This window comes from Papaver somniferum, unplaced genomic scaffold (assembly GCF_003573695.1).
Source record: "Papaver somniferum cultivar HN1 unplaced genomic scaffold, ASM357369v1 unplaced-scaffold_107, whole genome shotgun sequence".
Lineage (NCBI taxonomy): Eukaryota > Viridiplantae > Streptophyta > Magnoliopsida > Ranunculales > Papaveraceae > Papaver > Papaver somniferum.
The window spans coordinates 11,184,892-11,256,980 of NW_020619603.1; the positions used below are offsets into that span (position 1 = coordinate 11,184,892).

The window sequence follows — 72,089 nt, forward strand, 5'->3', positions numbered from 1 at the left end:
GATGAAGATTTCAAGGAATGTTGAAGATTAGACTACGGAATAGGAGCCACTAAAGTTTATCTTTTTTGTATTCCATATGTATTAATAGTTTTGTCACTAAAATTGTTAAAGGGGGAGATTGTTAGAGCATAGCTCGGTCGACCTCGCATGCGTTGTTATATCAACCATGTTTGTCAATGTTAGTGATCAAAACTACGAGTCTTGATTTCTAGTCTATTATAGATAAGTCTCGGACTAGGATAGAAAATTGTAGTTGAGATCAAGGACTTCATGGCGATTCATCATACAACGACGAAGATCTACTCAAGGAATCGTGGCACTTCATCAACAAAAAGGTATGCGGGTACTTGAACTTATCTATCACTCAAAAGTATATCTATTCTATCTCCTACTTCTTATGAGACAAAAAGTCGTATGCTATATAGACTGGATCATACACATTTGACATTTCGAGCTGAGTATTCACTACTTATCTTTTTCTCGAAATCGTGTGTTGGTAAAGCATTTCGCTTTGATCAAGTTTATCTTCACCTAGTGACGAAAGTCATGAAAAGTTTCAATTACTTTGAGAATTGCTCTGACGTGAAACGGTCTGTGAATAACGGATATATAACGTCCTCTGAGAATGTATCAATGATTGGAATGAGAGTTTAGATTACATAACCATGTATTCCTTAATCCGAAGTTTTCGAACTTTGTTTATTAAGAGAAACCGGAGGAATTGGCTTTGCCAAGTCCGCAAACCCAGTTCGCAAACTCAGTCCGCGAACTGACGGAAGTTCTCTTACCGAGAATTTCTGCTGGGATTTTCCAAAAACTCTTTTGCGTGTTAAGTCCGCGAACTCAGTCCGCGAACCTAGTCCGCGAACTGGCGGAAGTCTCTTTGCCGAGATTTTCTGCTGAGTTTGGAAAACATTGCCGGTTGCCTTAAGTCGACGAACTTTTTTGTGAGCTGAAGTGGTTATGATCTAAAGATGTGTTATGAACAAGAAATTTAAATTACTAAGGAATGCTTTATGCAAACCGTTACTATAAAGTTCATGACTCGATTCAATCGAATCGAATCATCTTTGTTTCAATTGTGTCTTGTGTAGTTTCAAAAGATCTCATAGCAATTGAACAACTCTCTAACTAGTTCATTTGAGTCAATTGAACTAGTTATTGTGAAGAAGAACTAGGTTAATATGAATTGCTCATATGGTTAACCTTTTGGGTTACTATGTTGAACGAACATACACGTACACGTTTGGGCATGGTTTTCTCAAACCCAATAAACGTCTACCCAAGTGTGTGTGGCAAGCTAAGTTTTCGATCTAACGGTTGAGAAATATTAGCTTGAATCTAAATCAGGTTTTCATCTAACGGTGAATATGGATTTCTTTGTAACTAAGGCAAACCCCAGATTTGAAGGCTATGTAAACGAGACATCTAGCATTGTGCAAAACTAATCCACACACGTCTTTGTGATACTAGTGCGCTCGCTAGATTCTATTTTCCTTTAACCTTTGGTTTTCTTCTCTAAAACTAGGTTAACGACTTAAAGACTTCATTGGGATTGTGAAGCCAGACCGATACTACTTTTATCGTAGTTGTGTGATATAATCTTGCATCTTCTATCGTACGAGTACAATCTTTGATTGGCTTGAGATCGGAAGAGTTCTCCGATAGGCAAGATAGAGAAGTCACAAACATCTTCGTCTCACTGTTTGTGATTCCTCGACAAACCGCTTGTGTAGTCAAAAAGGATTGTTGAGAGGTGATTCATTAATCTAGGTTGTTCTTCTGGAATATAAGACCGGATTATCAATTGGTTCATGTTCACCTTGATTTTATATCTTAAGACGGAACAAAACCTAGGGTTTTTCTATGGGAGACAAATTTATCCTTTGATAGACTTTTCTGTGTGAGACAAATTTGTCTATTATCAAGTCTGCGATTTTGGGTTGCAGCCGCTCTTGGTTGTGGGTGAGATCAGCTAAGGGAATCAAGTGCGCAGTATCCTGCTGGGATCATAGGTGTAGGAGTACAAATGTATCTTGAATTAGTGGGAGACTGATTGGGGTTCAACTATAGTCCAGTCCGAAGTTAGCTTGTAGTAGGCTAGTGTATGTAACGACTTAATACGGTGTGTATTCAATCTGGACTAGGTCCCGGGGTTTTTCTGCATTTGCGGTTTCCTCATTAACAAAACTTCTAGTGTCTGTGTTATTTCTTTTGCGCATTATATTTTTATATAATTGAAATAATACAGGTTGTGCGTTAAAGATCATCAATTGGAAATCCGACCTTTGGTTGTTGATTGATATTGATTGATCCTTGGACATTTGTCTTTGGTACCGTCCAAGTTATCTCTCTTTGATAAAGACTCGCTTATTTCCATTTGCTTGAGTAATAAAATCGAGAGATTGAGATACAAACTCTTTAATATATCTTTTTATTGATTGAGTCTAACTATCTAGTTGATTCTCATAAAAAGTATATTGGAGTTTGTCCATACAGATTGCTAAGTGAAATATTGGGTGGTGTTGCTAGACCCCCACTTTTTCAGTATGCAGGACTCACCAAATTTGTTAAAGCGGAATGTTGTTGGAGATTCAAGTTCATAGAAGCATTCAATAGTATGGAGAAATCCCGAGAAAGAAATTCGTCAGCACTGAAAGTCACCAAAGATTCAAGTGCACGAGACCTCGTAACAGGATCTTCGCGAGCCTTGTTATAGATATCTTGAAGGAACTTCATATCCGGATCATAGATGGGGTTAGACATCACAGACAAATCCGCTTGCTTCCCCTTTTCACCAGAAGGGAGTTTCGCCATGGATTTATCAGAATGCTCGCCTAGAGGAGGAGGAATAGGAGAATCATCAACCTTTGGGGAAGCAGTTGTACGGGACTGGGAAGATGGATGCTTAGGAGCTAAAGCTTGACTTGGAGCAGCAACAAAGCTCCTCACTGCGGTCAAAGCAGCCAAGTCCAAGACCCTGCGTCTCCTTTTAGGCTCGCCTGAAGAGGGAGCATGTGGAGCATCAGTCTGCGAAGTAACAAGTTCGATAAATGAAAGGGTCAAAATACACGAGATGATAACTTGGAGGAAGTAAGGATACCTGAACAGGAGAAGGAGGCGGAGTAGGATGATCACGCCTTTTCCGTCCCTTAGTTGACTCAGAAGAAGGATGCTTGACAAGAAGAACTTCATCCTGCGAACAATAGAGGGTTAAAATTTAAGGTAATCACGCCGAAAAGAAAGTAATGGGCGAAGCAGTTACCTGTTTTAGAACAAGAGACTCAATAGCGACGACCCTTTCCTTGTGATCTTTGAGTAGACCAACAACAAGCATCTCGTACTAAGTAAAAAAGAACAAGGATGTGAGAGCCGATAAAGCTAAAGGAAAGACGAAGGTTTAAGAGAAATGATACCTCAGCTGGCACGGACCAGCGAAGCTTCCAGGGAGTGCAGCCGGAGAGGTGACGGTGTTTGGAAAGTGAACCTGTTCTAGGAATCCCGTTCTCGTCAACATCCCAGACCAAGGGACCCCCTACCACCATAGGGAACCTCGCCCAGTCTTCGTCCTGCTCCAGTTTGAGAAGATCCACGTTTAAAAGAAGAGCTTTGGACGAGGCCGAGATAGTCTTATGAGTGAGCTCAACGCCCAACTCTTGCTGCTTCCTAGTGCTTGTAAACCTCGCGGAATAGTTAGATGCGAAGAAGTCTGCATTGTAGTCGCGAGGGTTGAATTCCTCAGCCGTTGGTACAACCAGCGAAGTACCATTTCCTGAGCGAATTGCAAATTCGTTGGAAATACGAATTGCATTACCAGAAAGCTCGAAGGCCCCACACTGGAGCTTATTCAAAATCTCAAGAAAAACCAGGTTAGAAGGGTTGTAGAGGGGAAAAGACAGCCCAACTCTCAATTGACCGACAATGACAATCATCTTGTCTGCAGACCAAGTATCGGATTGAATCCATCCATAGTTCAGTTCCATGTCTTGAGTTGCAGAGATAGAGGGGGTTACAGAAGAATCAATGGCAGGGGCTAAAGTTAAACCCATCTTTTGAAAATCTGCCTGGGATTCCTCCAAGGTTTTGAGTGCGGTAGGTATTGAAACAGTCTTTGGAGCCATAACGATGAAGGAGAAGTGAGAAAGTCGGGATAAAGGAAGCAAGAGCAAGGGAAGTAATAAGCTTGAGTTCACGGAGAAGAGAAAAGAAACCTAAACTAGGGATAAAATATGATATTTATAGCAAATGAAGGATTACCGACATGGCAAGTTGTCGACACGTTCGAGGAAACTCGACCGGTAATAGACGGTTACTAGGAGAACGTGGTCACGTGGAAGCAAGAAGGTGGAGAACGTGGCGGCCAAGGAATCTCAACCGGTTCTTATTCCATTTTCATAAGATTCGAACGAAATAAGAAAAGGAAAAATGTAGGTACACAAAATAGGCTCGCCACGTGGCCACACAGAAAGGAAGGAAATAGGACTGAACAATCTCACTTAAAGATCTCGGTCAATGACTTGTCAAATCAAATGTCAGAATTACCTCGCCATTAAATAATAACACAAAGCACGAAGCATCCTAAAACGAAGTACCTCGTATAAGGAATCTAAACTGCGAAGAATCAGTTGGAGTACTCGGTAAGGCTCCAGCCGCGAAGCAAATATTGACGAAGTAAGGTTACTTGGTTAGAAAGATAATTGGCGAAGTCAGTAAATTATGGGGCAAGAAAAGTGACAGTTGTCCCGATAAACACCCAAAGTTGTCAGCGAAAGAAAGGGGAAAATGATCTGGGCGAAGTATAAATCATCTCCATGAGATGCTGGCGAAGAAAAATGAGTTGTACACCACTAAGGTTGATTGGTCTATAAATAGGGGCCCTTGGGCAATGTATGAAGGGCAGATTCTTTGGGAAGGGAGAGCTTTGTGTAGTGTGAGAGATTAGGATTTCCTAGTACTCAAAAACTTGTATTCTTCACCACTTTGAATGGTTGATGAATAAAGAATTTCTTATCAAAAACTTCTATCATGTCTTAGTTCTGTTTCTTCTCTAGTAGTTACAGAATGAATCACAAATTTATAAAAATACAAGTAGACATAGAACTTGGTGCATGGTATACACGCATATTCATCGGCTTGAGTCGATCATTTTCATAAAAATAATATCCTCCATTTAGTCCCACTGTTCATTTTCATAAGAAAAATAATAATACCCTCCATATTATTTTCATTTTTATTCGCTTTTTATTCATTTCTTTGATTTATCGGCTGGAGTCCCACACCGGCCCATGCTATGTCTCTGAAGTATCTGGAAGGTTTCTCGAGTTTATTGGGGAAGTTGGGACTCATTACTAAGTAACTGGACTCCAAATTGGGCTTTGACTAAAGGGCCGGTTAAATTTCAAGAAATTAAAGAATTATTATTTTTTAGGGACCATGGTTTTTTTGGAGGGACCATGATCTTATTAGGCAAACCTTCCTATACTTATAAGGGGTGTCCTAAAGTTAGGTAAGTACACATTTACCATTTCCTTTAATTTAAATTAAAACTAACCTAATAACTATATAAATCTAATCATATATATCTAACGGTCCGCGAGTTATAACCCCAAAGGTGTCACTCTCCATCCACATAAAACCCATCCAAATAAAAGTAATACAAAAACCCCAAATAATCTAAACCGTCTAAACTGCCCTTCCCCTAATTCAACCCAAAATAACTAAAGAATAAACCACCCACTGTATCTTCATTCGTAAACCCGAAAACGACCAACAAAAAAAAACCCATTGAACTCCCTTCCCTAAAAATCCAAAAACTCTCCGATCTGTGAAAATCATCACCGATTTTTGATTCTCTGTTTTTCAATTCTTACTTACTTCAACTAGTGAAACATAATTATGAATCGAATCATTTCTAAACCTAATTTCTGACCTAAATCGTCTCAAATCACAGGATGGTGAAGAAACAAACTCAACAGAAGAAAAAGAAAGATGAAAAATTAAACAAAGCAGTGGAACAAATTCCAAACAGTAAATCGAAGAAAATATTCCAAAAGGTAAGAATCATATCAACTAATTTTGTATGCACTATCTTTTTGTGAAGTAAATTTCGTCGTATTTCTCATTTGTCAATTCAAAACTGTGTTTATGGTGTTATTCTATTTTTTTGGTGAAATCAACATGAATCAATGATTTTTGGTTTGGTTTCATCAATGATTTTGATAATTAGGTTTAGGTTTGGTTTCATCAATAATTTTTGCAATTAGGTTTAGGTTTGGTTTCATCAGTGAATTTTTATATGTTTTCATGTGTTTGTAGCTATTAATTAGGTTTAGGTTTCATTTGTTTTCATTTTATTATTCACGGTTCAATTTTAAAATTTCTATTGGTGTCTTTATTTGATGTTTGTATGATGAAACCATATTTTGTTTCACCATTTCTACCTGTGGTTTACATATACTTGAAACCAATTTTTTGTTGGTGTGTTTACTTAACTTTTGTTTAATGTAACCAGATTTGGTTTTACCATTTTTGTTTATGGTTTACATATGCTTGAAACCGATTCTGATGGTGTGTTTACTTAATGGTTGTTTGATGTAAATAAATTTGGTTTCATCATTTTCACTTATGGTTGGAACTAAATCTGTTGGCGTTATTTATTTATTTCAGTGTCTTTGATGGAAACAATTATGGTTTCATCATTTTCATTTATGGTTTACTTATAGTTGGAACCAAATTTGTTGATGTTTTTACTAATTGGTTTCTTTGATGCAATCAAATTTGGTTTCATCATTCTTAATTATGGTTTATATATTCTTGGAATCAATTTATGTTGATTTTTTTACTTAAAATTTATGTGATGTAACCAGATTTGGTTTCACCATTTCCAGATTCGGTTTGACCACGTTTAAGAGATCGATGACACAATTAATCAACCAGAAACGTACAAATTCTAAAAGCTATACATGTTGTGAGCAAAAAGGATAAGTTAAAATCCAATTATGTTGATTTTGAAATGCTAAAATCAACTATGTGTGTTTGTAATTTGTGAATCAATTTCTTTTTCGGGTGCTTGAAATATTTGTTTGTAATTTCAGGTGAAATTTTGGAGTTCATTTCAGCTATTGCATGAAGAGACTGTTCAAGGGAAAATGAAGTTTCTGAAGAGGGGATATCATAAAAGATGGGAAACATGAGAGCAAAGTTGGCATTCAAAATCCTGATGGAAAAAGCAGATCAATGAAAACATTGGTGTAACTATCAACTAGTTGTAATACTTGTTAGAAAGTTGTGATAGCATTTTGCAACATTATATATTTCCTGTCAAAATGCTTATAATATTTTCTAAGAGATTTCAATTGCTTATGAATGGTTTCAACCGTTGAATTCATTTTTTCTTGTCGAATTGATTTAGTTGTGTGTTCGATTTCAAACCAAACTTAAAAAAGATTTAAACTCATGTGTGATATAGGAACCATGTTTAAATGAAGTTTCAACTGTAAGTTTGTGCTAGTTCATCCGTAAAAGAAACATCTTGATGGTAAGTACAACTACCAATAACTGTATGTAAGAAAGTAAGGTACAAGTATAATGTTCATATAGCAAACGAAACCAAATAAACAACAGTAAAAAATGATGAAACCAAGAAGGGTTCCAACAACAAATGATGAAACCTATTTTGGTTCCAGCATAAATACGATGAAACCGATTATGGTTTCATCATAAATAAGATGAAACCATAATTGGTTTCATCAGAATTCATCAGTAGCTGCACTTCATTTAAGCTTCATTTCTTCTCTAGTTTACAGCATCATCTGCTATAACTCAGCTCTACTTTCATCCTCCGTCTATCCACAGCAGCACCATCTGCTTCATTGAACATCTTCTTCTCATCCTTGTAGCCCTAGCCAAGACAGCAACACAGATCCATGCTCTATGCTATATCAAAAATCAATATGTTACATATTTAGCTCCTAAATCATCATAACTAAATCTTAAACATGAACATGACTTTGTTCCTTAGACTGGTGCAACATACTCATTCACCAACAAGAACAACCAACCTTCCACCATGTCTTTCAAAAATAAAAATGTTCCTTCTTTACGACCAAAGTCTAGCAATTAACGAGCTAATTATAACTAAAGGAGACATAAACACAACTCTTTCTTCGTGGAACCACCCTCTCCTAGGTTAACATAATAAGATTATCTTTCTATATTTTTCTTTATTTCGGGATTACTCTAAGTAAGTAACTAGCTATTTCCCATCACTCCATCGTGAGTGTAAATTGTGTACCCATGCCCATGATGCTTAGCCTATTTGCTTTACTTCATACCAATTCATATGTTACTGACTATACACAAACAAATCCACAGAGGGCTTCAGTCATGGACAATGTGTGATCCACAAACAAATCATCACCCTTTTGCTTAAACTTGGGATGATCTTTCTGAGCCAAGACAAAAACTATATCCCAGTGACAGTTTCTGGCTGCAACACGAAAGAAGACATAATCAATAAATTTGTAAAGCCAAACACAAAAGCTAACACATCCCAGTAAACAGTCTACTGTGTACCGCTTCATCGGCCTCTCCAGGGAAGGTAATCTTCTGTCCATTATGCATTCCCTTCTCAACATGCACTTCCAACACCTTCTTCTCCTGGACAACCTTCTCACCTTTGCATTGAGGGCAGCGATCCTTATCGCTGATGGTCTCTCCAGTACCCTTACACTCATTACAAGGATGTTGCATCTGCTGGATCATAGAGGGACCTAGGTGCCTGATAGAAACTTTCATGCCAGAACCTTGGCAACCAGAACATTTCATTGAAGCACCAGATTTTGAACCCTTTCTGGAATACAAAAGAGTAAAGAATAAGATTACAGCAGACAGAAGCCAGTTAAGGAAAGTATCCTTAAACTAGCAATGGAAAGCACCAGTCTAACAAAACTTACCCAGTGCACTTGGAGCAGATGGAATTGCGAGAGAAGGACAATTTCTTTGATGTTCCACTGTAAAGATCCTCCAGGGACACCTTAAGAGAATGCATAACATCTTCTCCCCTCCTCTGCATCCTTCCTCTGCTGCTGCCACCACCTAACGGTAAACAAATTGCAAACATCATGAATACTTTTCACTTTCATAAATAAATTTAGTAAAAACATTAACCCATTAGAAAATGATATCTCCACCTACCTCCAAATGGGCTTCCTCCTCGAAAGAAAGATGAGAAGATGTCAAAGGGGTCGTGGCCACCACCACCTCCTCCCATTCCTTCCTTGAGCGCATCCTCACCATACTGATCATAAATTTCACGTTTCTCTGGATCACTCAAAACCTCATAAGCCTGGGCCAACTCCTTGAACTGCATTGAGAGAAATATTACAATGCTCAATAAACACCCCTTTTTGACTGCCCCAGAGAACAAATTAAAACATACACAAATCAACAAACCAACCAGAAAAAACCCGACATCCTAAATCATTCAAGCATCTACTAGCTATCTCAAAATTCAGTTGCCCAGCCCAAATAATAGTCTGAAATGAAGGGCATAGACACGACCAACAAAATCGAGTAAACAAAACATACACAGGGTCTGACCTTTGCAACCTCTATACGTTCGAAATGTAAAACCAAGAGAAATTCTTAATTATATCTACAGTAATTAACAAAGTTACTGATTCCCTACTAGATCAGGAATAATCTAATAGAAAAAACACAATACCATTTCTGGATCTCCACCCTTATCAGGATGATTCTTAATGGCAGCCTTTCTGTAAGCCTTCTTCAAATCTTCAGGTGAAGCAGTCTTTGGTACTCCAAGTACCTCATAGTACTTTGTGTTATCACTTTTCTTGGGCGCTCTTCCAAACATCTTTAATCTAAATAATCAGCATCAACAACAAAAAGAAGAACCCATCAACAAAAATGAAAAAAAAAATTTAAAAAAATTACAGAATTCAACAGATCTTGAAATTTTTCCCAAAATCAACAGATCCTTGAAAATTAAAAACATACCAAGAATTTCAAACACGCTGAATGTTCAGAATAGTCGATCGATTTTATGATTGTGGGTGAAACCCTAATTCTTCTTCAGAAAGGAATCCCTAGAATTTCACACGAAGGAGGGTGTTTCTCTCAATCTATTCTATTAAATAGATTTTTTTTCCTCTGATGGTGGTGGGAGAAGGAGACGGAAGAAAGAAGAAAAAAGAAATCAGAGAAGAAGAAGAAAAGGTCAAGGGCATGTTTGTCTTTTTTTAAAGTAACAAAAATTAAATTTACACATTATTATTTGGCTTGGGGTTTTTGTCCCAGTTTTATTTGAAACGGTTTTTATTTGGTAGAAATAATATGACCGGTTTTTTCTTATCACTAGTTTGTTCACCTAGGGGTTTTATAACTAGTTTTGTATATCTAATCTAAATGAATCTATTAATCAAAATCAAAATCAAAAACAAAAATAGGGAGGAATCGAAATTTTTGAGTTTTGAAAAAATAAATTATCCTCCTCTTCTTCTCTCTTTGTTTGACGTTCCTCGTTCGATTGAAAAATGAGTATTAACCATCAAAATGAGTTGAAAATGGAAATTGCATAGAGAAGTTCGGCTAGGAATTATGTGAAAAACTTTGTCGAACTAACCAAACCTAATGGAAATGATGAACATGAAGAAAAGTATGGCTATTTCGCAAAAAAAAAAAAATCCCAACAGAACCCTAATAGTTCGGTTAGTAGCAAAAAACATTTCCCAACCGAATCCTAATAGTTCGGTTAGTTGCAAAAAAAAATTCCCAACCAAACTTTAGTTCGGTGACGTCGCAAAAAATGTTTCTTAGCCGAACTTTAAGTTCGGTTTGATCGTAAAAAGTTTTAAATTTTTTTATAACCGAACTATTTAATGGTCACACCAAATATAGAGTTCGGTTTGATCGCAAGGAAAAATTTCAATTTTTTGTAACCTAACTTCTTGCTGGTAACTAATCGTTACTAATCATACTAATCAATAATCATTAAGTTCGTTTTTGGTCATAAATTTGGGTAACCAACTTAATCGCAAAAAAATTTAAAATTTCTCGCAAAGAAAATTTAAAATTTCTCGCAAAGAAAATTTTCAATTTTTTTGTAATAGAACTTCTTAATGGTAACTAATCATACTAATCACTAATCATTACTAATCACACTAATCATTAACTAATAACTAATTAATCATTAAACTAACACATTTAGTTAAGGAGGATAAGTTTGGTATTAAAAAACATTTAGATAAGGGGTGACTTAGGATTACTTATAATGTCTTGCCTAAAATAGAATCATAATCCCCACAAAAAAATCATGGTCCCAAATAAAATGATTCAAATTAAAAGCAGGGAAGACATATAATATCACTTCTTTTGGAGAGCAAGGAGAACGTGAAATCGTTTATGGTAGCGGAAATGAAAATTCTTCGAAAATGCGCGCTTTTAAAGCAGTTTGTGAGGGGTTTCCATTGAGGGTGGAAATGAGAATTCTTCGAAAATACTCACTTATAAAGCAGTTTGGGTAAAAAGGAGAAAAGCCTAGTTTGGACGCTAGTTTGCTGACATATGATGCGGCAAAGAAATGCAGGTCCAAGTGGAAAGCCAGATGCACGGGTATGTGCACATTGGGAAGACTGCGACAGTCTTGGCAGCCACATGGGATAGGAGTTGATCAAAATAGTCATAATAAGCAATTAAGCAGCGAAAAAGATAAAGAAAATTGAAATCGAGAACATGAAGTCGGTGTTGCCGATACCCATACGGACTTCATAAGTGAAGCCCAACAAGTCCAAGTTGGTGCAGTAGTTCTCAAGAGTGCTTGCCAAGAAAAATCTAGAACCATAATATTGGGCATACCAAAATCTTCCAAGGAATATTGAATGAAGACAAAAAAGATTGTGAAATAGCAAAATCAGATAACCCCTTAACCCAAAAAATTTTTAATGGCAAATCTGTCCTTTACGTATTAGTGTTACTAATCTTGATTAGTGATTAAATATTTTGTTTAGTGATTAAAATAATTTTCAGAATTAAAAGAGTTGTTTAGATGAAAAATTTGGGGAAAAAAAATCAAAGAGTTTTGGTTTAGTTAAGAAGGAGAGAAAGAGAAGGAGAAAGTGAGAAAATTCTAATTCTTGATTCAATGGAGGATGAGGAGTGTCATATATCATCTAAAAAACCTAGGAAAATACACATCAACTACAACAATGATTCCCAAATGATTGATTTCCTAGATTACGAGAATGATTCAATGGAGGATGAAAAGGTTCGACTTACATTTATGAGCCGAACTGATCCCTTTATGAACAGTTCGGCTAGCTGAAACTGTTTAGGTATGCGCCGAACATTTGCTAGACACTAGTTCGGCTTGTATAAAATTTTCATAGAAAGCCGAACCTATTCCTGAGAGTTCTGGAATAAAAAATGTTAATGGTTCGGCTTATATAATGAAAATCGTATCAGCCGAACTGTTCATATACACTTTCAGGCTGAAAATTTGAAGAACCGTTCGGCTTAAAAAACAACAACATTATGCGCCGAACCTAGGTTCGGCTCACAACGCAACTAAATTATGCGCCGAACCTATGTTTGGCTCACAACTCACCTAAATTATGCGCCGAACCTTGATCTGAAACCTGGATATTGACAACTAATGAACAATTCGGCAAGCTGAAAGTGTTATTGTTATGAGCCGAACCAACTAGTTCGGCTTGTTTAAAAATATCATAATGAGCCGAACCTAGTCCTGTGTGATCTGGAAGAAAAATTATGTGAGGTTCGGCTCATAGATGTAAGCCGAACTGTTCATCAATGGGTTGGTTCGGCTCATAGATGTAAGCCGAACCTATTCTTGAGAGATCCGGAATAAAAAATGTTAATGGTTCAGCTTATATAATGAAAATCGTAGATTTTAACCCATTAAAATCAAGTATATTTTATCTTCATCTTCAAGAGAACGAAAATACGAAGATAACGCAAAAAGAATGAGGTCATTCCGACATTGGACGAAGAAGTTATGATCAAAACAAGATCGAAAGAATTCAGTATACAGCGGGAAGTTCGGCTGATAACTCATCAACACGAGTCAGCCGAACCTAAAGCCTATAAATCAATATTTTCGAAGTGTTTAAGGGTATATAGGTCATTCATACCCATTAGACACCCCTTATCAATACACCCTGATTAGGAAAATGACTTTGTATGCCTGTAAAGTTTTTGGTACGCCCAATATTATGGTTCTTTTTAGGCCATGTGAAGTCGGTTGTCTTGAATGTTTTAGGATTATATGGTTCGGCAATTGTAAGTATAAGTAGAAGTTGATGATCCTCATTTGCAGTCACTCAAGTGAGAGTGAGAGTGTCAAGTGGAGGTTGAGTCCTAATAGTGTGGGATGAGAGCAAAGCTCTCCTTAGTGATTAGTGAGAGTAGAAAGCTCATCACTTCCTACCGTGAGTTTTTGAGTTGCGTAAGATGAGTGGTGGTGAAAGTGCTGTGTGGTGCACAAGTTAATGAATTAGAGTGTTCTCTGAGAAATGTACATGTTCAGAGTTTAAGTGTATAGAGACAGTCCAAAATTGTATCGGAGTATTATGGCGAAAGGTCAGTTCCTTCTCCAGCCTTAGTATTGAAGCTTCCGCCCGCTAGAATCGACATCTAGCTGAAGAGTAGTCACGGATATCTTTAGGTAAGCCCATTAAGGAACTCCGAGAAGGGATTTTGGGTTGAGAGCTCTTAGTTGCGCAAAACTTAGTGTGAGAAGTGTTTGTACGTGGAAGGTACACTGTTTACTTTTATCTCGTTTCGATTTTTGTCAGTTGGCTCCAATTTAAAGTTTAAACCTCGTTATCCATAGTTACTGGATAGAGTGGGTTGGTTGTACAAATTACTTCTACTGGTTCAAATTTTCCAAAGTTGCTAATAGGATATGGGATTCGGTACCATCATTTTTTATTTGTCTTATATGCAATAATTTGGTACCATCACCAGTAATCCGGTACCCATTAGTAATGATGAAATATTTATATATCCTTTCTCTCATTACAGGTCTAATGAGCGGCATGATAAATGAAGCTACATCTATCCAATGATGCAGCAACATATGACCAAGAAAAGGAGTGTCATATGTGACATTGATCTTAACTATGGCTATTGCAACAAGTAGTTTGTTAAACGGAGAAGTTAGAAGGAAGTCATCAGACTCGTCTCATTCAGAAGCTCTTGTTACAAAGAAGCATAGGAGAAGAAAAAGTAGAAAAGATGTTGAATGTTGGAACTGTCGCAAGAAGTCTAAGCAAGACTGAGATGGAAATAACAGAGACAAGGATGTTATAGGTGTTGCAGTAGATATTGGTGATATTATTTTATTGTCTGATTGCAATGATATGTGTTTGAGTTCTGTAGTTTCTGATTCAGAATAGGTGGTAGATTCAGTTGTATCTTACCACCATGCTACTCCTCGAGAAGATGTGTTTTCCTCCTACAAGGATGGTGATTTTGGCTCAGCCAGATCGGGAAACAGTGGCGTTTTGAAAATGGTAAGAATGAGTGATGTGAAAGTTGAGACTAGTGTCAGTTTCACATTAGTTCTCAAAAACGTACAACATGTACCAGATCTCTGCTTGGATCTTATGTCACCGGGAATGTAAGATGAGGAAGGGTACACCAATTCCTTAAGTGATGGGTAATTCTAGCTAACCAAGGGCTCCAAGGTCATTGCAAGAGGCAAGAAGTGCAGCAAGTTATATATAACCTAGGTGAAGCTGATGGAATTTGATAAGAAGAGGGAGCTAGTTGAGAAGATCCATACAAATGACAGTGGTTCTGATATGATGATAAAATCACTACCGAAGTACAAGCATGTCCATTTTTGCAGCAAGGCAGATGCGGTGGTGACAGTTACCTCGTCATAAGACAGTTACCTCGTCATAAGTCGTCATGGGGAGATTGTTGAGCTGGTCACTCCTTATGGCCCAATAGTCACATGTCCCTTAGTCAAATAAGGGGGGTTAAATAAAGGAGGTAAGTTAAGAAATGAAAACGTGGTTTATATATATATATATATATATATATATATATCTTGTTTGTGAAACACGAAGGAAGCCGTGCGAGCAAAACAGAGAGGAGGTTTTGCTGCTGTGAGAAAACAAGAAGAAATAGAGAAAAAAAAAAAAGACAACCACCATTAGAGGAGCTTGATGAAGATTTTGTGAGCTTGGAGAAGAAGGATTAACTAGCAAAGAATCGGTTTGGTTGGTGAAGATTTATCCACCACATCCTACATCTCTTTAAAGGGGTTATTCAAATCCTAATAGTAATAAGTTTCTCATTTTTTTCGTTTTTTTTTGGCTGAACCTACCTAATTATTTGGTAAAGAATTTGGTAATCCATCATTAGTGGTGAGTAGAGAAAAATGGCATTGTTATCCAAATGCTATATGCACCTTCAAGTTGCGTGAAATCCCAATTTGGGAGATATCGTTGTAGCCCATTATTTGTGATAGTACAAGTTTGCCCTTAATCCTTGGTGTTGTGTGATTGGTATTATTTTTGTTGTATTTGGGCATTGCATATTATTACTTGTGTAGGTTTCATATTATAGATAGCGTTCAGGATCGGTAATTCCCCGAACGGTTTCGGGGTTGGCGTGAGGAATGAGGCGTTTGTATACTTTGCTGGGGAAATTTGGAGATGGTTTTAACTAGTTGTTTGTGTTCAGTCTTTGTGGTCAGAGAGTTCTAGGTATGTGGAAGGATTTTCAAGTGCATGTTCCAACTTTAAACTAGAAACTAGGCTGTGAATTGGGCTTTGACTAATGGGCTGGTTAAAAGAGTTACTAGAAACTTGTACATATTTCCATTGCAGAGCATGCAAGTACCACTTATTACTTTTATTTATTTGGTGCATTAGCCAAAACTGATATCTTTAATACTAGGTTACTTTTAACCTGCAGTTCGGTTGGGAATTTGGTTACGTTGAAGTTTGCGAACTAACCAAACACACAAGATGTACCCAAATAAATTGTTAAGTTCAAAGTTCGGTTACCTACCATTTTATCCTAGGTAACCGACATTACACTGTACGACCAAAATCTGCATTAACGAGCGAGTTCGGTAACCTGCGTGTTTGAAAAATGTAACCGAACTACACTTCAGGCGTGTTCGGTTACATGTTCTTGACATATGGTAACCGAACTGACCCAAATCTACATAAAAATTCTCATTTTTTTTGAAAGTTTGGAGCAATTCAACCAACATTATCTAAGTTTGAAGCACACCTGGGCACCCAAATACCCTTCCTCCGATTGTGTTGGTAAAATCTATCGTTTTTCATGTTTTCCTTCTTCATCTTCTCTAACTTTACTCTCTCAATAATTCTACTTCTTTAAAAAAACATCTGATTTTTTAATCTCACTAATTATCTTTAACTTAATCATCTCACTAATCATTACACTAACTATTATTAACACAACTAATCATCACCCAAAACTAATCAGGAGGGTAATTTAGGTATTAATATAAATATCCAGATAAGAGGTGACCTAGATTTACTTCTAATGTCTTAACCAAAATAAAACCATGGTCCCAAAAAAACCATGGTCCCAAAAAATCGTTCCTTTAAAACCAGTTCCTCAATCCAAAGGTGTGCAGCATTGCAACCTAAACAGAGCACAGCTGTTCTTTATTATTCTAAGACCCAGTTGGTAGGTGCACATGTTATCCAAAATCTCAATATCCCAACTAGAAAAATCAGACATAAAGGGTGCCACTTCCACAATCAGATATCAGTTAGTGACAAACTAATAGCCTTTTAAGTTTTAAGATAAAAATTAATCAATTCCTACAGAGTGCAGAATACTAAACAAATTTCAACTTGCAAATGCAGATATCTTACCCAACCCTACAAAAATCTTATCCATAAGACTTCATCAAACAGACGAACACCATTTGTAGAAGAATCTTGAGTTTCTGATTTCTGCTTTTCTTTAATTAAGATTCTCCAAATGACTAATTTATTTCATTAACTATAATTAGTGGAGTACATCAAAGTAACTTCACCCCTACCAAATTTCACTCACATTGAGAAAAGATTATGAGCCCAAGTTATTGGAGACCATGAATTTGATAACAAGACCCCTTTTCTTAACTTCCTCTTAATAACATTTTTTATACATAATACTAGAAGAAGAAAAAAAGATAATACAATGAGATTAAAACAAAAGAACAACAAAACAGAGAAAAAACCCCAAACCCCAAACAGATATAGAGAACAAAACTCTGTTTTGATCAAGTTATATAAGCTAGCAGAGATTAGAGAACTAAACTTTATCTTGATCATCATATCATGTTAAGCTTTCTTGATTTTTCGCAGACATACGTTTAAGAAATTCATAAGTTGTGATCATAGTAGTAGCAGACATAGACATTGAAGCCCATCTAGGACCTAATCCTCTGTAACAAGCAGACCAACCACCTTCTCTTACTAAATTCTTGACAGTCTGTCCGATTGTCAGAGGCCGTTTATCGTTCCCTTCTCCGTCGAGGACCTGTAATCTAGTCTTGATTGTATCAAGCGGCATTGTAATTAAAGCTGAAACACCACCAGCCATTGCTGCACTTAATCCTTGAACTGCCATTACAGTTTTCGAATCAGGCCGGAAACTACTCACACTACTACCATTCTCATTGATATTCTCTTCCTTTTTACAGAAATAACAACCAACTCCACCCCAAACAAGTCTCTGGGTGACGGAGTATGATGCCCACCACACAGCATTTGATGGTGCATAAGTTAATATTGACATACCAAACCCTCTGTATAATCCTCTAATACCATCTGCATTGAGAATTTTCCTGAACGCATCGATTCCACCACGGTATTTACAATTCGATGACGCCGACGCATTCACATTCAGGTTCTTCCCATTCTTCTCCATTTGATTCATACAACCACCTTGAACCATAAGTCTCTGACTTACAACATCAATTGGAGTCCAAACAATTTGCGCAGCCATAGCAGCACTCAAACCAGCAACTGCATTAGCAATTGCAGCAGCAGTTGGCTCAGGAAAACCCAATCTCACGGTTGCAATACCAACATTACTCTTTGTAACCTCTAATGCAGTCATGTATAGCGCTCTAGCCGGAATCGTCCCTGTCAACGACGTCCCAAATCCCCGATATAGCCCACGAAAACCTTCACGCCGTAACATCGACATCCCAATTTTGGCACAAGAAGATTGCGCTGGACATACTTGTTGCCTGGTCTTGAGTACTACAACAGGGTATAATGTTGCTGATACACCTGAAAACAACGCCGCACCGAGAAAGAAGAATTTCGATTTGTCAAGCATTTTCCAATCTATATCTGCTGGTAAATGTATCTCTTGTGCCGAATCTTCATCGGCAGCGGTGCTTAAACTCATCTTCGCCACTTTGAACCACAATCCAGAAATCCCCCAGAACCAAAATTGAAGAAAAAACTTACCAAATTACCCACTAAACCCTTGAAAAAACTATACAAAAATCAAAACCAAACCCAGATCTCAAAATCACTCTAAAAAAAACTGTACAGAATCCAAAAATTTTTTTTGAATAAAACCCTGAAAGAATCCCTTCAAAAAAAAAAACTATATAACAGAGATCGATAATAACTCTATTTGACACAGATCTTGGATTTGACAAAAACAGAGACAAAAATTCTCAGAAATTTCGACAAATTACTCTAAAATTCGCTGTTTCCTTCACTCTACTGTAAGTAATTGTGATAGTTTTCTTCTGTGAAACCAGATTTTGGATCGAATAACACTAACAAGAATCAAAGGATTAAACATCATCTTCCTTTGAAAATGAAAAAAACGGATTGATAATTCTTACCAGAAGCAGAAGATAGCAATGATAATCGTTGATAGTAAAAATTGTCAATCCTTGTTTTTTCATTTCTGCAGTAACAATACTCCGATAATCAAACCAATCTAGATGATTCTCACAAAGAAGAATGAATCTGAGAAGGAGGTTTTGGACATGAGACAGAGAGAAAGTAGGAGATGTTAGAAAATTTCAGGAGAGTGAAAGATTGAGAGAAAGTGGTGGCGGAATTTGATGGAGAGTTTTTTTCTCGTTAACCACAAAATCTGAGAGATATTTGAAGATCGTTTCTAGAGGAGATTAAGGACACGTGCCTCGGATCGGCTTGAAGATGATGTTTGTTAGGGTTTCTTGAAGGGTTGTGCGGTGGTAGATGGGCAGGAGAGACACGTATCTGACGTGTCAGTCCAATCCCATATATGATATTACGATGATGCCTTTTCGGGAAACCAAACTTGGTTATTACACTTTTCCGAGTTTTTTTTTAATTTATTTATGGTTCCTTTTCACCTCACCCGGCTCAGCATTTTGATGGTGCCGGTCTTTTTTAATCAGCTGGAAGTTTGTAGAAATGTATTAAGATTAGGGATGTTTATGCTCGGTTTTCGTTCGGTTTCTAGCCAAATCAAAACCGAAACCAATATCATTGATTTCTAAAAATCTAAACCAAACCAATTCATTAACTATTGGTTCGGTTTCCAAATGGTTCCAGTTGGTTTCGATTTGTCCCAGTGATTTTTGGTTAACCAATAATTATGTCAAACCAAAAAAATAAATAACACAAATTTACAAATAAAAAAATCGTAGTTGCCGATAGTATTGGTTTACACAAATTTACAGAGAAAAAAATATAATAAAAAAATATCAAGAATAGTTAAAGCTTACTCTAATTCTAGAGATCAAAAGAAGATATATAATAAATCTTAATTTGGTTATTGACAAATAAAAAAGAAGGAAGACGGGAAGAAAAAAATCAAGTAACGACGGCTGTAATTGGGGGTGGAGAAGGGAGGTGACTGAGAGAAGGAGAAAGAGAAAGAGGGAGAGTATCATAATTAAATATTAGATTTAGGGTTTCTATTTATCCTCTAAATCAATGGGCAGAATCTAATACTTGTAAATCAACGGTAAAACTAAGTTTAAAAATTAATCGGTTTTCCAATGATTTTTGGTTCGATTTTAGAGATCAAACCAAACCAAAACCAGCACTATCGGTTTTCCACTTTCTACACTGTTACCAATCCATTAGTAAATGGTTCGGTTTGATTTCTTCCTAATTGGTCTGGTTTGGTCCGATTCTAACGAAAAATCGAAACCGTGTTCAGCCCTAATTAAGATGAACGGAAAATGGATCATTTGTCTAAATATTTTTAAAACATGATTCAAATGGATGAGTAAAAATTAGTATGGGTGAAATGGACACCAAAAAAATAGCAAGGATGAAACTGGATTCATCCTAACTTAAACTTAAAAAATAACAAGGATGAAACTGGATGCATCCTGATGTAAATTAAAAAAAAATTAAAATTGGTAGGATGAAACTGTTTACATTTTTGTCCATTTAAACCGTATCAAAATCTAAATGTCCTTTTCACTGAGAAGTTGTTAATTTTGGTGTTTTTAATCAATTTTATGTAAGATGAACGCCATGATCTCGAATGAAGTGTGAGTATATTATGTTTCGTCTTTATGTGGAAAGACACGTGGGTTGATTTTTTCGGGAACACTAAAAAATTAGAAAAATAGGACCGTAATCGGTCCAATAAACCATACTATGTTGTCGAGCATCTTGTTGTGCAATTGAAGGTCGGTCATGAATCCCACGACTCGCGAACATGTAATGCGGGAAATGATCTTATTATCAAGTTTTTATAGTATAAGCATCGAACTGATCGTCTACCATTGTGGCATATTAAATAAATTAGCTGATGATAATGTAACATAGTGGTAAAAATATTGGATGATGACGGTACCGGTAATTTCTGATCGAAGTTCCTTAAATAAGAAATAGAAACGTCAGAAGAAGTAGAAAGGGTAATCATGAGAGCATCTTTGAAAGTGAATTGAGTAGAGTAGAAATCTTGTTTCCCTTTCTATAGGATTTTTTTTGTTCCTTTTATCATGGTTGCTACATATGCATATCAGGATTACTAAGATATCATTTGAGTGATCTGACGCTAAGGTTAAGTCCTATGTTCTTTTAATCTAACAATTAGATTAGCAATTCATGTCAGTTAGGGTAACCTTTTAAGTCTTATGGAAGTGCTAATGTAGCAGTTCACGTCAGCTGGGACCACCGCACAACGCTGTTTGGTTCAGCGCTTTAAATTTCAGCCGTCAGATCACATTTTGTGATTTTTGTGAGCGCTGAACGGTTCAGCGCTAAGGTCACTTTTTGAACGCTGAACCATTCAGCGCTTCAATCTCGCTGCTAGTTGAACTGCGAGCACATGGTAGGAGAGAGAACTAGTGTTAACTTTCAGGCCACATATTTTTTTGGTCTGGGATCAAAATTAAATCCAAATATAGTCGAGCGGTCGTAAAGTGCACGCCCCGTACCAGGCGTACATAAAGTCCACGCCCCACACCAGGCATGTTTTATATCTCCGCCTCATATTCTTTTTTTAATTTTTTTCTTTAATGTGGGGCGTGGTTTATACCTCTCCCCTTTCCTTGTTTTTTTTCCTCTTTATAGTGGGGCGGGTTTTATACCTCCGCCCCATTTTTTTTCTTTTTTTTTTTGGAATCTCCCCCCATCCGGCGAACGTATAGTCCACGCTCCATCCCAGACGAATGTATAGTGTACGCTCCACCAAATTTAATCTTCTACCCGTAGCGTTACACATCAGACTAAACTTAAATTTGGTTGTTTTTTTTAGTCTTTGATCTTTGATTCTACTCGCACCACTGCAGTTGCTCTTAGATATTTGCAGAACCATGACAGGGTGCATGAAGCATTTTGGTACACTCGCGAGTCGCGTGTATGCCTTTTACCAACTTGAATTCGATTAGTCTTTATGGTGAGAACTTAAGCTTTTTTATCTTGAAACTACTACCTACTTTGTCACTAATCATCTGATTTTTTAAATGGCACCCTTTATTTCTGAAATTTGCCGCCCTTTACGTCTGTTAGCTAGGATATCTAAATTTTGGATAATATACTTGTGTGCCCCGAACTTGTTATTGAAATAATGTATTTAATTACAATGAACCCTTCAGGAATGACAGATCTTAAACAAATGGTGTATATGACATAAAAGTAATTTGACGCATAGTAACATGTGGATTGAATGTAAAAAACTTGGTGCGGTGAAAATATATTAGAATGCGACCTTGTAAGGTTAATTTGTATTTGATGCAAACCTAATTTGAAGAAAGTTTGGTGGGGTATATCATCATGTGGTTTTGACTCAGTTTTGATTTGTTTAGTGTACTTATTTTATCTAGCTTCTCTAATAGAGTTGCAACTTGAGTCCTACAAAGATGATATCTACAATTTAAATTCTGGCATTCGTTCATACATTAAACGAGAAAAAAATCTTTTTGATCGAATTGTAAAACACAAACATTAATGGAAAAATGGGCCACTAATACAAATATTTATAAAATACACATGGTTGTAATGGACGAGTAAAAATTGGTATGGGTGAAATGGACACCAGAAAAATATTAAGAATGAAACTGGATTCATCCTGGCTTAAACTTAAAAAAAAAACGAGAATGAAACTGGATGCATCCTGATATAAATTAAAAATAAGAAAAAATACTTGAAAATGGGTAGGATGAAACTGTTTACATGCTGGCTATTTTTACATTCTCGTCGATTTAAACAATATCAAATTTTACATGTCTTTTTCACCCGGAAATTATTGATTTTGGTCTTTTTAACCAATTTTGTGAACACTAATTTGGTCATTCGATGGGTGAGATGGAAAATTCCCAAATTCATCGTATTAGTTTTGGACCATTTCTGCGCGACCCAAGGAAAATGACTTGATGTCTGAATCACGAAAGAAGTAGAAAAGGGAAGAATGGGAGCATCTTTGAGAGTGAACTGAGTAGAGTAAACATTTTCTATCCCATTCTATAGGATTTTGATTCCATTACCTGATTACAATATTGTTTTCGGGGAGTTGTTATCAAATTCATGGTCTCCAATAACTTGGGCTCATGACTCTCTCAATGTGAGTGAAATTTTATGTGGGGGTGGATTTTGATGTGTTCTATTAATTATAATTAATGAAATAGATTAGTAATTTGGGAATCTTGATTAGTGTAAATGAAAGTTATTAAACAAATACGAAATCAAAAGTTCAAGATTCTCTTTACAAATGGGGTTTGTCTGTTAGACGGAGTCTTATGATAAGAATTTTGTAGGGTTGTTTAAGATATTCTCAAAACCATAAAAAAATGCACGCGCATTTTGATATACGCATGAATTTAAAGAAGAAAATTCATCGATTCACCGGAGAAATCAAGGGTTTATATACCACGGCTTCGTATGGGCCAAAGTCGTGATCAAATGGGATGCACCGTAACATTTTAGATAATTGCAGGTTGAGTTTGTTTAGTATTTTGTATGATTTGATTAGTAGTCTTTATGAGGAGAACTCAATTAGCTTTATCTTGAAAATCACTACTTTGTCACTAACTGCTATCTTGATTATGGAAGTAGTAGTACCCTTTATATCTGAATCTGATTTTTCTATTGTGGATCTTGGGATTTTGGATAATGTAAAGTACCCACCAACTTGCTCCTAGAATAATCAATAAATCTCTACTTTTTCTTCTACTTTTATGAAGGTTTGCATGACTTTGTAATGGATAGAGGTAGTGAAATGTGGATCAACTAGGGTTTTTGCCTTAATGAGAAAATTGTGTGTCAGGAGTCTCATGAGGCTTGTAGGATTTGCATTTGATGCAGACCTAATTTTGAAGAAAGTTTGGTGCAATGTTATTATCTGGCTGCTCAGCTGGAATTTGTTCATTTTACCAAACTATCATCTCCACTAGAGTGGCATATCCGTAATACTAATACTTATACATACAATCTGAATTTTATATTACTTGCTAATATTTCTGGGTCGAAGGCATAAAAGTTTTTAGTTTCTAGGTCGAAGGAGAATTCATCGTCCTGTCCGAGCCCAGTTAGTAATTTGGTGTACGGGAAATGTTTGGGACGGCATACGTACGTGTATTATTCGTTTCGACGGAAGATGAATTCGGTCCAATATTCCGTAACCATTTCTAATTTGGGGATAATTCGGAACGTCATACGTACGTGTATAATTCGTTTTAGATAGTTGAATACGGGTGAGAAAATTCTCCCTATAAATAGAATTAAATTAATAAGTATTCGTAGATTTTACCGGGGGAAAATAACGTTTTAAGAAGAGTCTGTGAAAAATGTGAGAATTCTATGGTTTATGTAGATGATATAAAAAGTATATGAGCCTTTAATCAAAAATCAGCCTGTGGAACTTTCTTTAGACCTACTGTATTGGGAGCTTAACATCTCAAGTTCGACTCCATAATATAAATAATATAAAATATCAGTGACGTGGACCCGAACTTCAAGTGCCGAATAGTTTGGAGTTCAGGAAGTTCACCGATAATTCGGTGAACTCAAAAATCGGAGCGAACCCAGGTCGGAGTTGAACTTCAAGTGCCGAATAGTTCGGAGTTCATAAAGTTCACCGATAATTCGGTTAACTCAAAAATAGGAGCGAACCCAGATTGGATGAATAGTACGGGTAAAATTCGGATTCGTAATTATTCACGAATACTTCACCGAATTACTAACTAGGGGCCGGAGTGCCGAATATTTTGAACCATGACTTTTTGTTAGAATGTCGGAATCAGGAAAGTAGGGAGAAGTAAGCACGAGAGCATTCCTGCCTTTCACGAATTGTTTTTGAGTATAAATAATATTATAAAATATCAGTGACGTGGACCCGAACTTGAAGTGCCCAATAGTTCGGAATTCGGGATGTTCACCGATAATTCGGTTAACTCAAAAAAGGAACGAACCCAGGTCCGAGTTCATAGGTACATGAATAGTACGGTCAAAATTCGAATTCATAACTGTTCGCATATAATTTGTGAATAGTTCGCCGAATTGCTAACTAGGTGTCAGAGTGGCGGATATTTTGAACTATGACTTTTTATTAGAATGTCGGAATCAGGAAAATAGGGAGAAGTAAGCATGAGATCATTCCTGCTTTTCACGAAATTTTTTTGAGTATAAATAATATAAAATATCAGGGACTGGACCGAAACTTCAAGTGACGAATAGTTCGGAATTCGGGAAGTTCATCGATAATTCGGTTAACTCAAAAAAAAAGGAGCGAACCCAGGTCGGAGTTCATATGCACGTGAATAATAGTACGGGTAAAATTCTGATTCGTAACTGATCGCGTATAATCCGCGAATAATTCGCCGAATTGCTAACTAGGTGCGGAGTGCCGGATATTTTGAACCAGGAAACATGACTTTTTGTTAGAACGTCGGAATCAGGAAAGTAGGGAGAAGTAAGCATGAGAGCATGATTGAGAGTGGATTCAGTTGAGTGGGAAATTTCTTTTCCCATTTTGCAGGATTTTGATTCCATTACAATATTGTTTTAGTGGTTCAATTTGTTCCGTGGATTAAAATAATTCTACTAAAAAAATTGAGAAAGAAACAAAGGATTGATGTCATTCTAATGACAGGGTTTCATCTAAGTGGTCTGGTGTCTTATCAATATGTCGATGGCTTCCGAACTTTGGAAGAACATCTAACCAACCAACCATTGCCATTTCAAAAGTGTGTTGCACGATGGTTTAACTGATTAACTCCAATAAGAAATTCTTAAAAACTTAAATGATGTGATATGCAAATAAGTTAGAAAGGTTTAAAAATTAGGGAAAATGGGTCATTTGACCAAATATATTTAAAATATGGTTCTAATGGACGAATAGCAATTAGTATGAGTGAAATGAACACCAGAAAATAATAAGGATGAAACTTGATTCATCCTGATTTAAACTTAAAAAATAGCAAAGATAAAACCGGATGTATCTTGATGTAAATTAAAAATAAAAAAAAAAATATTTGAAAATGGGTAGGACGGAACCGTTTACATCCTGACTATTTTTACATTTTTGGCCACTTAAACAATATCATTTACATTTTTGTCCATTTAAACAGTATCAAAATCTAGATATCTTTTTCACCCAGGAATTGTTGATTTTGGTCTTTTTAACCAATTTTATGTAAAAATTAAAACCCATACTTCCTCATCACAACCATTGAGCGCCTGACTGACCAAATCAAGTGTATGGACACGTTGTCTGCTCCCTCGAGTGTTCGACTTTGTCATACAACATAGTGCAACTTTAAACTGGACAGAAAATAAATGGCGCAACAGAGAAACTCCCTGGCTCTGATAGACTGATGGGATGGGCATCCACTGTCTTATATGTAAGGTTGAATTCTTATTGATGAAGATCTTCACCTTCCACAAGGTACTTCCTCCATAACTGATTCCAGCTCCTTTCCAGTTCTATAAGATTTTGACTCCATTACGTGAATTTTGATGTGTTTTGCGGCTCATTATAAATTAATGAATAAACTAGTCACTTGGAAATCTTGATTAGTGTTAATTAAATAAAAGCAAAATCAGAAACTCAAAGATTCTCTCTCAAATTAGTTTTTATTCTGGTACACTGGTATATATGGTTGTTCATGTATATATTCTAATAATCACTCTTGAATAAATATTTCGTCGAGGTAAATGGGAATCGCCAGGAAAATAAAAGGTCTGTAACGTCACTTGGTCGAAAACGGTATCAAGTGAGATGTACCATATTTGCAAGTTGAGTTTGTTCAGTATTTTGTAGAATATGATTAGCAGTTTCGATTAACTTTCTCTTGAAATTAACTACTTTGTCATTACCAATCTGATTTTAAGATTTCGGATAATGTGTGTACCCACCAAGTTATACCTAGAGAAATCAATAAATCTGCACCTTGCCCTACATGAGAAATGGCCTTGTCAGGGGGCCTCGTTGATTTGTAGGATCTGTATTTGATGCAAACCTAATAGGTATTAGAAAGTTTGATGCATCAAATTGCTGAGCCAACAAATTCATCATCATGCTAAATATGGACATTTGGACCATCTACTCATAGACCCTCTGGAAAAAGACCTCGGTTAGAATGTCAGCAAATTCATCATCCTGCAGTATATGAAAGCTTGGACCATCACCGTGTAGACCCTCTGGAAAAAGACTTTTGGTTAGGTCGTCAGAATCAGGAAATTAGTAGAAAAAGTAAGCTTTGAGAGTGAGTGAACTAAGTAGAGTTGATGTTTTCTTAACCCCATTCATTAGGATTTTAATGATTCCATTACAATAATTAATGTTGTTATGGGTTAAATTTCTTTTGTAAGATTAAAAAATCTGAGAAAGTTCCAAAGAAGTTATGTCATCTCAATGCTACTAAGGCTTCCTCAAGTTGTCTGGTCATGTCTCATCAATTCATCCCGAAATTCCTACAAGTTGTGAATGGATTCCAAACTTTTGGGTGAAATTAAAGTAAGACGTTGATTGGGCAAATCCGGGATAATTAACTCAAACCTTTGATTATTTTCATCTCCAACCCGTTACTAATCTCAATGTTAAAGTCATCTTTTCTTCGTCATCCATATTGTGCCACTTCGTGTCCCAAATATGGACCAGTTCCTGTTGCCCCGACTATAGCAATGTCCTTATCCGTTTAACTCCAATAACTTGGGCTCATGATCTTTTCTCAGTGTACGTGAAATTTGCGGGACCATGACAAGGTGCATGATGCGTTTTGGTACACCGTCGAGTTGCGTGTATAGGGGGTGGGGATTTCGATCCGCTAGTGGGATTCTAACATGTTAATCTAACGGTGGAGAATCTTGGTACACCAATTTGATATACCTTTTGTTTTTTTCGGAAATTGAGTCAATTGTCCAAATATTTTTAAAACATGGTTCTAATGGACGAGTAAAAATTAATATGGGTGAAATGGACACCCAAAAAATAGCAAGAATGAATTTGGATTCATCCTGACTTAAACTTAAAAAATAGCGAGGGTGAAACTGGATGCATCCCGATGTAAATTAAAAATAAGAAAAAGTATTTGAAAATGGATAGGATGAAACTGTTTACAACCTGACTATTTTTACATTCTCGTCCATTTAAACAATATCAAATTTTACATGTCTTTTTCACTCAGGAATTGTCATTATGTGTTCATGGATGTGGCTGTAGGGTTAACTTTTGTGTTTTTTTTTTTCGATTTCTTATGTGTTCATGGTCAGAACTCAATTATCTGATTTTACAAGTGGTACCATGTATATCTGATTTTTCTACCGGGGGTATTTACATTTTGGATAAATGTTTGTGCCCCCATTGTAGTCGCAGGAAATCCTACAACCACATCCATTCAAGACTAAGTAATACTCTAGGAAGTTATGGTGAAAATCATTTGTTTATTCATCAAGATCTTTAGGTTGAATACAAGATAATACAAAGACTTTTCTTGCTCTCCAAATAAACTTTCTCTCTCCTGATTTCTTGTCTAACACTCACTCTAGCTCTCCCCCATTACACAGTTTCTTTTCCTTTATATAGGGTAATACATAGTGGATGACAGATAATAGATCCCCTATTTTCGGAATCACCGTGCGTTACAATCGCTCATGTACATTCGCTCAACTTCGCTCACTTTCGCACAGATTATCACACTTTACTCGTGACTATGCTGACATCATTAAATATCTCATCCTAATTTTACTATATGCGAGGGTCCTCGCTTACATTAGATGACCTTTATTTCACATACATAATGAATGTGCGATATTCACTCCTACATTTTTCCTTTTCTCATATCGTTCTCTTTATAGAGTGAGCGATGTGAGAAACTTTCGATCCAAATTATTGCACATGTTTATTTCTTCATACTTTGTTTTGCCAACATTCTTCTGTAATTCCAGCCTTTCTATCTGCACGTGTCGATTCTTCTGCTTTTTACCGATACAACCCGTCTCTAACCGGTCATCTTTTTTTTCTATTTATTGATTTATCCTTGAGAAATAACTTCTTCGTCTCTTTTGATTTCGTTTCTATTTCTTTTTCTTCGAGACTATTTTACCTTTCGGATTCTATTTCCCTGATTCATCTGTTACTGCTGCCGCTGTTTCGTCACCATTATTCTCATGGATCCAAATCCAAGGTTTGTGCACTCATCAAAATCAACCCCTCATTCTTCTGTTGATCATGATTATTGATCATAATTGTTAATCTCAATCGTGATTGTTGATCTTATGATTAACTTAACTTCCCCTACTGTTTGTAGGAAAAGTTCATCTTCGAATGTCCTCAAAGTAATTGTTTCTAACCCTAAATCTTCTTCGGATATCAAGGACAAAGAACCTCTCAAGAGGAAGACTTCGCACAACAAAGGAGTAATAAATATCCTATTTTTATCAAACAATATTGTTACCTCTATTTCTTATCTGCGTTATTTTCGCAGGATTCCGATTGTCAGATAGGTGGAGGGAAAGGACCGAAACTTAAGAGATTTCGCAAGCCCACAACTCTTAAATCAAATATTTATATTCCTGAATTTGACGTCGCAGACGTCATTCCTCCATCTCCTTTCGAAACGACAGTTCAAACTAATATTTTTCCTACTCATGCGAATGTTTCTGTTACTCTCGAAGAAATTTTTCCTCCCGAAGAGAAAATCGTTACTGATCAAGGTATAAAGGGTATCCCCACTCCTGTCTCTACGTTCGTTCCGGATTCTGTTCAAACTGTTACAACCCTTGTGAACTCTCCTTTGCTCACAAGCACCGATACCATTCAAAATAATATGGATATTCCTACCTCTGCAAATTTTACCATTTCTTCTCCTTATATTTCTGTTTCCCCTTCTTCATCTTCCTCTTTCTTATTGGAATCCCTTTCTCTCGATAAGAAAGCTTTGGACAGTGTAAAATTTTCTTCTCAGACTTTACTTGACATCATCAACTCTGCTCAGTCATCCACCAATGATCCTTGTTGTAGTATTAATTTTGCGGTAAATAAGAATTCGTTGCTCGGACTTGAAAATATTTTTAAAACAAAAAATATATACAAAATTTGTCACAGGATCAAGAGACACTGGGACTCAGGATTCCACAATTAATCATTCACAGGATTCATATATTTATTCCAAATAGTTATAGCTCAAATAACAAGGACTCTCATTCTTGCCAAGGTAGATTTTTAGAAGATTAACTGTAAATCGAAAGCATGGCATATCAAAAGCACTATGACCAAGCATAAACCATCAAATGAAATGACAATCAATTAAGAAAAATCATAAAACGATTAATAAAAAGTGCAAGTAGTCAAAAAGAATTAAATATAATTATCATATGCGTGAAATATGGCTTCCTCCATCATCCCAGTATTGGGTTTAGCTACTCATATTAATCATGTTCTCAAAATACATTTTTATAGCTCAAAAAGTTGATTAAAAGATGAGAAAATGCTAAACCAAAGATTCGCAACAGTTATAAGCGTTACAATTGCGTTGTATAAAACAAAACTGAAGTGTAGTAAAGAACGATACAACCTTAGTGCTGTAAACAGCGACATAAGTGAACTGTTGCGGCTACTGTTGAAGAACGACGCTTCTGGAGCGTCAGTTCTTCATCTTCTTCCTCCTCCTCGAGCGCAGCAGCAGCAACAGGAGAGATTTCTCCCCTTCTCTTCTCTCGGATCCAAAACTTCCCCAAACTCTTGATAACCCTCTATCAGCTCCCAAGGGTCCCTTTTATACCCAACAGGCGCAACGAATCACTCGCAATAACTCCACATTATCCTCCATTACTCGAAAAATATTTTTTTCCATTTTCTTCATTTTCAGCCGAGATATGATCTTCTCCATCCCCTCTGCCTGCGCATATGAGCTGTAATACTTCCATAGTTGCATAAACACTTAAGAAGATCAGATATCTTCCCCATTTAGTCCACAAAACTTCCCAAAAATTCCTCTCACAGAGAACTCGAGCGTATCTCCCCTGTTTAACTCTCGATTGAAAGTTAGCGGATTCTAGCCATATTTAACTCATTCCAACGCTCAGAATAATCTTGTTATACTCAATAGATATGACCCAATTAATTCCAGCCATTTAGTCTCTCCAGAAACCCATCGAAAATCAATTTGAAAATCTGCCAGGGAGAGAATATATTCTCCCGCCAAAATATTTTTTTTTGAATTTGTGAAGAAGGTCACCCCTTATCCAGTGGTCGCCCCCTTATCCGTTGTTGGAGTCCGAATAACACATTCCCTTGGGGTGCCTTTAGTAATTTTTCTGGGTTCCTCCGGTGCATTTCTGGGGTGTCTTTAGTACTCTATCCTAGGGTGTAAAACACCACTTTTCGAGCCAATTTCGCCGCAAGAGCTTATTTTTGCAAAAACATCTACAAAAACATAAAATAACACAATAAGTATTTAATCGAGTCTAAAAATACAGAACATTGAGAACAAAATAAACACATAGATGCGTTTATCAATTCTCACAAAATTCGCATTTGTCTGCTTTAAGTAAACTTCTATGCAAATTTCCTTCTAATAAAGCTACAAGAGATGAGATCCATTCTCAAATTGATCCAAATTTTCATACCGCTCTAGATGTCTTGGTAAGTACCTTTTGTATATGTTCCCTTGATTATAATATCTTAATTATTTATCCTTATTTTTTTTCTTCCTCAGGAATCTCATCATCGAATGATTTTGGATGAAGGGCGTTTTAAATCTAGTTGCTCTCAACTAGAACTTTCACACCAGAACACTCTTTTAGAAAATGAAATTGGTAAACTGAAAAGAGAACTCCAAGTTGCAATCCTTGATTCTGAAGGTCTTCGCAACCAGAACCAAACACTTAGAGGTATTTTTCTTTTTACTTATTGCTTCTTATAGTATATTTCTTCGCTTATCCACACTTTTTAAGCTTCTCCATGCAAGCGAGTTGCAGAGAGATTCAACTTTCAATTTCTTGGTGAAGATATTCGTGCGAATAATGAGACGTTGCAGATTCAATTAAATCAATTAAATAACCAACATTCATATTCGCTTGACCAAATTAACAATCTAACTCATGAAAATAGTCATCTTAATCAAGAGATTGAAGTATTAATTGCTCAGATTTCCCACATGTCTAAATTGTTATATAGTGCTGATTTAAGACATCAAACCTTATCATAAGAGAATCATACTCTTTCTATGGAGAAACACTCCTTTCTAAAGAAAGAAGCAATATTTGCGCATCAGTATTTAATTCTCCATAAAATAAATGATGATCAAGAACAAGCTCTTCGTTCACTAGAAATTCAGCACGAATCATCATTTAAGGAATTAAACACCCAGAATGAAAAAATCATCCAAAGTAAAATAAACTTGACTGTGAAGATGAACCAGCTTCAAGAACAATATGATCAACTCAAGCATTCTCATGATGACCTTAATAAAAAGAATAATTCCCTCTCTGCTGATAAAAAGAAGATTCGATCTCGTCTCAATGGTTTAGTTGGTGATGATTTCGATAAAGCTGTGGAAAGTATGAAGAATAACACTTTTTCCTTTTCTAAATTCTGCGAAGGTAGTCAGCTAGAGTTGACTGCCTTAAATTTCTAATCCTTTTATTTATTTCTTCGAATTTTGGTTTCAACTTATGATTCCATATTAATCTTTGCAGAGTCCGAAAAGTCGAATCAATCCACTATTTCCCAGTTGAGATATGACTTAGCTAAAGTTCGCAAGGATCGTACGAATCTGAAAATTACTTATAAGAATCTTGAGGTTTCTCTTACTGCTTCTCGAGACCGAGCGCGAAGAAGATTCGCATATCTTCAAAATTTCGCAGAAATCAATGCCAGAAATGTTGAGAAAGAAGTTATTCGTAAGGCTCATGTTAATGCTCAGACTTTAGTTAATCAAATCCTTCTGAGCAATTCTCTTTCTCCAGTAACTGCCCCTCCCCTTAATATAAGCGAAGACGAGAAGTATCCAGAGCCAGATAGTGACTATGAATTTGTAAGCGATGATGAAAAAGATCATGAAGATGATATTGCTGCTTCCTTTTCAAAGGATCAACTTGAGAAGGAAAAATATGGCAATGTGGATTCTGTTTATAAGGCTAATGCTGAAGTTAAGGAACCAAATCCAAGTTACAAGATTGATCCTGAAAAGTCTTTGATTGAACAAGATGTACCTTCCAATAATGCTTAGTCTTCTCACTCCTTAATTATCTAAATTCCCCTTTTATATTTTGATATATTTTGTATTTATTTCTTAATCAAAAAAGATAATATCTTTTTATTCTAACTCCCCTACTTGCCTCTTATTATATGTCTTGTAAGAAACAAGTATACGAGTTTTATTGATCCTACTATTTTGTCGCGAATTCCCTGCAAAACAACATTAGTTTATATATAACTTTTCTCATGAGGTCTTATGTTGTGTTCCTAAGTAAAGGTCTTATCTTGCCTTAATTTATCTTTTGTTTTCGTGCGACGAGATCGCAGGCGGTCGTTACACCTAAATGTAAGGACCCATTGATCTCGCCTTATTATATTAGTGTATTATTGCCTCTTCAGGTTTTTCTTGTGCGTAAATGTGACAGGTCTTAATACTCTCGTGATTAAAAAGCCTTATGACATTTACGTCTTTTGACACAATTCAGCTCCCTAATGGAGGGTGTCGTCCTTATATTCCCCCTGGTTTCCCCTTCAAGGAAGCTTACCTCTACCGGGTTAAGGTTGGCTCCTCCCATCCGGTAATACAACAACCAGTTGATTTCGCAGTCTCTTATCCCTCCACCGATAAGGTTTATGGTTATGAGACCGCACCCTAAGTGGGGTATCTTCTGACCGAGTGCATCATAGTCAGGACTTGTCAAGAGTGGCAAGGTACGTTGCAGATGGCCCCGGGTACTCTTGACTCAATCGTGTGATCGAGTTTCTGCACTCCTTAAGAAAGATCTTATTACCCCAATCTTTCGATTGAGGTTTCTTTCCTGGATAGGCATTTTCGTTTTTTCTCACCCAAAATCTCCATGACTCAAGTCCAAGGGTCGATGTAGCTCTCCCTTGAGTCATGCTTACCAGGTTTTACCCAATTATGACGTGCGATAGGTCTTACTTTTTGCCTCTTGCATTTATGCGAACTAGGTTGCACGCCACATTCGGATGCCTAGCCTCCCTAGTTAGAGTTTTTATTTCTGTTTCCTTCTATTAAGGTCTTACTTCAAGGTCTTACATTTGCCTTTTTCTGATGAAAGAATTTCTTGAGAATGAATGAAATCTTCAAACTTGTTTATTGAATTGAATATTACATCCATGTTCAAAAAATATGAACTCGCATTCGTTTCACCTGTGCGATTTATATCGTATGTATTCATGGATAACATTTCTTCAAATATAACCTATTCCAAGGATGATCTAATTTTCGTCCTACATCTCTTCCTTCAGGATCCCTCAACTCATAAGCTCCATTTCCAACTATTCTTTTTATTATATATGGTCCGTCCCACTTCTTTTCTAACTTCCTATCTCCTCCTTTCTGATAAACCGGTATTTCTCGCAACACTAATTCTCTTGGTTGAAATTCTCTTATCTTAACCCGCTTATTGTATTCTCGAGCTAATCTTCTTTGATAATTTTCCATATGCTGCAGAGCGATCTCTCTAGCTTCTTCCAGATCATCCAGTTTTGTTAAAATTAAATCCGCACTTAGATTCTTCTCCCAAGCTTCTTTCTTTGTAGTAGGGATAATGACTTTTGTTGGTAACATTGCTTCTACCCCATATATTAAACAGAAAGGGGACATTCCTGTCGCTTCCCTCCTTGTTGTTTTGTACGCCCATACTACATATGTACTTGTTCACACCACCCTTTATTATGTCCTTCCAACTTCTTCTTTAATGTGTCTGCGATCGTGTTGTTGGTTGCTTCTACTTTTCTATTACTCTGCGGATACAGAGGGGTAGACTTTCCACTTTGAATTTTGAATGCATTGAGTAGCATCTCTATATTCTCGCCCTCAAAATTTTTTCCATTATCAGATAATAACTGTGCAGGGATGCCAAATATGCATATGATATTCTCAAAAATAAACGTGAATATGTCTTTATCACGAATATGTTGAACTGGTTTTACTTCTGCCCACTTTTTGAAATAATCTGTTGCGACAATTAAATACCTTCTTTGTATTGTTCCTGGTATAAACGGACCAACAATGTCAATTCCCCATTTTCTGAATGGCCATGCGTTTGCTGATGTGTTTAGGATTGCTCCCGGTGTGTGTATCTTCTTCCCATGACGTTGACACTCTTCGCATCTTCTTGATACTTGTTTTGCATCTTCATGCATGTACGACCAATAATATCCTTGTATCTTCGGTCTGTATGTGAGTGATCTTCCTCCACTATGGTTTCCAGCATCCCCATAATGTAATGCCTTTAAGATTTTCATTCCTTCTTTTCGCGTGAGACATCTAAGCGGAGGTCCGAGAAATGATCTTCTATACAGAATGCCATACCTTAATTCATAATTCGTCGCACGACTTTTTAACTTGTGTGCTTCTAGTCTTTTTCTTGGTAGCTCTCTCTTGTCTAGATATAAATGAAGCTCAGTTCTCCTATCTTCGTCTTCGTTCATTTGTTCTCCTTCCTTGTCTTCTACTATCATCACATCTGCTTCTGTTTCGTCTTTTTTCTTTATAGATGGAAAATAAAGCGTTTGTATCTTTATATCTCGTGCAACTGGATCTATTAACATGGAGGGTATGAAAGCTAATGCATCTGCGAGCCTATTATGCTTTCTGCATATGTGTCGCCAGCTTATTTTTGGAATTCGCGCTGCTAATTCCATGACCAATTTCTTGTATTTCTGTAAAGATGGTTCATTTGTATAATATTTACCTTATATATAACGAATTACCAACTGGGAGTCACTAGTTATTCGCGCTTCCTTTATCTCCATTTCAATTGCTAACTGCAATGCATGTACAACTGCCTCATACTCGGTTTCATTATTTGTGTATGCGAACTCCAATCTGAATGAGTAAGCCATTCGCGCTCCTGCTGGTGAAATAAAGACAATACCAATACCATTTCCTTCTCCATTAGACGATCCATCTACTAGTATCTCCCATCTGTTTGAATTTCGATCTGTCAATAAATCTTTAAGATTCCCATGTTCCTCATCCACATCCATCATATCTTCTACATACTCATCTTCCTCCAATGGAAATTCTGCCAGGAACTATGCGATGATTTGTGACTTTGGTGAATATAATACTTCGAAACCGATTTCAAAATTTCCTAATTGTGCATTCCATCTTTCAATTCTCCCTGATCTTTTTGAATTTTTCATCGCAGGCTCAATTGGTACCTTTGTTAATACCTTAATCTTATGAGCCTGAAAATAAATGCGAAGTTTAAATGACGCATACACGAGTGCGAGAATTAGCTTTTCAATCTTTGAATAATTTTTCTGTGCGGAATTGTACGTTTTGCTTATATAGTATATGGGTTTTTCTAAACCTTGATCTGAACGTAACAGGACCGCGCTTAGTGCATTTGGTGTTGATGCCAGATATAACAACAATTCTTCTCCTAGATTTGCCTTTTGCATAATGGATAAATTCATTAAGTAATTTTTTATGCTTTGTAGCGCCTTGTCACATTCCTCTTTCCACTCAAAATTTTCTCATTTCTTTAATATATGTTGAAGAAATATTTACATTTATCCGAAGAATGTGAGATAAATCTTCCCATCGAAGCTATTAATCCATTTAACTTTTGAACATCCTTCACCGTTGGTGGGGGTGACATATCTCTAATCGCTTGTACCTTGTCTGGATCGACTTCTATTCCCTTCTTGGAGACTATATAACCCAAATTTTTTCCTGATGATACTCCAAAAACAATTTTTTCTGGATTCACCTTGATATTGAACTTTTGCATCTGCTCGAAGATTTCTCTCAAGTTATAAACATGATATTCCACCTCTTTGGTCTTTACTAACATGTCATCGACATAGACCTCTAATGTTGTATGTATCCATTTCTCAAACACCTTTTCTACCATTCTCTGATATGTCGCACCTGCATTCTTCAATCCAAATGACATTTTCGTATAACAGTATAATCCTCAGGGTGCGGAAAAAGCGGTATGTTCTTGATCTTCTTCAGCCAAAAGAATTTGATTATAACCTTTATATCCATCAAGCAATGAGATTATATCATTTCCTGATGCCGATTCTACCATTTGTGGAATATCTGGTAACGGATAATTGTATTTCGGACAAGCTTTATTTAAATTACTGAAGTCTATGAAAAATCTTATCCCCTTGTTTTTATTTGGCACCACCATCATGTTTTCTATCCATTCTGGATATTTTGCTGGTCTTATAATCCCTGCCTCTAACATCTTTTGTAACTCTGCTTCTATTTGAGGATGATATGTTGTTGCGATCTTCCTTATTCTTTGTTTAAATGGCTTTGCATTATTTTTAATATCCAATTTATGGAATGCAACAGACGGATATATTCCTCGCATTTCTTCCATACTCCTTGCGAAGATATCGCTATATTCGCGCAAGATATTTATTGTTTTTTCTTCTTCTTCTTTATCCATCTTAGTTCCTATTTTCAGTATTTTTGGTTCTTCTTCTGTACCAACATTTACTTCCTTTGTTGGTTTCGCTGCAGTGACATTCACTCTTGGTTCTCCCATTGGTGTTGACTCCTTAATCCCTTGAATTGGTTCACCTTCCTTCTATGGTATCTCGTTTGGTATTCCTTTCCCTTCCTTCGCTCCAATCATGTATATCCGAAATTATTCTTCTTTCCTTAACTCCTTTGCTTTTCTCCAGCGATCCTTTCGCTTCTTTGCACGTCCTTCATAACTTTTTACATCTACTTGATTGCAGATCTTCGCACTCGTAACATCTCCTCTAATTTCTCCTATTCCACTTGGAATTGGGAATCTAATACATTGATGTAGTGTGGACGCTACGGCCTTTATCTCGTGCACCCATGGTCTCCCTAATAACATGTTGTATAGTGATTCTATATTAACCACACATAATGTTGTCTCCGTTTCTACTTATCCCAACAGTATTCGCATTGTGATCTCTCCTTTTGGTTTTGTCACTGTTTTATTAAATCCATGTATATTGTAAGCTAGACATGTCATATCCGCATCTCTGTATCCCATGGCTCTAAACGCACAATAAAATAGGATATCAACAACACTTCCGGTATCCACCAACGTTCTATTAATCGCCCACTCTTCTGATTTTTTCGTCCTTTCACCAATTTCGCTTCGCTCGGCCGTTATTGTAATCACCAATGGATATGTTCGCTTTAAATTTTCTTCCGGAATTTCATCTGATGCGAACGTTATCTTTGTTTTCCCCCACTCCTTTAAAGGAGATTCTTTTTCCACTGTCTTCACCTTCTTTCCTTTATAATCTCGTTTATGTACTCTTCATGTGATTCCTGCTTGAAAATACGCATCAGAGAGTGGTGTTTTAGTTATAGAATTACACTGTATGCCTCTACCTCTTCCTTGTGTCGTCATGATTTTTATTTTTCCTGTAGATCCTATAGATTCTTCGCTTTTCATCTTTATCTTCTCAAAAATCTCCAAATCCAATTTTCTAAGATTCTTCAAACTCATTAACAGGATTTATCACTAGTTCCTGTTTCTAACGCCAAAATGTAGTTGCAGGAAATCCTACAACCACATCCATTCAAGACTAAGTAATACTCTAGGAGGTTATGGTGAAAATCATTTGTTTATTCATCAAGGTCTTTAGGTTGAATACAAGATAATACAAAGACTTTTCTTGCTCTCCAAATAAACTTTCTCTCTCCTGATTTCTTGTCTAACACTCACTCTAGCTCTCCCCCATTACACAATTTCTTTCCCTTTATATAGGGTAATACATAGTGGATGACAGCTAATAAATCCCCTATTTTCGGAATCACTGTGCGTTACAATCGCTCATGTACATTTGCTCAACTTCGCTCACTTTACACTTTCGCACAGATTATCACACTTTACTCGTGACTATGCTGACATCATTAAATATGTCATCCTAATTTTACTATATGCGAGGGTCCTCGCTTACATAGATGACCTTTATTTCACATACATAATGAATGAATGGTATTTCACTCCTACACCCATCTTGTTCATACAATAATGAAGAATAATGAACCTTTTAACATATGATCAGTAATTCAACACATCGTAATTTATAGATTTAAAGTAGAAGACTTGGTATAGAGGAAGTATATTTTGAATGGGTAATGGCGTGTCAGATTACAGGAGCGTTGTTTGGGATCTTGTAGGGTTTGTATTTGATGCAATCCTAATTTGGAGAGTTTGGTGCAATGTCATTATATGCTTTTGACTTAGTTGGAATTTGCTTAGTTTGCTTATCCAGCATTTGTGTAATAGAGTTGCAACTTGAGTCATACAATTCTGATGTCTACAGTTTAAAACTTGGTATACAAATTGCCATCTCTGCATGACCCATGGAAAATGACTTAATGTCTGAGACAGGAAAGGAGTAAAAAAAGTAAAAATGACTTGATCTCTGCATGATCCACTAATTATATTTGTGAGATAAATTAGTCACTTGGAATCTTAATTAGTATTAACTATAATATAATCAAATATTAAAGAAAAGTAAAATCAGAAACTCAAGATTCTCATACGACTGGTGTGTTTGTCTGTTTTGATTAAGTCTTATAGATAAGATTATTGTAGGGTATGGGTAAGATACTCCCAAGACCACAGCAGGATGCACGCACATTTTGATACACTCGCATGTATGCCTTTTTTAAATACTCTTCCATCTTTGAGTGGAAAATTTGTCGAATCACCAGGGAAATGAAGGGTTTTTAACGATTTTTTGGGCACCACTGTTTTTCTTTGAGACCATGATTTGATTATGCCACATTCCCTGTAATTATAAGCGATGTCCTAAAAGGTGGAGATGACTAGTTTATTATTTTATCTAATTAAAATTATAACTAATCTACAACTTCTTCTACCTCGATTCTACAATTTTTCTTCTTCTCTTTTTCATCAATTTGTGATCATCTAAACCTGATCATATACAAATCTAATCAAAATCATCAAGTTTTCATCGTCGTCGATTCATTGAATTTTCATCGTCGATTAATCAATCTTTTATAAACAAACTTGTCCATAAGTATTTTCCCACAAACCCATTACTTCTAATTCGTTTTTGATTGAAATTTTAAGCCGTAGTCATCGAAATATGTTGAATTTGGAGGTTACATTAGTAAGTTCGGCCAGGATAATTTTGAAAAAACCCTAGTTTTACAACCGAACTTTTAAAAATGAAGAACACTTCGGCTAAGATTTTTTTTTCTTTTGCCTAACCGAACACCTGAGTTCGGTTGAGTCGCAAAAATAATTTCAAAACCGAACTCTTCTCTTTATAGCCAAATGTTGAGTTCGGTTTAATCGCAATTTTTTTTCCTAACCGAACTTTACTCTGAAAACCTATATAATGAGTTCGGTTAACTCGCAATTTTTTCTGCTAACCGGACATAGAGTTCGGAAATGTTTTATAAACATTGGGATCATGCCGAAGCTATAGATTTTAATTGCATGGAAAAACTAAGGGTTCGGTTGAATGACTGGTTCGTAGAAAATTGCGAACCTACCGAACTTTGTTGTTTAAAGTTCGGTTACAACGTGGTCGAGTCGACTGAACCGAACAAAACTTTGTAAACTCAAGCATAGTAGTTCGGTTACATTTGATTTTTCATCAGCTAGCCGAACAAACAAAAACTCCATTAAAGCTCTGGTTCGGTTGCTTGTGATTTTGGATTTATTAACCGAACTGCATTTGCAGAAAGTTCGGTTACATGTTCTTCATATAATATAACCGAACTTTGTTGACCTGGTTGAAATTTTTTGTTACAATTTTGATTTTGAAGATATTTGAGGCCATTTATAGTAACATTCACTAAGTTACAAGCATACTTCGGTACCCAGAGGATGTTTTTTCTCCATATTCACCCATCTCAAAATAATTTTTTTCTCCATCTTCATCTTCTTCTTCTGTTACTTTAGTCACTCAATAATTCTACTTCTTTTAAAAAACAAATCATCTATTAATTTAATTTTAATCAATGATTAATCATACTAACTAATCATTATAAAAAAATTATCAGGAGGGTAATTTTGGTATGAATATAAGTATTTAGATAATGGGTGACCTAGATTTACTTCTAATGTCTTACTCAAAATAAAACAATGGTCCCCTAAAAAAAGGCAGGTCCCCAAAAAAACGGTTCTTCTTTTAATATGCCACAACTCCATCTGGGCCGAAGTTGTGTTCTGATCAAGTGGAGTGTATTGTAACATTTTTGATATTTACAAGTTGAGTTTGTTTAGTCTTGTATGATTTGATTAGTAGTATTTATGATGAGAACTCAATTAGCCTTATCTTGAAAATCACTACTCTGTCACTAACTGCTATCCTGATTATGGAAGTAGTACCCTTTGTGTCTGAATTTTTTTTTTGATCAATCAAATAGAATAGATTAAAGCGCAGACAAGCCGTGTGCAGGCGAATACAAATAAAGATGAGTGCAAAACCCAAAGGGAAACAAATAGCACAAGGCTAGAACTAAAGATAGACAAATTCTAAGTACACAAGGAAGATTAGCCGTTGAAAACATATCTTGACGTACCTGAATTTCAAAAAGCAACTTGCAAAAAAATAAATAAAACATAACCTATTATCAAGTAGAAGACTCGTCAACCTCCCCTATGATTAGATCATCATGATTTTTCGCAAGATTGCTAAACATATCTTGACGATGCACCTCAACAGTGGGAAAGTCTAAACCCCATTGGGAACCAAATTCCACAAGTTTAGTTGTTGATATCTTATTAGGAGCTTTAGGTTTTTGGGAAGTTTTCTTTTTTGTACTTAAAGCACCAGAGGGAAACATACCCGTCGCTTTTGCTTTTGACTCCATTTTCTTGCTTTTTATTAGAATTGGCTCGGATGAAATCGGCTTTGAGAAGCTTTTTTCCGTATCTTCCAAACCTAATTGAGAAGTGGCAACCTCCTCGTCTTCTTCGAAAGCATGGAATCTATTGTGGTTTTCAAAGCCAGGGGGGACGGAAGGATCAGAAGATGAAGAGCTTGTCCCTTACATAATCGGTTGAGGATTAAAATCTATCTTAAATACCTTCTTGAATCTCCTCAACTAAAAGAGTTTCTTGGTTTTTCCTAGATCTCTTTTTTTCTTCTTCAAATTCTGAGCAGGAGCACTAGTAACTTCAACGTCTTTAGCCATTTTAGAGCTTCCTTTATCATATGCATACTCTACTGTAGCCATTTCTGTTTCTGCCCTTTCACTTGTTTCCTTGTCCATCCCTTGAGTCTCTACCATCTGCCTAATATCTTCCTTATCACCATTATCCACTTTCGGCATCCATGCCTTCTTAAGAACCTTGGTTGCAGGGTCCCTGTTACATTTAGCACTTGAATGCCCAAAAGAAGAGCAGGATAGGCATCTTGTAGGCTTCCAAGGATATTCTACCGAGACATTAAACTATTTACCTTCAAAGGAGACCGGAATGGAGTCCGAAAAATCATTGTTTGCTTCAATTTCCACACATACCCTAGCATAACTTATTCTTGTTTTAGCTAGAGTATGGTTATCGGTAAGCAAGGGAGTACCGACCACACTAGCAATCATACTAATTCCCTTTATGTCTGAATCTGATTTTTCTATTGGGGATCTTGAGATTTTGGATAATGTAAAGTACGCACCAACTTGCTCCTAGAATAATCAATAAATCTGTACTTTTTTCTCTTCTTCTTTTATGAAGGTATTCATGACTCGGAAATGGGTACAGGGTGTGGATCAATTAGGGTTCTTGCCTTAATGGGAAAATGGTGTGTCAGGACTGTAGGAGCGTTGTTGGGGATTTTGTAGGATTTGTACTTGATGCAAACCTAATTCTGAAGAAAGATTGGTGCAATGTTATTATCTGGCTGACTCAGCTGGGATTCGTTTATTTTACCAATACAGCATTTTCCCGGTAGAGCTTGTGATACTGATATTTAGAATCTATCATATTGTTGGTTAACTAGAAAAGAAAAATAAGATGGACTTTTCTTTACCGAAATTAAAACATACCTCTATAAATTTGGTCATTTCATCAACATCCCGCCCGAGTGCCGGATATTTTGGACCACGAACAATGACTTTGAAAATTGAAAGTAGCTAGGGAAGAAGTTAGCATGAGAGCATCATTGAGAGTGAATTCAGTTGAGTGGAAAATTTCTTTTCCCATTTTGCAGGATTTTGATCCCATTACAATATTGTTTTAGTGGTTGAATCTTTATGTGGATTAAAAAAATTCACTAAAAAAATTGCGAAAGAAACAAAGGATCGGTGTCATTCCAATGACAGGGTTTCATTTAAGTGGTGGTGTCTTATCAATCCAGCGCCAAATCCCCAACAAGATGTGGATATCTAACCAACCAGCCATAGCCATTTCAAAAGTGTGTTGCACGATTATTAATGGTTTAACTCCAATAAGAAATTCTTAAAAACTTAAATGATGTGATATAGTTTAACTCCATACTTGTTCATCACAACCATTGAGTGCCTGACTGACCAAACCAAGTGTATGGACATGCGAGTGTTCGACTTTGTCATACAACATTCCGGAAAACATGTGCAACCTTAAACTGGACAGAAAATAAATGGCGCAAGCGCAACAGATAACTGTCTGGCTCTGATATACTGATAGGATGGGCATCCACTATCCTATATGCAAGATTCAATTCTTAGTGATGAAGATCTTCACCTTCTATAAGGTACTTCCATAACTGATTCCAGCTTTTTTCCAATTCTATAAGATTTTGATTCCGTTGCACGAATTTTGATATTTTTTTTCCTGCCACTCATTATAAATTAATGAAATAAACTTGGGAAAATGCCCCAATGAGGGGTTCAAAGTTGAAAATCTACTCCAACTTTAAAAAAAATTGAAAAAATGCCCCATTATGTTAACATTGTCATTCATCTCAGTTAAGTGACATGTGTAAGGCCACCATCATCACCAAAAACGCCGCCGCCACTATCTGAACCCCGAATCCAGCATTTTGAACCCTACAACCTGAATTCTGAAGGGTGTATTGGTATTTTTTTCGCGTGTGTGAGCTTCTACATGTAACATAACTGAGTTTTTAACGGGATTGGTCATTTTTCCAATTCCAACATTGCACCTTGTATTGGGACATTTTTCCAAATAAAAATGGTATTTGTTTGTTTAATTACGTCTTATGGATAAATTTTTTGCAGGGTTGGGGAAAATATTTATGGAACCATGATAGGATGTAGGATGCACCCGCATTTTGGTACACTTGTGTGTATGGTAATTCATGCACATCCTAATCATCCTTGAACAAAAATATTTGTTAAGGTAAAAAAGCGTTCTATAACATGCCCGCGTGACCGCGTCGACGACGCTATCAAGTGGGGATGCATTTCGACATTTTTAATATTTGGAAGTTGAGTTTGTTTAGTATCCTGTTGTATTTGATAAGGCTTTATGATGAGAAGTCGGTTTACTTTAATCTTGAAACTAAATACGTTGTCACTAACTATCTGATCTTGGAAGTTGGATCACGTGGAAGGGGAATCAAAAAATTTCCACTGGGGATTATGAGATTTTGGATACAATCAATAAATCTGTACCTTGCCCTACGTTCCCTACTAGGGAAATGACCTGTCCTTGTTGGGAATTTTGTAGGATTTGTATTTGATGCAAACCTGACGGGTAGAAAGTTTGGTGCATCCAATTGCTGAGCCAACAAATTCATCATCATGCTAAAAATGGACATTTGGACCATCTCTTCGTAGACCCTCTGGAAAAAGACCTTGGTTAAAATGTCAGCAGATTCATCACCCTGCAGTATATGGAAATTTGGACCATCTCCGTGTAGACCCTTTGGAAAACGACTTTGGTGCGTCAAAATCAGGAAATTAGTAGGAAAAGTAAGCTTTGAGAGTGAGTGAATTGAGTAGATTTGATGTTTTCTTAACCCCATTCATTAGGATTTTGATGATTCCATTACAATAATGTTGTTATGGGTTAAATTTCTTTTGTAAGATTATAAAATTTGAGAAAGATCCAAAGGAGTTATGTCATTTCAATGCTACTACGGGCTTCCTCAAGTGGTCTGGTCATGTCTCATCAATTCATCCCTAAATTCCTACAACTTTTGGATAGATTCCAAACTTTTTCCTGAAATTCAACAAGAAGTGAATAAGACGTTGGTAGGTTTAACTCCAATAACTTGGGCTCATAATCTTTCTCAGTGTACGTGAAAACTTGGGCTCATAATCTTTCTCAGTGTACGTTAAATTTGCAGAACCATGACAAGGTTCATGATGCATTTTGGTACACTCTCGATTAGCGTAATCCTGGAACTAACTACTTTGTCTCTCTGCTCCGGTTTTCTCTCCGGTGGTGAAAATTAGGGTTCGTCAGTTTTTCGCTTTCTTACGCGCAGTTTTGGGTATGTTTAATCGTTATTACAATGGGAGATCCTCCCGCAGATCCCCTAGAATCTCTAGATATCTTGATGCTGTCACGGGCAATATTATTCGAAGCAGAGAACCAACCTCTGTTGATCTTAATTCTTTACCGAAACCAGCTCTTATCGCCGGAAAAGGCAAGGGAATTATTCTAACGCCTGAGTTAGAAGATGAAGCTTTGGCAGACATGAAACACAGTTTGATTGGTCGTATTGACACAAAAAAACAATTGATATGAAGTTCGAGATCGTAACACAAACCCTATTATCATAATGGAAAATTAATGGCAGCTATAGATTTATTCCATTACCTAAAGGAATCTTCACGATGACTTTTTCTAACGCTGATGATGCTAAAAAAGTATTGGACGAAGGTCCATACATCATAGAGACGACAGTAAAACAGACACCAATTTGTTTTTTTTTGATCGAGAAAAGAAGATTTTATTGAGAAATAAATGAAACATGTACACAATTACAAAGTGTTAAAAAAGATGCAAGTTACATGCGCACTGCAAGAGGCCCAGGATTTAACTAAACAGAGAAAATGGAACTTGTTAATGAAAAACATTTTCCCATGAGATGATGCACCAGTCGAGACTATAATTAAAGTCTTTCCGAAAGGCAGTACTCCACGCTGTGATACTAGCCTTTATTTCAATGATTACCTGAGACGAAGATCGACTTAAACCTTGAAATATTCTCCGATTACACTCTTTCCAAATCCTCCAAAGTATAGCTGTTGGAAGCAAATCTAGGGCTGCACATGGGTCGGGTTGGGTCGGGTTTGGCCTCACCCGTCACCCAACCCACTGATGATGGGTAACAAATGTTCTCACCCGCAACCAACCCAACATTACAATGGGTCGATTTTCACCCGACCCACATTACGGTGGGTTGGATCGGGTGGGTGGTGGGTTACCCACCATAAAATACAATGAACATTACATTAAGAATCCAATTGAAATAAGCCAACCCAAAATCAATCTTAGGAAACAAAACCCTAATTCGTATTTACAAATTACAATGATTCCTAGACTCACCTTTGGTTGTTGGTTTACTGGTGACGATGTTGATTGATTGCTGCTGGTGATGTTGTGATTTGATTTACAAAGCGAAGAGAAAATGAAAAAATAAACTGAGCCTCCGAGACTGCCATTGAAGGGAACTGATTGAAGACTCCTCAGTGAAGAGAAACTACCGATGATTAGGTTTAGACATTATATATTATCACTTCAATGGATGTGGTTCATCTAGGATAGGTAATCTAAGGGTTAGCATTAATTTAGAAATATTTAGGTGGGTGGGTGGGTTGGGTCGGGTGAGGGAAGTTGTCACCCACAGTCGACCCACCATACGATGGGTTTTGATGTTATGACCCATAGTCGACCCGCTCCTTAGTGGGTTGGGTCGGGTGCGGGTAATTTCAGGTGGGTGTGGGTTGGGTTGGTGGGTTGAGTCGGTTTTGTGCAGCCCTAAGCAAATCCCATATATTCTTTGCAGGCCCATGAATGCTTCTTGAAGACCAACTTTTGGCCAGCTGCAGGATGGATTGTGGAGGAACCCAAGTGTAATAATTTGGAGTAAGCCAGTTCCAAATGTGTGTGACAAATGGGCAGCTAAGAAGAAGATGAGTGGTGGATTCACAACTATTAAGGCACATGGGACATCTGCTAGCAAGCTTGAAGTTGCGCCTCTGTAAGGAGACTTGTGTGGAGATTCGGTCGAGGGCAGCACACTAATAGAAAAAACATACTTTGGGAGGTTGATGGGGGTTCCATATATGCTTATAAGGGAAGTTTATGGTGGGTACAATAGGATCCACATATGGGGTAGATAAAATGTTGTAGGATGATTTCACCAAGAAAATACCTGAACTTGAGAATGGCCAAGATCTCGAATCTGCAGTGTTGGAAAGAGTGGGAGGAGCAGTAGGCAAAACATTCAACATTGAGATCAGCTGCAAAACTTCAGCCTCCTTGAGATTTCGCTTGAAATGAAAGGTCCAACTTAGTCCATCAACAGAGATGTGTTCCTTAATAGAGCCTTGCTTGAGATTTGCTATGCGAAATAAGGCAGCGGATTTAAATTGGAAGCTCGTTTCTCCTAGCCATGCATCCATCCAGAACAAGATAGATTCTCCATTGCCTATGTGAAGGGTAGAGTGAGAGATTACCATTTGTGATTGCATAGCTATGTGTTTCCACACCGAGCACCCATATGTAGTGGAAGGAATTTTAGGTCCCCACACTGATTGATCTCATCCATGTTTAGCTGTGATGATTGAGTGCCATTGTGAATCAACTTCAGTCCCAAATCTCCAGCCCCATTTTGCGAGTAAATCTTGGTTCATACGCCTTAGATTTTTTATTCCCAATACACCCTCTTTGATAGGTATGTACAGTTGATCCCATCTGAATAGGTGAGAATTCTTCCCACCACTATCCCAAATGAAGTTTCGCATCATCCTTTCAAGCACCTTAATGACTGAAACTGGGGCTTGATATATTGAGGAGTAGTAGACAACTATATCGGAGAGGATTGATTTAACTAGCACGACTCGAGCGACCTTCGTCAGCTGAATTTTTTTCCAAGGACTCAAGTAGCGTTCAAACTTTTCCACAATGGGATCCCATAAAGAATTTGAATTGGCTTTAGCCCCAAGAGGCATTCCTAGATATGAGAAAGGAAGTGTTTCAGTGAGACAACCTAGGTTGGCGGCTCATTGGTTAATCTCTGGAACATCCCCAACTTTGATAAGCTTTGTCTTAGATTGATTTACGCGAAGCCCAGAAACTGCTTCGATACATTTTAAGAGTCTCATAAGATTGCAAAGCTCCTCCCATGAGGGATTAAGAAAGAAAACTGAGTCATCGGCATAATGAAGATGTGAGATAGTTGAATCGCCTTGTTGAGTCGAGAATCCTTTGAATAGGCCGTTATGTTCAGTATTGTTTATTGTCTTGGACAGTCCCTCCATAACTAGCACAAATAGTAGAGGGGATAAAGGATCTCCTTGACGAAGGCCCCGAGAAGTAGAGAAATTCCCAAATGGAGAACTATTGAGGAGAACTGAAAAAGTAGGAGATCCATAGCAAAATCTTAGCCAACTCAACCACTTTGGATGAAAACCCATCTCGCAGAGAACAACTTCCAAGAATGACCAACTCACTCTATCAAACGCCTTTTCAAGATCAACTTTGACAATGAGTCCGGGCTGTTTTGACTTGAGACGAGAATCTATGATCTCATTGTCAACCAGTACACCATCGTTAATTTGTCGTTGTGAGATAAAACCAGTTTGGCACGGATCACCGAGCTTCGTCATGAGTGATTGAAGTCTGGTGGCTAAGACCTTTGCAATTACCTTGTAAGTGCTGGTCAATAGACTTATAGGACGATAATATTTAACTGACTCCACCTGCTTCTTCATAGGAATTAAAGATATGTAAGTTGAATTATGCCGAGTGTCCATAAAGCTAGTATGAAAGAATTCCTTCACAGCTGCCATGAAATCACTACCTAGAAAACTCCAGCATTAAAGAAAGAAGGCAATGGGATACCCGTCCAGCCCCGTAGCTCTATCATCACCAAGAGACTTCATTGCTGCAAGAATTTCTTCTTCCGAGATGTCAACTTCCAATTTTTGGCTTTCTTCAAAAGAAATGAAAGGGAAATTAAGATTACAAGGGATAGGGCGCTGTTGAAATTCTTCAGTAAACAATGAAGTGTAGAAATCTACTATGTGAGTTGTGATTTCATCTTTGTCAGTTGATAGAGAGTCGTTGATATATAATTGTTTGATTCTATTTGATCTTTGATGGGATTTTTCAATGATGTTGTAGTACGATGATTCGTTCACTCAGACTTGTTGAAATTGTTTTTAGGATTAATAAAGGAAAAACACTAAAAATATTCATACAAAATTTGTCACAGGATGAAGAGAGACCGGGACTCGGGATTTCACTACTTTTCATATTGTTGTGGTTCAGTCATTAACTCTAGAGAATATAGCTCAAACAAAAGAAGTTGTGACTCTAGTTCTTTGCAAAAAATAGATTTCATAAAATATTATTTGTAAGTTAAAAGCAAGACGCATCTGGAGTAATTAAAACTAAGCATGCGGCATCTAACAAAATAACAAGTAATTAATAGAAATCATAAAGCAATTAAATCTATGCAAAAAGTCAATAAAAGAATTAATTCATTTACCACAATCATGAAAAGTTGCTTCCTCCGTTGTCCCGGTGGTGGGGTTTAACTTCTCATGGTGAAAACACACTCAAAGGAATTTTTTCATTGCTCAAAAAGGTGCTTACAAGGATGAAAAGGGAGGAACAACAAGTAAAACCGGGTTTGTAACAATTATAATTGTTACAAACCGAAGTGTTACAGAGAATAACTGTAACTGTCGCAGAAGACAGTCTTATCTCTTAACATGAACAACAGTTTTTTACGACTGTCTTTGGCAGTCTGTTCTTCGTGTTCTACAGCAGCAGAAAAATATTCTCTGCAACTCGTCCAATCTCTTCTCTGTAGCTCTCTATTCTCTTCCCCAACTCTCAATCACCCTTCTCTGACATCCCAGCACCTTATTTATACTCAACAACTCCCCAAAATCTCTCGTAATAACTCACAAAAATCTCACAGTTAAGAAAATATTGTTTCACGGGAATATTTCCATTATCTTCCTCTTCATGCGTTAACTGCCAGCTACGGGAGATTTTCTCTGTTGTTGGATGAGTTGTCAATTGTATCTCCACTGTCAAATAATGAAATCCTCCGACAAAATATTCCCTAATCAAAGCATATCCTCCAAATACAGGAAAGAATATCCGATGCATATCCGAAGCTCTAACTACCCTGTTTGTTGAAGGGAAGGAAACTTTATCAGTTACACGCGCCTGCATCATTCAAACAAGCTGAATATCCATTGATGCAATATTCAAACACACGCCGGCCCAAGAAAATTCCATGAAATCCCGTGAACATCTCTTTCCGTGCACATGCTTCTCTGTTTTGAGAATTATTTTCATCTTTGTCTTGGTTACGCATTTGTAAGCTGGGAATCATTCAAACACGATCAGAAGGAGGGAAACAAACTAATGACACACTCCAGATAGAAGCTCCCGAGTAGTTCTTTCTCCGTAAGTATTCTCTCCCCGTTTTGTTGCAACCCCATAAAGATCTTCTCCTTTTATGTTTCGATGACTATTACCAATTCTGTTTGACTTAAACAGGTGTATCCCAAACCATAGCAACGAAAAATCCCAAAAAAAATCTCTCCAACAATTCAATCCAGAGATACGCAGTTGAAGGTGGTTTTTCCCGCCAAAAATTCTCTTTTGTACGTGAGGAAGATGAAGCGTCCCTTATCCTCTATGGGGTGTTGATAGCACTAGAGAGTAAATAGAAAATTGGGTGCCCCTTAGAAGCTGGGCGCCCCTTAGTAATTCAGGTGTCCCTTAACCAAAATTGGGAGTCCGGATAACACGTGTCCTCCGGGTGCCAAAAATTAACTTTTCAAGCCGAATTTTCCACAAATGTTTATTTCCCAAAAATGCCTACAAACACATAAAAAACCATAATAAGTACAAATCGAGTGCCAACAGTACAGAAAATTGAGGAAACTTAGACACAAAAATGTGTCTATCAAATACCCCCAATCTTATTATTTGCTAGTCCTCGAGCAAAACTAAAAAAAATAAAACCGAGTTAATCTCGGGAGGGTTTACCAGAGGTGTACCACAAAACCATGACTTCTACTTGGTCACAAGTATCCAAAGAGCTATGAGGACATACATATTATCAACCTATCTCCAAGTAACTAGAATGTTAGAGAAATTAAAGGTGCCAGCTCTAAAGATGACTAAAGAAAAGGGGAGACACATCCGCAACACTGCTAGATAAAGAGATATCCGCTACACAGCTAGATAAATATTGTAAGATGCGTCCGCTGATTTACAGATGGATAAGATTAGGAGAGAGATAAAGATGAGAGGGACATCTGCTACATAGCTGGACTAATTACGTGTGATGAGTTAAACCAGTGCTAGAAAGATCTTGTGCCAGATTGAAAACGGACTAACAAAGCAACCAAATGTATCTTTCTTCGACTCTCTCATAGTGCTCAGTAAAAAAAACGTCTTCTTCGGTCTTCAACTGTTTATGATAAACTATCGAACCTCATAGAACCTTGACAATGAACTCTTCTCTTCGATTTCTTGCTTGACTTATAAATTTCTACTTCCATTTGGCCTTATTGAACAAAACCTAACGATGATTTTTTTCATTTTTCATTTCATTATTTTTTTTTAACACACAAATAACAAGACAAAAATTTAAATGGCCATGATAGAAGGACTTTAGAACTTGGATCTTCGCAACTTGTGATGTCTTGGTATCGTGAACTTCAACAACTTATATCATTTGCTCTTATAACTTTTTGTAACTAAGTCTTCAACTTTGATTTTTTTTGAATTATTCTTTTCTATTGTTGCTTCTAAACCTTAAACGTCTTCAACTTTCTTCATAAATTTTGATGTCGCTCTGCTTGTTGATGATGATAAGTTTCTACTGAGAGAGAATCGTAATCCAGTAACTAAGACTACATTGTGAGGTTGCTTTGTCTTTCTGGCATTTCCTAACCTACTTGCCTTTCCATCATGGATGGTTAGGTCCACCACGGTTACCCTCTAAATGGAACAAGTTCTCTCCTGAATTTCAAGGATCTCAATATTTTTTTCTCTAATGTCTCAATAGATTGTTATCTCTACCATTCCAATTTCTATCTTTTCGGTGAGAAACAGTATGTAAACTTAGCTAACCAGATACCATGTGACGCTAGAAGTTTCAAAAATGCGACTAAAATACCCCCAAACTTAAATCTAACATTGTCCTCAATGTTCTAAAGATAAAATTAAAAGCATGAACAAGGATAAACTGTTACCACTTGAAGCAAAAGAGATAAGGAAACATATTACCGTGTCGCAAGAATATTGGGTTACCTCTCAAGAAGTGCTAAGTTTAAAGTCTTCACCCAGACATTGGAAAAATTAGTCACCTCATAGAATCATATAGAAGTAGCCGGAATAACTGTGGGTCATCTGGATCAAAAAGTATTACCCACAAGAAGAGGAAACTGCAACAGACCAAAAAGATACCGAACATACCCTTGTTTAAGACAACTACATCTAGTTGTGGCTCAGGTTCAGGTTCTATAACTGGGTCTAGATAACAGGTTTTCATCGGTTGGATTTCCTCAAAGCTAAGATCCGGTTCAGGTATTAGAGTCTGGAAAAACTCAACTAAGAACTTAGAAGCACATAACAATAACCTGAATAACTGGGGATCCTCTAAGTCAATCAGATTTGACTCACACAGCTGACCACAATGAATGAGGTGGTCTTCCTTAAGAAAATGTGTCGACCCTAATATCCTAAAGTGATTAGGTTTAGTCTCAAAACTTAATAACCGACACATCTTAAAATCAAAAGTTCCCACAATTGGAAGAAAAGTTTTTGGTGGGAAAACAAAGTCAATCTTGGTATCATAGTCTGGGTTAACCACATCAACCAGAGGATGGGTTTCTAACAACTGAGCTTCTTTCTGGACATCATTAGGTTCGGGAAAATGTGTATGAAGATAATCTTCTAAGATGGTTGAGGCACAAATGTCAAGTCCTACAGGAGGGTACTTAAGAGTTAAAGCACACGGAGAATGATAATCACCCCCAAACTTAGAGTTTTCTATGTCTCTAGAAAGACTAGTCACAACTTCCCTAATTTCTAGGTCATCAGATTCCCGGAAATGGTCAATAGATTCTTCTAAGTTGGGTTCATCCTCACTCATTTCTACGAGTTTATCATCTTCTAAGACTAGTGTTTCTAAATCGCTAGATTCTAAAACAGTATTCTCATGGTAATCTCTTTCCTCTAAACCGTCATCACAATCATATAAAGGATTATCAGAGAAAGTTTCATATAAAGGCTCATCAACTAAGGTTTTAATCATAGTTAACTCCTCCGATTCACTGATAGACACATCAAATAATGGATTATCCAGCATACTGCAGGCTAAAAGATCATGAACTACATCGTCTAAAACGGTGGTATCTCTAGGCCAATCCACATCCTTTTGAATAGGTGAATAATTATTAAAATTATTTGGATTTGTACTAGAAACAACACTATCATTATAAAGCTCAATCGGAGTAACAAATTCCTCATCACTATGCCTACATATTTCATGTTCTTCATCAATACTATCCTCATCATAATCATCACTATAATAACATGAAAATGATCGAACCTTATCAAAAAAAGTAGTGTTACCAATTCTAACCTCGTCATCTTGATTATGTGAATAAAAACTATCCTTATTTTCGAGGGTGGTATTGAGAAAAATACACTGGAAATTAAGACTATCCTGAGCAAGTTTTTCCACAATCCTTTTCGTATTATCAGTAAATTGCTTGAGGGTCTCTTCTAGAGATAACTTAGTTGACCGCTCTACGGACTCTTCTGGGAGAAGAATATTATAAGTATCTTTCATAAATAACTTCCGTGCTGACTCATTGAAACTCTTGAGAGACTCTTCTAGAGAAATAGAATGATTGTTTTGCTCGTATGACCTGTGGGTATGTGGATAGTAATTGGGCTCAAAATGGTATGGACCATAACCTTCAAAGGTTTCGCGTTCCCAATCACTATTCACACTATGGTCATAAAAAGGATAATGTCTAAGCTGCTCAGTCGGATACTCATTGTATTGTCTATTATAATACCAGTCCGACATCCTAACTGCAAGGGAATTCTAAACAAACACAAAGAAGGCTGACTCGACCACAACAAGCCTATTTTATCTAGCAAACAAAAAGCATGATGGCTCCACTTAGGTTGTTTCTAGACCAGCTTCTAATCCTTCGAAAGGGAATTCGTTACAATTTGAGCAAACCCCTCTGGAATCAATCCGAGTCAAAGAAGTTGAATAGAGGCGAGGGAAGCTGCGTGGAGCTTTGATACCCAAGGCCTCACCGCATTACAAGGCGGCGCAGTCACGCATTCAACTCACATAAACCATCATGAACTTCGAAGTATGCTTAAAAGAGTAACTAATATTTCTCGAATGACTTTCCTATTAAGCTCGTTACCCTATCGGTTTCGTTCTAGTCAAAATTTTAGGCTTAGGTTCGCGTAGGTTACGTGTTCCTAAGGCGGTCAAGAAGGAAACGGTGATGAAATCCGAGTCCTTATCTTGATTTGGCCAGGCCTTTCCCTTTACTAGAAAATTAAATCCGATTTCAGTTCCTCAACATATAAGCATACAAAATCATTCAGTAAACCCGCTGACAGGGGATTCACGGGTGTGTAGAACTCTTACCTCCCGTTCCAGACGGGGGATGAACCGTTGAAGTCGACTCGGGCCACAACTCCAATGTCGTGTACGAACCCGAGGGGCCGAGACGATATCGTAATCGTCGTCCTTCTCTGCACACAGTTTATATTTAAAACTACCCTTCCGTAGGGTTTAAAAAAAATAAAGTCCCAAAGTACAATGTCCGAAAATAAAAAAAAATGTCCAAAAATAAAAGATTACAAAAATAAAAACCTTAATTACAGTTTCTAAAAAAAATAAAAAAAATAAAATAAAATAGAATATCTATATACAAAAAATTTCTTCTTCACTCCTTTTGGATTCCTCCTTCTTTTTTTCTTTGGCTTCTTTTGTTTTCAGCACTTTCTCCCCTGTTCTTTAGCTCAATTCCAAATCTGAAAGCAAACAAGAAATACCAAAAGGCGTAAAAAGGAACAAATAAAAAAAAACTAAAAACAAATTTATAAACAAATCCGCGTCGGCGGCGCCAAAAATTGATGGGATTTTTCAATGATGTTGTAGTATGATGATTCGTTCACTCAGACTTGTTGAAATTGTTTTTAAGATTAATAAAGGAAAAACACTAAAAATATACATACAAAATTTGTCACAGGATGAAGAGAGACCGGGACTCGGGATTTCACTACATTTCATATTGTTATGGTTCAGTCATTAACTCTAGACAATATAGCTAAAACAAAAGAAGTTGTGACTCTAGTTCTTTGCCAATAATATATTTCGTAAAATATTATTTGTAAGTAAAAAGCATGACGCATCTGAAGTAATTAAAACTAAGCATATGCGGCATCTAACAAAATAACAAGTAATTAATAGAAATCATAAAGCAATTAAATCTATGCAAAAAGTCAATAAAAGAATTAATTCATTTACCAAAATCATGAAAAGTTGCTTCCTCCGTTGTCCCGGTGGTGGGGTTTAGCTTCTCATGGTGAAAACACACTCAAAGGAATTTTTCATTGCTCAAAAAGGTGCTTACAAGGATGAAAAGGGAGGAACAACAATTAAAACCGGTTTTGTAACAATTATAATTGTTACAAACCGAAGTGTTACAAATAATAACTGTAACTGTCGCAGAAGACAATCTTATCTCTTGACATGAACAACAGTTTTTTACTACTGTCTTTGGCAGTCTGTTCTTCGTGTTCTACATCAGCAGAAAAATATTCTCTGCAACTCGTCCAATCTCTTCTCTGTAGCACTCTATTCTCTTCCCCAACTCTCCATCACCCTTTTCTGACATCCCAACATCTTATTTATACTCAAAAACTCCCCAAAATCTCTCGTAATAACTCATAAAAATCTCAAAGTTAAGAAAATATTATTTCACGGGAATATTTCCATTATCTTCCTCTACATGCGTTAACTGCCAGCTACGGGAGATTTTCTCTGCTGTTGGATGAGTTGTCAATTGTATCTCCACTGTCAAATAATGAAATCCTCCGACAAAATATTCCCCAATCAAAGCATCCAAATGCAGGAAAGAATATCCGATGCATATCCGAAGCTCTAACTACCCTGTTTGTTGAAGGGAAGGAAACTTTATCAGTTACACGCGCCTGCATCATTCAAACAAGCTGAATATCCATTGCTGCAATATTCAAACACACGCCGGCCCAAGAAAATTCCATGAAATCCCGTGAACATCTCTTTCCGTGCACATGCTTCTCTGTTTTGAGAATTATTTCCATCTTTGTCTTGGTTACGCGTCTGTAAGCTGGGAATCATTCAAACACGATCAGAAGGAGGGAAACAAACTAATGATACACTCCAGATAGAAGCTCCCGAGTAGTTCTTTCTCCGTAAGTATTCTCTCCCTGTTTTGTTGCAACCCCATAAAGATCTTCTCCTTTTATGTTTCGATGACTATTACCAATCCTGTTTGACTTAAACAGGTGTATCCCAAACCATAGCAATGAAAAATCCCAAAAAAAATCTCTCCAACAATTCAATCCAGAGATACGCAGTTGAAGGTGGTTTTTCCCGCAAAAAGTTCTCTTTTGTACGTGAGGAAGATGAAGCGCCCCTTATCCTCTATGGGGTGTTGATAGCACTGGAGTGTAAATAGCAAATTGGGTGCCCCTTAGAAGCTGGGCGCCCCTTAGTAATTCAAGTGTCCCTTAACCAAAATTGGGAGTCCGGATAAAACGTGTCCTCCGGGTGCCAAAAATCCACTTTTCAAGCCGAATTTTCCACAAATGTTTATTTCCCAAAAATGTCTACAAACACATAAAACACCATAATAAGTACAAATCGAGTGCCAACAATACAGAAAATTGAGGACAACTTAGACACAAAAATGTGTCTATCAATCTTCTTCGCAAAGATGCTAACTTGTGCAAAAAAGGGTATTTCTATCCCCATATTTGAGCCAGTTGTTACCTGATTTTTGCTTCCAGGACATTGCTTGCTTCTTGCTTAGATCTTTATAAGTTATCTTAGCATTATCCCTTCGAGTAAACTGAGGAGAAGAAAGAGAACCAACATCAGCCTCCTATGGTTCATCTCCGCTATAGTGTTTAGACATTCTTGAATCTTTGGCTCAATCCTACCGAAAACATTCTTGTTCCACTCTTTGAGCTTAGCTTTCAAATCCTGCAATTTGTTCCAAAGAATAGTACTAGGGGATCCTGAAAATTGAAAAGAGCCCCACCACTCAGCAATGAGTTCCAAAAAGTTGGGACGCTCGAACCACATGAGTTCTAATCTAAATGGGAAAGGTCCCCACGACGGATCAGCAAGATCAAGAACAATGGGGAAGTGATCTGATGTAGGCCTTGTCTACTCTTGTTTGGGTTCGAGGTTTCGAGGTTTTTCCCATTTCTATTCCTTAGATTTTTCGAGGTTTTTTCTGCCCTTTAGTTCTATAAAGGGTCTGGGATCCTAGGGTCCCCTGGTAATTTTTTGTAATTACTGGTTTTGGCTTTAATATTATGACTCAGCTAAAAAAAATAACTACTTTGTCTCTGATCATTTGATTTTGCAAGTGGCACCCTGTACAACTGATATTTCTACTAGGGGCACTTAATTTTCGATAAATATGTGGGCCCTCGTCTTGTTCATACAATAATGAAAAATAATGGATCTCTTACGGAATGATAGATCTCAAACGAAGGCCGTCTTTAACATATGATCAGTAATTCAACACATCGTAATTTATAGATTTGAAGTAGAAAATTTAGTATAGAGGAAGCAATTTTTGAATGGGTAATGGTCTGTTGGATTATATGAGCCTTGTTTGGGATCTTGTAGGGTTGGGATCCTAATTTGGAGAAAGTTTGGTGCATTGTCATACAATAGAGTTGGGATTATATGAGCCTATATGATTTTTACTTAGTTGGGATTTGCTTAGTTTTCTTATTCAGTATTTGTCTAATAGAGTGGCAACTTGAGCCATACAATACTATATCTACAACTTGAAATATCGTCCATGGATGCCATCAAAAACGAAAAGTAAAAAAAAAAAAATTAATATGAAAAATACAAATATAAATTTGTTGTGTAGGTACACAAAATAGGATCGCCACGTGTCACACCAAGAAGAGTTATGGAATCTTAGTCAAAGATCCTCGTCAATGACTTGTCAAATCAGTCAGTATCAGAAGGCGAAGTACAAATTTCAAGCGCGAGAAAGCTCCCCGCCCTGAACTAAAGTAGGAGGACTATCAGGGTATTAAGGCAGAACTACGAAGAGTTTACTTGGCGAAGAAGGCAATATGTGAAGTATATAAATTATCAAGCAATAAATAGGACAGGTGTCCCGACAAGACCACGTGAAGTCAGCGAAAGGTGGGGGAAAACTTTATGGAATATGCTCTAGGTGAAGTATAAAGTAACCTCGGCGAGATAATGTGAGTTGTATACCATAAGGGTTGTTGGAGACTGTAAATAGAGACCTTGGGGCAATGTAAAGGGAGAGATCTTTTGGAGAGGGAAAGGTTTAGAATAGGAGAGAGAGAATTAGGGTTTCCTTGTAATTCATAGGCTTGGAGAAGGGATTATGATTTCCTAGTAACTCACGAGTGTAACTTGTATTTCGCTTGAGATTAATAAATAAAGTTAAGTTCTTGTGTTTATCATGTCTTAGATCTTATTTACTTTCCATTTGGGTGTGTTGCTGGATTTCCAGTAATCACATTTTGGCGTCCAGAAACAGGGAAATAGATTGGGGGTCAATCCTCATCTAAGAGTTAGAAGAAAGTCGAGGTTGTGAAAATAAGAGATCTAGATAATTAGGGTTGGAAAAATTTCAGTTGATATTGAAATAAGGATAGGTTGATGGCTAGAACATCAGATCGAGCAACGCATGTGATAGCAATAAGGAAAAGAAAACGATTGGCAGATAAGAGGGGAAGGACGGAACGGGCCGGAACATCAGCTGTGGGAGACAGACGAGAAGAGAACTAGCGGCAGACAGAAGAAGATGGTCTCAGGGAAGGTTCAGTGCACACATCCGATACAAACACCGTTGTCGAGGAGGAGATGACTCACGAGGAGATGAAAAAGAATATCGGAGAAGAAAACATAACGTTGGACCAGTTAAGGGAGACGCTTCACTGTGAACGGGAACGGGACTTGGCGGAACAGCGGGTGCAGTTGGTAAGGAAAAATGCTAGGTTGAGGTAACAAAACCGGAAACTTAACGAAAACGTGGAGACGAATGCCATAGATTCAGAAGGAAATACTGTATCTTCGGAGGAAGATGAACTACGGCGAAGGAGATATGACCACGAGGAAGATGGAGGAGGACGAAGAAGAAGACGACGAATGGATGTCGACGAAGAAAGAGACTTTATGAGATAAATGGAGATCTCACAATGGGAAGATCATAGGCGGAGACATGAGGAGGAACAGAGGCAGGAGGACGAACTGCAACGCCAGGCGAACCTTATCCGAGATGAGGAGCAAAGACGACGATCAGGCGAAGGGAGGCTTAGCGTGATGAGAGGCCGTCACCATAAGGAAGATGGAGGAAACTTGAAGACGACGACCAAGAAGTTCTAAATGAACTGAGAGACATGAGGGCTTTAATAAATAACTCACGAAGAGGTGGAAGAGTGTAGTTAGCAGAAGCGATAGAGGAAGCAGATAAGTCGCCATTTACCTATGAGATCATGCATGAGGACATCCCGGAGAAATACGTGTTACCAACGCTTGCAAGCATATTCAGTGGATCGGAATGTGCAGTGCAACACTTAGAGAAATACACCCTTTCGCTGATGCAATGGGTACGAAATGACACAGTACTTTGTCGATATTTCCCTGCGATCTTAGCAGGGGAGGCATTAGCCTGGTTTGATGGACTCCAGGAAAAGTCAATATCATCATTAAAATATTTGCAGAAGATATTCTTGACGACGTATATAAGCAACAACTTGTTGAGGCCAGGGATAGAGACTCAGTTCAACCTGAGGAGAAGGCCAACGGAAAGTTTGCGAGGCTTGGTCACGAGATGGAGAACAGTGTGTAGTGAGTTAGCAAGGAGAGTTGATGAACGAAACTTCATCTTAGCCTTCGTGAATGCTTTGATCTTAACGGACCTGCTATACACACAAATATTCATTATTCAAAACTCGATAACGATGAATGAGCTGAGGGAGTACCAGGAGGACTACATAACGTTGGAGGAAAAGCAGAGGCAGGTCAGCGGAATGACATTGGCCCCAGCGAAGAAGGGAATTCTAGGATATTTTCAAGGACGGTGCACACAGTAGAGGATGAACCCAGATGAGGAAATGGAGAGCCAACAGTTCCAGTCCCAGCAAAGCTTGTAGCCGTCTCGAGTGGAGATCGGGAGTGGATTGATCAACAAAGGTATGAGGAGTCAAAACGAAGAAATCATGAGCCACGGAGCTATAATACGGGATTCCAACCTAGGAATAATCAGGGAACCAGATAAGGGGAAAGGAGGCCCAACGGACCAATCTTCGAAGATGTGAAACTCCCACGACTTAACACAACTGTGGAAAAAGTTTGGGAGGCAATAGTGCTGACCGAGGAAATCCCGCCCCCACCAAATTTCGGAAGAGAGCCTCCACCAAGATTAGGAAGTCATGAATTCTGTAAGCATCATCGCTTCCATGGGCACCAAATAGGTTATTGCAGGAACGTTCGGCAAATTATACTTCGCTTGATAGACCAAGGGAAACTCGCGCATTTCCTAGAGAGTTATGTGCCACCACCGCCACCTCGTGAGAATCAACCAATATACCGGATCGAGATAGACCGAGGAAAACAACAATTAAACTGTAATTCGATAATTTATGCGGCAAAAAGTCTCAAATACTTTCATGACAATGTGCTTAAAAGAGTTCACAAAAGGGATTTCGAGGGAAATGAAATATTCAGCATCATGACGAAAGAGCCATTAGAGGAATCACAGAAGAGGGATATAACCTTCTCGGTGAAGGATGCACCTGATGGGGAAATTTCGCACACAAATCCTTTGGTCGTGACCTTGGGATTCGGAAAATATTCCAGATGGGAGGAAGAGCAAGCTGAGAAAAGGAGAATTTGGGCAATAGACAGAATCTTAGTTGATACTGGGAGTTCAGTCGATATCCTCTTTTACCATACCTTCAGGACCATGGGATACAAGGACTCGGATCTTGTACCTTCTACGTATAACATATATGGGTTCAATGGGGGTAGAGTTCAAGCCGAAAGGGGAACTGACCGTGAAGATTTTCGCTGGCGAATTAGAGACGAAGGTCACAGTCTGTGTCGTAGATGTCGATTCTCCATACAATGCTCTCATAGGGCGTCCTTGGATACATGGAATAAAAGGAGTCGCGTCAGCATATCACCAGGCGAGATAAGAAGAGATCTGAGAGATGCAAAAGAAGAGATCTGAGATGCAAAAGACTGTATAACAAAAGACGTGCATAAATATGAGGAGAAGTTAAGAAAAAAGATGGAACAAAGGAAGAAAGCCAGCGAAGAAAGAAGAGCCGAACAGCTAATGCTATTTACGATAGAATCTAGCAAAGAACTGAGTGGAATGCAGAAGGATGAGGAGGAAACCAATGAAGCAAAAACTCATATCGAGGAAGATAATAACACAACTCAGAGGAAGGAGGCCAGGTCAATCTAAAACAAGGCGGAAAGGCCAAGAAGAGAAGGTGGATGAAGGAAACGAGATGACAAAGAATAAAAATAAAACTCCCATGACAAAGGAGAAACAAACTCCACGAGAATGAGGGAAGGTGAACCGGTCAAGAAGCAAAAAGGAACAGATAAAGAGGCAGAGGAAAGCGTTGAAATGCAAAATTCACAGAGTAAATTGAAAGAAAGTCGTGAAGAGGAGGAGATGGCCCAGTTAAATGAGGAACTTTACCAGGAGAGGCGAAGGAAAGAGGATCTGGTCAGGGAACGAATAAGGTTAGAAAGGCAAAACGAAAAGCTGATTATCAAAAATAATCAATTGAAAAGTAGAGAGTAATATGCAGGAGGAGAGATATGTTGTGGGAGAAGAACGAACTAAAGAAAGACGTTATGTGCAAAAACGAGAAGGCCTGGGGCGAGGTGAGCAAAAGGAGCGAGAAGATTTGAAGAAGGCCATCGAAAGCAGCAGAAGAGAATTCAGAGAAAGGGAATATTGAATGTAACAATCAATAGTAGTTACTCAAGGAAGAAACAATATCCCCAAGGAAATGAGAGAAAGTGGTTTGCAAATGGTAAAAAAATACTCAAGGAACGAACCGTGCAAGCCAGAGATAGCAGCGCTATTCTCATTAAGGCAGAAAGAGAATGAGAGCTTGCGAAGTCTCATCGCGAGATGGGAAGCAGTATGCAAAGAATTGAAGGGAAGGATCTCAGAAGAGGAGTTGGTGCGATCATTCATCTATGCTTTATCAACCGGACATCCGTTATTCTCCGCACTATTCAAGATAAGAAATGAAGTACGAATGAAGGAGTTGAAAAACTACCAAGCCGAGCACATTCGTATGGAAGAAGAATAGGAAAGGTGCAGAGAGATAAGATAAATGTATACACTTTATTTTGATGATGAAAATGAAATGATCGATGTACTCAATTTTCAAAAGCATAGCAATAAAATTTGATGAAATTTTGATGAATCAAATATTCGCCGAGTAACCAAAGACAGTAAGACCTCAAGATTAGGAGTCAAATAACGAATATGAAATAAACAGTTTCTAGGGAAACTAAAAACCTTCCCCTAGGAAGGCTGGGAGCCTGTGGCGTGCACCCTAGTTCGCATAAAATTGCAAGAGGTAAGACCTAACGCATGTCATGGACAACTCTTGGGCAGAAAGCTAGGGTTAATGATAAGACCTATCCGCTGAGGGTCCCTTTTATGATGGCCATCGGTAAGAGGTGCATAAATATGATCAAGGCGCCGATGTATTCGGTTGAGCTGCGGGTGCCTGGGACGTCTGGAACGTTACCGACCATGTCCGTCTGGCAAGTCTTGGCTACGATGCACTTGATCCCAAAGAAACCCCACTTAGGGTGTGACTTCATAACTCTGAGCCTTATCGGCGAAGAGGATAAGAAGTCACGAAAACAACCGGATGTCGTAATAACCGGATGGGAGGAGACCAACATGCATGTTAGGGTTAACCTCCTTGAAGGGGCACTCAGGGGGAATATAAAGGGATGGCACCCTCCAGATTATGGAGTTGTGTGACCAAAAAAGACGGCAATGTCATGGGGATGCTATTCATGGAAATAGATAAGCCTGTCATATTGTCGCGAAAAAAAAACTTAGCAAAGATGTTAAGGCGAGGTTGATGGATTGTTGTTCGCAAAAATAACAAGCGCCTGAAACTTCTCCGAAGTAATACTCTTGAAAACAGGGTGAGTCGCAATAAGACCTTAATTAGGAGGCCCATTAAGACCTCATAAGAAAGGAAACCAAGGAGATAAGCAAGTAGACACAACTACTAAAACATCAAAGTTATAAAGAGCATTCTCAGAACCATCTCGTCTTAATCGGATAATCCCAACAAGAACAATAGGCAAGTATATACTTTTATATTTTTTGTTCTTTTGGCATTATCCGCACGAAACTAAAGAGCGCTTAAGATAAAATCTAAGGCTATAAGACATGGTAAGAAGGAACCTGAGGTAAAAAACTAAGATCGGGAGCATAATTTAGCAACCGATGCTCATCACTCTTTTAAATTAGCATTTTTACTCTCGTCGAAAAGCAAAAGGCAACAGGAATGAGTGAAGAAAGAAAGACGGAACTGAGGGTGATTTGAAAGGTGAAGGCAGAAACGAAGATGAAAACTCGCAAAAGAATAAAAGGCAAGTATACACTTAAAGGCTTCACTATTCTTTTGAGAGTTTCCATGGGCAGTATATACTTGAGGCAAATGGTGGAAATCAAATAAACATACGCTTGATAAAACAAAATCATAATATCATAAAATACGATGATTCCCAAAATAAAGTGTCCCCCCCCAAGCTTGGGAGAGCCCATAAAAGAACTAGTTATAAAACACTAATCTGAGACGAGAGAAGACAAAACTAAACCTGCTATTGAGGAATGACACTATCAATGGTGGTTGTCTCAGGAATCTCTCTGCCTGCCCCGTGAGGCTAGTAGAAGCTCCCTTGGACTCCTCGTTGTCCTTCGCAGTGTCAGCCTTTGGTTCCTCATCGTCATCAAGAGACGCCTCCTCGTTGGTAGGATCAAAAGCTTCATCTTGAGGCTTCTCATCATCAGAAAAACCTCCAAAGGGAAAGAAGGAGGAGGGATGCCATGTTCAACGCAGTAGTCATTAAAGAGTGGAACCAAATAGCTTTGAGTGTTCTTGCGGGCCTTCTTGGCTACCTTCTTGGAAGAATCAATGATCTCGTATATATTATCATTTAAGTTCTCAACCTCCTCATTAAGAAGAGAAACGTCACCACGAGCTTCATCTCTCTCCCTGGTGATACGAAGGACCTGACTCTTATAACGCTCATCCGATTCTGCGAAGACAAGAGAAATTACATTAGAAACAAGGAAGTAAGACAGGTCAAACAAAGATAATAATACACCCAAGAACTACCTTCCTCCTGAAGGATAGTAGTATTTAAAGTACTCTGAACATCAGAGTATAGATGATCGAGCTTGGCGACTTTGAAGTTGGACTCTTCAAGTTGAACGTATAACTCATGATACATTCTATCCCAACCTTCACTATGAGGGAATTTCAAAGTGCTCTTGTCAGACTGAATGACGAGGGCACCTTTGCCGCGAAGACTTGCAGGCTTGATCGGAGGAGAGGATTTCGCAGGCTTTGGACGAGAGGAAGTGTCTAACTTAGCTTGCAAGAGTTCCACCTTTTTCTTCAAACAATCAATCTCCTCGTTTAGACCGTCCACAGTGCTCCGAGACCTACGAAGAATACATGCGAGATCGGTTTTCTTTTGATCACTCGATCGTAATCTTCTTCCAGTTTCTCATAGTTGGCTATCGACGAAGAATGGAGGTTCTGCGAGGTAGTAAGGGAATTAGAGACCCGTTGAAGCTCTGAATTAAGGCGCAGGTTGTAATTGTGGAGATGGGGGTTCAGGTCCTCGTTACGGGAGCATTCAACTGACATACGGTCCATTTGCAAACAAAGAGTCTCGTACTTTTCATTAAGGATGGAGTTCTCAGAAACATAAATATCATTTTGAGTTGTAAGGTTCACCATCTCAGCGCGAATATCTTACAACGAGGAGGAAGCTTCGTTGAAGCTCATTTGACGTTGCATGGATCGAGCTTGACGAAGCATAAAATAAGAAAATAATGGAAGCAAAAGCAAGAACAATAGAGGGATATCCAAGAAATAAAAAAGAACTTACTCAGAAGCTTCTCTATCTTTTGGCTTTGCTTGATGGAATGATCTCTTTCTTTCTGAAGGTCCTCCGATAAATCTTTGAGTTTAGCTTCATCCTTCCTAGCCATCTCGCGAACAGGCCGAATTTCCACGAGGGTGGCCATGTGACGGTAGACTTCCTGCGAAGCGAAACTTAAACTCAGAAGATAGATCTCGGAGCCAAAAAGGAAAAATAGCAGGGAAGGCACAAAGAAATCACCTGGTTCATTAAGGAAGAGTGCTGCTGGAGAGATAGATTCATTGAAGCACTCAAAATCACAGACGAGTCTTGGGAAAGGAAGTCATCAGAAACAAAGGTGGATAAAGACTCCAAAGCGCGAGATCTCATAGCCGGATCTTCTTGTGCCTTGTGGTAGATACCTTGAAGGAATTGCATGTCAGGGTCGAAGAGAGGATTTGACATTACAGGATGGACGGGTTGCTTTCCCTTATCGCCAGAGGAAGGCACCTCCGGAAAACTCCTAGGACGTTCAACTCTTGGCTGAACAGGGGAATCAGCGGCCTTGGAATGGGTAACTGAATCAGCTTCTTGAGGAGGAGCAGGAGAACGAAATGAAGGAGACTGCTGCTTAGTGCGAACGGTACGACCAAGGAGAGCGGAAGTATATATTGAAGCTAAGGCATACACATCCAGGGTCTTTCGCGGCCTCTTAGGCACACCAGAAAGAGGAACACCCGTCTGCGAAGTCAAGAGTTAAAAACGAAAAGGGTAAAATTTACAAATAAAAGGCGATAATGATGGTACTTGAGAAGAAGAAGGAGGAGTAGGGTGAGAACATTTCTTTTGACCCTTGGGTACCCCAGAAGTGGGTAGTTCATCCTGCGAAGAGGCATGACGTTAGATAGACAATTATCACAAAATCGCTAGCAATAGACAAAAATGACACATGTTCAAATGGAGTCTTCTTAGCAACCACTTTCTTCTCCTATCGCGCCTTGACGAGTCTAGCAGCGGGCATCACATACTAAAACAAATTGAGAAGCATAAGTACAATTGATAGTTCATAATGATACAAATCGCAGTAGGAAAAATCATACCTCGCTAGGAGCAGTCCAGCGAAGTCTCCATGGATCACATCCTCTGAGGTAAAAATGTCTGGGAAGGGGACCATTGCGAAGAAGGCCCTTTTCTTCGTAACCCCAGACGAAAGGACCGCTGACTACTAAAGGAAACCTCGCCCAGTCATCAACGGAGAGACGAAGTTGGGAATCCACATCCAGTAGAAGATCCTTAACGAGGGGAGAGACCACTTTCTTGACGAGCTCGAGACCCCACTCCTGATGCTCCCTGGTGCTTATAAACACAGCTGAATAGTTGTCCATGAAAGAGTCTATGTTGAAATCCAGGTAGTCAAATTCTTCCGCCGAAGAAGGAGCTTGCGAGATACCATCACGAGAACGTACTTTGAACTCGTTGGCGATCTGAATCGCATTACCAGTAAGCTGAAAAACCCTGCATTGCAGCCTACCGAGAATCTCCAGGAAGATAGGGTTTGAAAGATCATACATAGGGAAGGACAATCCCGCTCTCAACTGACCTAAAGAAACTATCACTTTATCAGCAGACCAGGTGTCCGAACCAAGCCATCGGTAATTCAGCTTCATCTCCTGGGTAACAATAACAGCAGGATCCGGGGAAGAGTCGACAGATGGGGTTAAAGTTAAACCTAACTCTTGGAGTTCAACTTGAAATTCCTCTAAGGTTTTGAGTGATGTAGATGCTAAAGCGCCTTTGGGAGACGTGGTGGAAAAGAAAGCAGAAGGTTTCGAAAAAACACGGTAAGAGGTGAGAAGGAACACTGAGCAAGGGAAGAGCAGAGGTTGGGAGAAGCAGAAAAGAAATCCAAGTAAGGGTTGAGAAGTGTATTTATAGCAGGAAGAAGAGACCGACAAAACCGGAAATGACATGATCGAAGTAAAGGCAACCGGTGACAGGCGGTTACACAAAGAACGTGGCCACATGGAAGCATAGAGATGGAGAACGTGGAGGTTAAGGAATCTAAACCGGTTCTTATTCCATCCTCGCGCAACTTGGACAGAATAAGAAAAGGCACAATGTAGGTACACGAAATAGGATCGCCACGTGTCACACCAGGAAGAGTTAGGGAATCTTAGTCAAAGATCCTCGTCTGTGACTTGTCAAATCAGTCAGTATCAGAAGGCGAAGTACAAATTCCAAGCGCGAGAAAGCTCCCCGACCCGAACTAAAGTAGGAGGACCATCAGGGTATTAAGGCAGAACTACGAAGAGTTTACTTGGCGAAGAAGGCAAGACGCGAAGTAGATAAATTATCAAGCAAGAAATATGACATGTGTCCCGACAAGACCACGTGAAGTCAGCGAAAAGTGGGGGGAAACTTTATGGAATATGCTCCAGGCGAAGTATAAAGTAACCTCGGCGAGATAATGTGAGCTGTATACCATTAGGTTTGTTGGAGGCTATAAATAGAGACCTTGGGGCAATGTAAAGGGAGAGATTTTTTGGAGAGGGAAAGGTCTAGAATAGGAGAGAGAGAATTAGAGTTTCCTTGTAATTCATAGGTTTGGAGAAGGGATTAGGGTTTCCTAGTAACTCACGAGTGTAACTTGTATTTCGCTTGAGATTAATAAATAAACTTAAGTTCTTGTGTTTATCATGTCGTAGATCTTACTTACTTTCCATTTGAGTGTGTTGCTGGATTTCCAGTAATCACATGCTGCATCAAGTCCTCCGTGCATCTGAGCAGATAATCGGTATTGGCAAGGGTTCATGATAGCAGGAACCGCATCATGTATTCCACTAATTATAATTAATGACATAAATTACTAGTCATTTGGGAATCTTGATTAGTCTCTATTAATCCCATTAAAGAAAAGCAAAATCAGACACTGAAGATTCTCCTACAAATGGTGTTTGTCTGTTCTGATTAAGTCTTATAGATAAGATTATAGTAGGGTTGGCTAAGATACTCGCAAGACCACAACATGATGCACACGCATTTTGATACACTCCCATGTATACTTCGACGTAGATGCTCTATCATCTTCGGCGGAAAATTCGTTGAATCACCAGGGAAATGAAGGGTTTTTAAGTAGTAATATTTTTGATATTTGCAAGTTGAGCTTTGATTAGTTTTCTTTATGATGAGAACTCAATTAGCTTTATCTTGAAGCTCACTACTACTTTGTCACCAACTGCTATCCTGGATAATGTAATGTACCCACCAACTTGTTCCTAGAATAATCAACAAAGCTGCATGTTTTGTTCTTCTTTTATGAAGGTTTGCATGACTTGGATAGACAGGGTATAGATCAATTAGCCTTTATGAGAAAATGGTGTGTCAGGAATCTCATGAGCCTTGTTGGGGATTTTGTAGGATTTGTATTTGATGCAAACCTAATCCTATGAAAGTTTGGTGCAATGTTATTATCTGGCTCACTCAGCTGGAATCTGTTTATTTTACCAATCCAATATTTCTCCGGCAGAGTGGCATGTCATATAATATTGAAAACTCCGAGTAGACCCCTAAAACAAATCATCAGCAAAGTTGAAAACTTCGGACCTGAACTTGGACATTCATTTATGGCAGATTCATCGTCCTGCCGTTGTTTGAACTATCTCCGAGTAGACCCCTAGAAAATGACTTCTGTTAAAATGTCGGAATCTGGAAAGCTGTAGAAAAAGTAGGGTTGATGTTTTCTTTCCTCCATTCGATTGGATTATGAATCCCAATACAATAATGTTGTTATGGGTTAAAATTCTTAAGTAGATTAAACAACTGAGAAACAACCAAAGCATTGATGTCATTTCAATGCTACAGCTTCATCTTAGTGGTCTGATGTCTTATCAATTCATCGCTAAATTCCTAATAAGATGTGGATGGATTCCAAACTTTTGCAGGACAGTTGATATTGATGTCCAACCAACCATCGCCATTTCAAAAGTGTGTTGCACGATTATTGGTTTCAAATTAGAAATTCTTAAAACTTAAAAGATGAGATATGCAAATCTTGTCATAAAAGTTCATAAGCCTTGGTCATAACCGCCTGACCAACTCAACTGTGGATTCGCCCTTGAGTGTTCCATGTCATACAATATTCGGGGAAACCTGCATGCGCAACTTTAATAAAACTGCAGGAAAACAATTAACGAGACAGAACTTAATGGCTCTGAGAGCACGGGAATTCACTTTCTCATAATTTAAACCTTTCAACCACTTGCAACCTCACTAAAAAATAGACGACTCAAAGCAGATAATCGACCCTTCTCAGATGCTGGAAGCCTGCAATCATCTTAGACACATAAAGCATGAGCCGCCTGTTGGGATCATAGTTTCTGAAAGCTTCGGCATACACTTCCAAGGTTCAACTTTCCAAGATGCGGTGAGGAAATAAAACCGGTGTTCAAATTCATTCGAAATAGATTCATAATAGTAACAAAACAAAACAAAACAAAGAAAAATGGAAATAGAAAACTTCATTGACTAACTGTCTTTCCTGGTGGTAAATCAACCAAAATCCAAGTATTATTGGCTTCAAGAGCGAGGATTTCTTTGGCCATAGCTGCTCTCTATTTGGGACATAGTTTAGCTTGAGAGTAAGATTTTGGTTCTTCAGAAAGAACAATTGCAGCTAAAAAAGCTTTATGAGATGGTGTAAATTTGTCAAAGGACAAATAATCAGTCATAGGATAAGCTGAAGTTGTGTTACATTTGGGAAGCGTACATTGATAATCTTTCAGATATGATGGTTGAGTTCTAGTTCGAGTGGGTCGTGAGTTTTGCACGACTGCAGCCAAAACTGTCTCAGGAGAAGAAGATGACTCAGAAACAGTTTTATGAGATGAAACTGTGGGAGATCGAGATGGATCAGACTCAGTAGATGAAGCCGTAGAATCGACTATAGGATGTTGTGTAGAGTTCGCAGATGTAGCAGGGCTAGATGTGGATTTAGGAATAGGTGAAAGATTAACGGGACTGGAGCTTTCAGTTGGTGAACAAGATGTGTGTTGTTGCAGTGTCACATCAATATGCTCAGGATTAGAGCTATTTTTTGGTGCAGTGTCATATGGTGTAGACATACGTCAAGCAGGTGACTGTGCATAGTTATCAGTCTTAGAAGGAGTTAAAATCGAATCATAATAAGCATATTCAGATGATGGAATAGCATATGTGGTGAGTAGCACCACTATTGACAATCCAAATAAGTGTAGAAGAATTAGAAATAGATGACAAAGTGATACCTGCGAAATTGGCAGATGGTGATATGTCTCCATTGGCTGGATCGAGCAAAGCAAGGATGCGAGCATATTGTTCAGCAGTGATGGATGGTACAACAGGAGAAGGCACAACAACAGAAGCCAAATCACGGGAATCTTACCTGGATGTATCCTTTGGATAACCAACGAATTTCCAACAGATTAGCCGTGTATTACCATGCTTGTTGCAGTGATCAAAAAATGGTCGCTGGCGTTTATTATTGCTGCTGCTAGCACTATTGTTGTTGCTTGGAAATGAGCGATTGCTTCTAGGGTCATGACGACTGACATTCAAAGCTGCAGAGTCCACATTGTGCACCACCAAGGAATTGAGTCCTTGTTGTTCTTCTTCCTGACGAACAAGATTGTATAACTTCGCAGCAGAAGGCAATGGCTTAGTGACAAGGAGCTGACTTCTCAAGCTTGAAAAACGAGTTTGGAGGCCCTGCAAAATTTCCATTGCACGATCTTGATCGGTTTGTTCAATATGGGCCTTACCTGCGTGACAGATGCATTGGGTGGGAGGATTAAAAGAGTCCAACTGATCCCAAAGAGTTTTCAGCTGAGTGATACTGAGCAACAATATTTTCTTCTTGCTTCAGATTCGAGATTGCTTGCTTGATGGCATACATCTTGGTTGCATTAGATTGTGCAAAGAGACTCTTCAGATTCATCCACATCTCATGTGCAGTGTCGAAAGACATGATGCTGCGACCAATCTCTGGTTCACAAGAGTTGCAGACCCAGCTGCCAACAAGATCATCACAGCGCTACCAATAAGGGATATCAGCTGATTTCGTTGGTTTGTTGATTGTACCATATATATATCCGGTCTTGGGTTTAGCACTCAAAGATTTTTGCATCCCTCGTACCCAAGTGCCATAGTTTTCACCTGAAAGAATTGGTTGATAAAGAACAGTGGTGGGATTGTCAGCTGGATGTACGTAGTAAGGACTATCTGGTTGAAGATGTGGGTTTTCATCAACAACCTTCTTTACTTTCTCTGAGTTTTTTGAAGTTTTTGATGGTGGAGTGGTATCACCGTCTAATCAGGAT

At 37.9% G+C, this 72,089-nt stretch overlaps 1 protein-coding gene and 1 pseudogene across 1 annotated transcript; both read right to left on the minus strand.

Annotated features, from left to right (window-relative positions):
* Nucleotides 1-7,807: 7,807 nt before the first annotated feature.
* LOC113328058 lies at nucleotides 7,808-9,372 on the minus strand (annotated as a pseudogene).
* Nucleotides 9,373-17,133: 7,761 nt separating this feature from the next.
* On the minus strand, nucleotides 17,134-19,172 carry LOC113328215 (solute carrier family 25 member 44-like). Its single transcript, XM_026575316.1, has one exon. It carries the CDS (start codon nucleotides 18,436-18,438, stop codon nucleotides 17,356-17,358), a length of 1,083 nt encoding a protein of 360 aa, XP_026431101.1. The 5' UTR covers nucleotides 18,439-19,172; the 3' UTR covers nucleotides 17,134-17,355.
* Nucleotides 19,173-72,089: the final 52,917 nt, after the last annotated feature.

Bases quoted from the DNA above. Each gene is read 5' to 3' on its own strand.
- LOC113328215 (XM_026575316.1), bottom strand. From the start codon at position 18,438: ATGAGTTTAAGCACCGCTGCCGATGAAGATTCGGCACAAGAGATACAT.